General features: G+C 35.5%; 1 protein-coding gene across 1 annotated transcript; it reads left to right on the top strand.

Moving 5' to 3' along the window:
* The first annotated feature begins 17,352 nt into the window (after nucleotides 1–17,352).
* LOC117924876 (agamous-like MADS-box protein AP1) lies at nucleotides 17,353–42,459 on the top strand. The gene is made up of 8 exons (XM_034843608.1): nucleotides 17,353–17,782; nucleotides 36,902–36,980; nucleotides 37,161–37,225; nucleotides 37,358–37,457; nucleotides 37,548–37,589; nucleotides 41,440–41,481; nucleotides 41,629–41,741; nucleotides 42,142–42,459. Exons 1-8 carry the CDS (start codon nucleotides 17,598–17,600, stop codon nucleotides 42,239–42,241), a joined length of 726 nt encoding a protein of 241 aa, XP_034699499.1. The 5' UTR covers nucleotides 17,353–17,597; the 3' UTR covers nucleotides 42,242–42,459.
* Nucleotides 42,460–70,344: the final 27,885 nt, after the last annotated feature.

Raw genomic sequence — 70,344 nt, 5'->3', positions numbered from 1 at the left:
AAGTTATTGAACATGTGCAAACTATATGAGAATTGATATTGTGTTGTATTTGTTTCTTGATGGGGGGATGCATGAAGTCTCTAAATTGCTTCACCAGTCACCACCATGCATATCTTGTCAAACCGTCCACGATTTCATGAATGACTTTTAAGGCTTTTTGGAACTTGTTTAGTAACCTTACCTTTTCAAAGAAATGACATTTTGAATTTATGAAATCATTTCACAAATACGATTATTATAAATTAATGATCAAACTAAGCTAAAGGCAATTTAGAATGCTCTTTGCATGTGATACTATTAGTGCGCTTAATTATCTCAATTAACATGGATGATTGCCCCAAATTATACCTACAATAGAAGATGGTAGAAAAGTTGTCCAATGCACCTTCTTTGATGGTAAAGTAGGGATATGCGGTGATTATAGAAAGAAGAAACCAATTTCTAAAGTAAACTATGATCTTCCCTCGCTCACTTAGATGTAGCCAACTTAAATAAAGGTTGTTGTTCATGACCTCAAGTAAGGTTGTTACAACCGTGATAATAATATTGGTTAGAATATTAATCTACTAAAAAAAAGTTTGTTACAACCATGATTTAGGGCTAAAATATCAATTAACTCAGGTTCAAGGTTGTTTCGAATGTCAGACTTGTTTTATGGAGGGAGATCGTTCATTTTGTTACCAAAAAGTAGTGCAATATTTCATCTTTGGTAGGGTACAGGTACATTAATTGCTTGCCAAATGCCAGCAAAGAAAAAAATAATCATGTATAAAATATGAATTGGCATTGGCAAGGCTACTCGGATGAAAAAAATCAATATTTTTTCTTATAAGAAAATTTGATAAGAGTAGCATTATTGAGCATTAATGCATCTAGAGTTTATATTCAATAGTTTTTGCTTTAGATGTAAAACTTAGTTTTAATAAGAAATGACAACCAAATCATCCACAATCAAGCCAGATCTTTGGACACAATCAAACCATTGAATATTCTATTGTTTCCTTGTACAATTCTATAAATACCCTATTAATCAACAAATTGTTGGTCTGAGATAAAATCATATATTTTATTCTGTCTTCAATTCATTAGAGTACAGGTGTATATATAGACAAAAAAGAAAAGGCTATACATGGATTATGGCTACAATTGTTGACCTATAATTGACCTTATAAATGAGGGATTGCAGTGACAGATTTTTCTCCTATGATATCCATAATTTTATCTTTTAATGGTTCAGAGAACAGCTCATGCCAACACTCCCCCTCAAGTTGGTACGTAAATATCAATAAGTCCCGACTTGTCTAGTGAGTGATGAAATATTTTACTGCTCACAGCTTTTGTAAGAATATCGGCCAGTTGGTCTTCAGATTTCACAAAAGGGAATCAGATAATCTTTGCATCAAGATTTTGTTTAATAAAGTGTCAATCTACTTCTACGTGCTTAGTCCGATCATGCTGAATGGGATTATGTGAGATGTCAATTGCTGCTTTATTATCACAAAACAACTTCATCTCGGAGTTAAGGGCAAAACCAATTTCCGTTAGAAGTCTCCTAAACCACAATAACTCACATAGGCCTTTAGCCATTCCACGAAACTCAGCTTCCGCACTAGATAGAGCGACCACCTTCTGTTTTTTGCTTCTCTAAGTAACCAAGTTTCCTACAACAAAAGTGAAGTAGCCTGAGGTGGATTTCCTATCCGTGATGTTCCCTGCCCAATCTACGTCTGTATATCCTTCTACTCTTAGGTGATCATTTTTTGAGAACATAAGTCCCTTTCCAGGGGACGACTTCAAATATCTCAAAATCTGCATAACGACACTCATATGATCTTCACTTGGACAATGCATAAACTGGCTTACCATACTTACTGCATAAGCAATATTAGGTCGTGTGTGAGAAAGATAAATAAGCTTGCCTACCAGTCTTTGATACCTTCCTTTGTCTGTTGGTACTTGATTAGGATATTCTCCAAGTTTGTGATTCGGAATTATTGGAGTTTCTGTAGGCTTACAATCAAGTAATCCAACCTCTGTTAATAGGTCTAAAATATATTTTCTCTGAGACAGGAATATACCTCGCTTTGATCTAGCAACTTCAATTCCCAGAAAGTATTTTAGTCCTCCTAGGTTCTTCATTTCAAACTTAGATGCCAACTGCTCTTGAAGTCTCGCTATCTCCTCTGAATCGTCTCCTGTGATGATCATATCGTCTACATAGACTATCAGAGCAATCAGTTTGCCCTATCTATGCTTTAGGAACAAAGTGTAATCAAAATTACTTTGCTGGAATCCATACTTTTTCATTGCCGTATTGAATCTCCCAAACCAAGCTCGAGGTGATTGTTTCAACCCGTATAGAGTTCTTTGTAATTTGCAAACAATGTTGCCTTCTGTGTTGGCTACATATCCTAAGGGAATGTCCATATATATATATATATATCTTTTTCTAGATCACCATGTAAAAACACATTCTTTCCATCGAACTGATGTAGGGACCAATCCAGATTTGCTGCAAGTGACAACAATACTCTCACCGTATTTAGTTTGGCAACGGGTGAGAATGTTTCCTGATAGTCAACTCTCTATGTCTGCGTGAATCCCTTTGCTACAAGTCTCGCCTTGTAACACTCAACTGTTCCATCTACTTTGTATTTGATAGAAAACACCCACTTGCACCCCACTATTTTCTGACCTTTAGGTAGATTGACAAGAATCCAGGTCTTATTTTTCAACAGCGCCTCCATCTCCTCCTTCATAGCCTGGACCCACCTCGGGTCTTTCATTGCTTCTTCAATCCTTGTAGGAACCTGACACGAGGAGAGTGCATCTGCAAAAGTCTTTAGAGGTTCAGGAAGCGTCTTTGTGGATACATAGTTGGCAATTGGGTATTTCAATCTCCGGTCTTCTCTGTTAGGAGAGTATCTATCTGGTGGCTTGCCTCGATTATGCCTGTATGATAACTCATAGCCCACATGAGCATCATTAGTTAACACAGGTGTACTCGGAGTGTTCAGGGAACTTACCTCAGGAATATTTTTAGGAGATGGGTCTTTGGATACTGTGGGATGATGGGGTACTATTGACTGCTGTGGCTGCTGCTTTCAGTTACTAATGGTAGAACACCAGGTTTTGTGTCAACATCAGGTTTTGTATTGGATACAAAAACAACAAGCTCCCAATCAAACCTCAGCTAATTCAACTCTTCATTTTGAGGCGCCCCCTGAAGGGTAAAAGTGGATATGGTCGGAGAGTACAAAGTCTCTGATTCCAAGAAGGTGACATCCATCGTCACATAGGTGAGATGATTAGATGGATCATAACAGCAATATCCCTTTTAATGTAGGCCATACCCCAAAAAAAAAAACACCAGACTGCACAAGGATTGAGTTTAGTGCATTGATTCTTGTGTAAATGAACGAAAGCAACACAACCAAATATTCGAGGCGGAAGCATTAAGGTAATAGGTAGAGAGATGACAATGGATAGAGCCTGGAGAGTGATTCATGCCTAATTGGTGTCTCAGCTGATTCATGTCCAGCTGGTGCTCCTTGATGGCGGGAGTAATCAACAAAATTTATAACCTACAACACCATGAACTAGGGTAGCAAATAAAAAGCTACTATAGCATAGTGGCTCTAGGATCGTTCACTGGGAAGGGTACTCAAACTAAAAATGATACCAATTCAAAGTGAATTGGTGCTGTTTCATTTCAAGAATAGCTTAAGAAATAAAACACAAACTTTGGTTGAAAAAGGTTTGGACTTAGATTAACAACACAGCAAGTGATGAAAATTACTTAAGAAGAAAAGCATTCCTTGGAGATTCAGGTTTACAGGGGAGGTTCCTCATGCAATAGCATAGCTCCGGTCAATTGGTTCAATTCCTCTTATTAGAGAATTAACATAAAGTCAATTCTCTAACAGGTGCTGCACAAATGCATCCCTCAATTGGATTTCAGCTTTAATTCTCTCACTGATGCAACTTGCAATGGTTCGAGCCTCTCACTAGCCTTTATCATTCAAGGAGATCTTTAACCTTGGACTTCCCTTCACAAGCTCGCAAGAGATAACTAATGGATGTCTCCTTAGAGTCCAAAAGCTTACCAAGTGTTGGCAATTCTAGAAAATCCTACCTTCAAGTCACCTACCAGAGGCTCGCAAGGGGTAAACTAGTGCATCTCCATGGTTAGAGATCACTTGCCTTACCAAGTGTTGGCCCAGGTGACTCCAAGGCGTTTTAAGTTAACTAAAAACGTAGAAACCATTCATGGGACACACTTTCTCTTCATTCATAGCTGAAACCCCAAAGCTTCTGATTCTTGCACTTGGAATCTTTCCCGGCAACCTTAACTCCAAGGAACTAAAAGGTTTAGTTACTCATTCTCTGGGGAAAGCTCCTCAGAGAGTGCATAACTTAGTAAAATAAGTAAAAAACACAATCAAAGTGAGAAGGTAAAGCAGAGCTCAAGCTCTGTGTTTTTCTTGCTTTGAAACTTTTACAAAAGGTTCATCACCCTCAGAACAGGCTCCTCGGGTTCTATTTAAACCAAAATTACATTTACAGCTATTACATGGATATTTTAGCCAAATTCCTAACTTAAAAGCTAAGGAATTCTATAACTGGTGGCTTACAAGGAGAATTTGGGCATTTAGGCAACAAAAATCTAATGAAAAATATCTCCAAGTGTCGGTTACAAATATCGGGAAGCACTAAGGACCATTTCGCAGGTGCATAATGAGGTTTGCGAAATTTCGCAGGTGCATAAGAAGGGCTGCGAAATTTCTTTGCAGCAAAAGGCTGATTCAACACCTCAGCGAAGTTGGCTTCCATCTTGTGGTGCTTGGCTTCCATCGCGGCGTGAAGCTTCAGGGGAAATCCATGGTACTGTACAAAAAGGCTGCGAAATCATTCCGCAACAAAATGGTGATTTCGCAGCACTTTTCTGAAGCCTTCCTTCAGCTTGGAGCAGTCAGCTTCTAAAGTCTGTAACTTTCTCTTTTCAGCTCCAAATTGCACACGGTTTGAAGCATTGGATTGTTGACTTCCTAAGCTTTCAAATGACATATTGTATGCATAAATTGGACATCAAGAAGTACTCCAAAAGTGGCTGCAGTGACTGTCATCAAGAATGCTTCATGTCTGGATTCTCTTTGCTTTCCCTTGCATTCCAGACTTTGCTTATGGCAAAAATGCTTCAAAGCTTTGATTTTTCATGCCTATGAGCTTCACATTCTTATCCAAGGATTCCATATAAATCTCCTCAATCTCATAATGCTTTGGTGATCAAAATACTAACAAAAACACCAAAACTTACACAATTTGATTAGAATTGATTGAAAGGGGCCTTAACATGCTAATTGGGTTAAAAGGCACTAACTACTACTCAAAAGTGTTTAAAAGGATTAATTAAAAGCTATCAAATAGCACTTTTTGAGTAGTAATCAGAGAAGAGTCTTGAACTTAAGAACCTTAGAAGGCATCCGATTAATAAGGTGAACTGCTGTAGTGACAGCATCAGTCCAAAAATGATTAGCTACATGAGCACCAAGAAGAATAGCTCGAGCAGTCTCTAAAATATGTCAATTTTTCCTTTCGGCAATTCTGTTTTGCTGTGGTGTTTGAGGATAGGTAGTTTCATGAATCAAGCCATGGCGATTGAAATAATTTTTGAAGTCACGATGCATATACTCTCCACCATTATCGGATCGAAGTATGCGAATTGTAGCAAAATACTGAGTTTTAACCATCTCATGAAATGAGCAAAAAACAGAGAAAACTTCATCCTTATTCTTCATTAGATACAACCATGTCATACGAATGCAATCATCCACAAAAATCACAAACCATTGAACCCCAGATATAGTGGGTTTGGGAGATGGACCCCACACATCAGAGTGAATCAATTCAAAAGGTATCTGATTCTTATTAAAACTCAAAGGATAACTAACACGATGACTTTTAGCTAAAATGCATGTCTCGCATTTAAAATCAAATCCGACAAATCGGAAAATAAAGCAGGAAATACAAGTTTCAAATAGCTATAGCATTAGCAATGCTAGTACGTCGAGGAGAGGATCGTGCAGAAAAATCACTTGCATCATACGTCATGTGGTCTGTTGCCCCTGAATTAAGAATCCAACCGTCATATGATTCAGTGGTATTGGTCCCGAGAAAACTCATACCTATATCTAAATCAACTGTTGTTGTCGGAATAAGTGACAATTGAGACTCAGCTGAGGCTATCGCGGCCTTGCCCGTGCCATTAGCTGCATTTTTGCTTGCTCCACCATCATTCCCATTCCCATCCCGTCACCTCTTGGCTTGTAATTCATGCCACCAATCTGGGTAGCCATGCAGTTTGAAGCATGTGTCTTGAATATGCTTCGAATTTCCACAATGAGAGCATTTCATGTCATTGGATGAGCCCTTTGACTTAGAAATTGAGTTGAATTTTCCATTCAATGACAGAGAGTTGGCTGTAGTGGAGGGCCCCTATTTGAGGCTTCGTGAAGCCAATACTGCTCCAGCCGCCTTTTCTCCATCATTGGTTGTCATCACCACCTGACGCACAGCTTCTCTACGAACATGGGCATATGCCTGTTCCACTGTGGGAAATGGCTTAAGCTGCAACACATCACTTCTAATATTATCAAGTTTATCATCCAAACCATCAAGAAAAGTATATACCCGATCCTCCTGCAGCATATTGTTAAAATATTGGATATCTACTGGACATTGCATTGGATTGGGACGACGGAAATCAATCTCCCGCCAAAGACCTTGGAGATCATTGTAGTATTTTTCCAGAGAGCCACTACCCTGCCTGAGTTGTGCCACTCGCCGCCGGAGTTCATAAACTTGGGTTGCATCACTTCCATCGAAGTAAGTGGTTGCAATTGCATCCCAAACTTGTTTTTCCATTGGAAACCGAATGAAGTTGCCAATAAGGGATGGATCCATCGAACCAATCAGCCATCCTTTCACAGTTGCATTCTCATTCCACCGCCTACGGAAGGAAGGGTCGATTGTTGATGGTTGAGGAAGGTCGTCGTTGATGTAACTAAGTTTATCCTTGTCCGCGACATACATCTCTACAACTTGTGATCAGAGGGCGTAATTCGTGCCGTCCAGCTTGATGCCAATCGGTGCAATGCTAAGTCGGTGGATGGAATGGACGTCGGAGCTTTACTCAAAGTTTCTATCATCCTTGTCGTCAGTTCAGACAGTACAGATGGAGAGATTGAAGATTCACCTGAGCGCTCACCCGAGTGAGGATCTGTATCTGCCATGTGAAAAGAGATTGGGCTCTGTTTTCAAGAAATTTGGTTGAACGGAGGATAGAGGATCGAATTCTGCTCTGATACCATGTTGGTCTGAGATAAAATCATATATTTTATTCTGTCTTCAATTCATTAGAGTACAGGTGTATATATAGACAAAAAAGAAAAGGCTATACATGGATTACGACTACAATTGCTTTCCTATAATTGACCCTATAAATGAGGGATTGCAGTGACAGATTTTTCTCCTATGATATCCATAATTTTCTCCTTTAATGGTTCAGAGAACAGCTCACGCCAACACAAATATATAACATCATTCCTCTACAATTCTATATATATACCCAATTAATCAATATGAATATACATCTTTCCTCCATTGTTGTGCTTGATCTTTTGTGGTATGAGAGCACCATTACTCCTACGAGCATACCTAATCTCCATTACTCCATATCTCAGATTTTCCTCTTTGTCTACCACAATGGTTCAAGAGTCATATATAGCCGAATCAAACCAAATTCTTAATGTACATTATCACTCTTAGAGGAAATCTCAACAACATGTTAGTGACTTTTAATTAACCATAAAGAAAAATGGCATTGACATTGTAAATCCAAAGCACAAACTTTGGAAGAGGCAAGAGAGTCCCCTCTTTAATGTCATGCTTGCATCTGTTAGTGATTGACTTACACCTTTTGTTGTTTCTATTGGATCAACCAAAGAATCATGGGATCGATTGCATAGGACTTGTCAACAAGTCACAATCTCACATCTTTGATCTCTAAGAATCTCTTACTAAATTCATGAAGAATAATATGATAGTTGCAAAATTTATGCAAACTATCAAGGGCATTGCTAAAGAATTAGCACTTGTCAAAACCCTTATTGAAGGTCATGATTTAGTGATTGTTATTGTATTGAATGGATTGAGAGAAGAATCCAATAATAAATGTTTCCGATTGAACTAGAGATACTAATTTCCTTTAAAGAACTTCATGAGAAATTGACAAATCATGAGTGACATCTCAAAAGTCATATTACTAAATGAGAAAATGTGTAAATAACAATCCCCATAACAAAAATAAATATAACAATCCCCATAATAAGAATAAATGGTGCAATGACAATAACTACAATTTTGGCAATCAACATTTGAATCAAGGAATCACTACGAACCACAATCATTGAGGACATTTTTCCACTCAAATAAATCGTTTTTTCACTTTTATTTATTTTTATTTTTTTGCAGTAGCCTCTCCACTTATTTTTCATTTTTATTCAAAATTGGTATTATTTTTAATATCCAGACAAAGACACAAGCAAGTAGCATCATAGTTTAAAAAAGAAAAATGTCCATTAGTGAATGATGGATGACAGTTTAGGATTGATTAAGAATTACTGTTACTTTATGAAGAATGTGGGGTGAAGGCCTGAAGGGCGGTGATGTGGTGGCGTGATTTAGGACTCCAGAATAATGGTTGTAATCCGTGAAAAATGTGGAATCTGTGAATAGGGATTTCAACTTGATTGCTCCTGGCCCTATGTCATGGCCCCGCTAAGACGATAAGAAACAAAGAGATAATAAGGGCGATACTTGTACTAGTTGGCATGGCGCCTCTGCTAGACGCTGACAAGTGACGAGCTAGGCCTTGTATATTTCTCGTGAAGATGTAGGGTAGGTCATGACTCGTATAATCCATAAACGTAGGTGATTTTTTGCCTCATGAGTGCACTCTCAGTGGGCGTGATGTGTACGAATTTCAGCTAAGATGAGAAAATGGGACCAAGGTATCAATGTTTTTTATTCTTTCAAGGAGGTATTTCTTAAAACAAATTTGAGTTATGTTTTTAGATTGCTTTCAGCAATAATAAAAAACATAGGGATATTTGAATTTTTTTTTTTTTTTAGTATACTATATATCTTTACCGAAGAATGGATTTTTTTTTTCCCCTTAAGACTAGAGAAAGGTGGATAGAGTGATGTTAACCGAGTTGAAGAGTGAGTTTTTCCATCCAAAATATTTACTTAGTTGACTTTTAAATTTTATAACATATTTAAAATAAATTTACCTTCAAATCATAAACTTTATTTTGTAAATATCTCTTTTAACCCAACAATCTATTGTTCTAATCATTTTCTTTTAAATATGACAACATTTATAAATATTTATCTCCTCGATGAACTTTCAAATATTTTCAACTAATATGCTTATAAATCTTGACTTCACTTTTACGGTATTAAAATTTAAAATAATAATAAAATTAAAACAAAAAATCCAAAGAGAAAGTTTTTTGGTAGTGATTTGCTCATTACAACAATTGAAAAACATATTAGTTTTGAATTAATAAGCTTTATCGTTCGAAATTTTTCAAATATTAAAGGTTTATTTCGTCATATTTTCTCAAACTTCTTTTTCAAAACTAATTTTAAATTAAAAAATAATAAACAGTTTCTAAAAAAAAGTTTTTTATCAAACGAATTATGTTTTTTTTTTGTTTTTAAAAAATGGTGAAAACATCTTTTACTTATTTTTAAAAATTATTTTTTGAAAACAACAATTAAACAATGTTAAAAGAATTTAAAAACAGTTTTTTGTTTAAAAAAAAAATTATTTTTAAATCACGCTATCAAAGAGGCTTTAAATTTTGGGTTTAGATTGCTGGGATGTTTTTGTGTTTGAAAATCTGAATATTGAATGTATTTTGGGTGACAATAGTACTGTGCAGGTGGAATTTGGAGTAGATATAAGTATATACATTTAATAATAAAAAGATGAGAGGATGCAGCGGTATAATGCTAATAAAGTTAAGAGCAAAGGATACCAACAGCGGTACCTTTTTTCTTTTTCCCTTTTAGAAAATAACACAATTTGTCTATTATTTAGCGTTTTCCATGACCAAATAACATTTAATGTTTTCTAAACGTGCACTATGAGTCTGACTCCAAAAAAATAAAAAGACAAAAACCCCAAATCCAAATGGAAGAATGACCACATAAATCTGTCAATAGCTCGGAGCACCCATGCAAAGGAACAAAAATTGTTATCCATGTCATTTAATCAATTGACAAAGCTAAAATACATCAAGAAAAAAACATTAGTTGCATGGTTTTCATTTATGAATAAAATACACTCAATGTATAATACCTTTTCACTTGATATACAAAGCCTGCTCAAGATCCACAATTAAATGACTCTGCATGGAATACGATCCTTGGAAATTAAAAGTAGCTTCAATTGGTTCATATTCCATTCTCATAAGCCTTTGCATGATGTTAATTAAGTCAAATGAAATGTATGTCAAATTGCTATACAAACAAGATATACTTGGTAACCAAAAATAGTTTCACTCGATGTATTTATGGTGTATAAGTCTTTAATTTTGAATATGTAAGAATGAAAGGAGTTATTTGGACATTTTGTCTTTAAGAACCCGTTGACAATCAATTACAAGTGATCATGTGATGATATAAGTCTTATTTTGTCTACATTTGATAGAATCATGTGTACAATTCACATCATATTGTTTTGCACTACTATCTTATCCCGTCATACATTTTGTTTATATCTTAAGTCAATTTGTTTGTAATCTTGTTTAATAATCAAAATTGAGAAAACAAAGGCTATGCTTAGTTAAAAAAAACACCCAAAAGGGGGTGGGTGAATTGAGTTTTTAAAATCTTTTCAATCACAATAAATTCAAACACAATATAAGCAAAATAAAAAGATAAGAGTTTAGAGAATTCAAACTTGGGTTTATAGTAGTTCGACACTTTTTTGCTTACATCCACTCTCCTCAACCTCCTAACTGAGTAAGGGTTCCACTAACTTGAAGCTTCAACCAAGCTTCCAATCTTCTTACACGTGGATTCCGACTCCAATGGACTCTTACACAATCTCTTCAAGATTCAAACTTCTTGAAAGCTTTGACACTCAGATTTTTACAAGAAATGATTCCTCAACCTAGCTTAAGGATAACTCAAATACAAGATAAAGCTAGGATGACACATACGAGTACACTAAAGGATATGCAAGTGGTGATTTAATGCACTATGAAAAAAAATAAGAGCTTTTTGATCAAGAACAGGTAGGTGGACTATTGAATGCAAGTGTTCTCTTATCAATAAATGAAGTGGAACTCTCAATTTATAGGTTTCTAAGCTCGGGAGTCAAAAACAACAAAAGGTAACCTCGTCCAATCAAGCTAGGGGTTGACCAATTCACTAGCCGTTAGAGCATTTAATGCATGACAGGTTACCGTTGCCTCGACCGGACCTTGATCGGTAAGAAAATCCCTTCGACCGAGAAGAGAAGGCTACTGGGAGAAAGAGAAACTTTTTAGCCTCCCTCGACTGGTCCTCAATCGGACGATCACAACCGGTTGACCGGCTCCTCAACCGGTTGAGCTGGTTAGCCATAACCTTGACCGGTTGAGCCTTTTTGGCCCCAAAAACCTATTTTTTTTTAATTCCTTTCTTTTCTAACACTTAGGTAAAGCCTTTAGGAGAATTATTAAGCCAATTATAAAACATTTTGCCTAAGGTACATTAGTTAAAAACTTGGGTTTTAATGAAATCAAAGTTTTAAAGAATAAACCGAGTTTTCTAAGTTGCATGAAACGTATGAAAATCCTAAGTGCACTCATGCATTTATCTTACATTAGTTTCCTATGATCACAAGTCTTTCAAGCGTCTCGATCTTGTATCCATTTGGTCCTTTGATGAATTTTTGAGTTTATGCCTGAGATTCTTAACCATTAAACAAATTAGTCACTTAACCATGGTTTGTTATCATCAAAACCTGATTAGGAGAACCATTGAGCTAACAATCTCCCCCTTTTTTATGATGACAAACTTTGGTTATCTAGGAGAGAAAAGAATCTCCCCCTCAAACCAATCATGGGTCAATCAAATAATTTTTAATAGGAAACAATGTAAAACACGAAAATTTGAATAGGAAGCAATGGATCATGAAAATATCATATCATATATATATGGAAACCTCACATGTACAAACAAGATAGATATGACAATGATGACAATGACATGCATGAGGGTCTCCTAGATCCTATATATTTCTCCCCATTTGGCAACATAAAAAAGAAACGAAGGGAGAACTCTAGATAATCTCAAGGCTGATGGGGTGGAGGAGGAAACACAGAGTGGAGGTAAGCCATCATCTCCTCATGCTGACTCGCCTGACGACTCTCAATGCGATCAATGCTCTACTAGAGATGCTCGAATGTAGCCTGCTGCTGATCCATACGCTCCTCTATGCGCTCAAATCTCTGCTGGAAGTGATCAAATCGAGAAGTGACTCTAGTCTGATAATGATCCATGTGCTCCTCCATAGAGTAGAAGCGAGTGTCATGGACTAAAGCAAGCTCCTCCATATGAGTCCCAAGGGAGCTGATCTGAGCTGAGACATCCATCCAAGGCGTATAATCAAGAGCGTGAGGAGCCTGAGATGGTAGCTTTGTGTGAGGAAACTCGGTAAATGATGGTTGAGATGATGGTCCTGCTGTGTAAGACAACTTAGTCATCATAGGCTTTGAGAAAGTGGCCTCAACATGAATGCCCTCTGATTGAGGTGGAGGCGGAATGTCAAACTCTGTCCCACTTTGCTCAAAGTCCTTCTGAGGGTCTAACCCATCCTCCATCTCTCTGATCTCGGCCTCCTCCTCTGCTTCGGGATGCATCTATCCCTGTCCCCGGGCCTGTTGCTCAACTCTCCTAACCCAAGAGCCATCGGGTGCCTTCTCGAACTTCATTCGTCCCAAGGACTGCTCATCATACGTGTCATAGCTAGTGGGGGCCTCGAAGTTCGTCTCTCTACTCAAGTCGACCCCGACATCCTTGAATACTCGGGGGAAGCGGTTGTAGGGGAGTACTCGTGTTGTGCTCTCAACGTAGGATATCATATGCATCATCATCAGATATTCCACGTGAATTCATTTCTTAGTGAGGATCGAGTCCACAATAAATGCCTCAAGGTAGGAGACCTCGTCTCGATGTCCTCCTTGTGGCAATAAGATGGAGCAAATCATGTGATGAAGGACTTGGATGGGCACGGTCAGGCTGTGTGCCGATGGTTTGCCCATCCCCTGGGCATCTGCAAGTCCACACAACCTCTGGACATCCTCTCTAGACTTGAATCCCGGCATAGTGGGTCACGCCTTGGTCTCATACACTCAGAGTCCAACTGAAGGAATGTCAAGAATGCGGCAGATACTCTTAGGGCTCAATCTGATCTCAACTCCTCTCACTATGGACAAGACTGGTCCTCCAAGCCCATAGGTCACCCGGGAATAAAAAGCCCTCACCAGAGTCAGGAAGATTGGCTTGAAAATTGTCACAACTGGCAGCCATTCCATCCGACTGAAGAGTCCCTCAAACCCGAAGTGCTGAAGCTGGGAGAAATTGACATTTCTCCTTGGGACGACTTTCCTTTGGGCGAACTTTTGCTTTTATCACTGATAGTCTTCAAAGGAACTGAATAGGGCCTTGTCATACCTCGCCTTTCGGCGAGCCTCCGTCTGCTCAGGTTGAGATGGCTCAGTAGGGCGCTTGCCCTGAGCCCTGAAGGTGCATGTCTCTCGTCTTGGAGCCATCCAATGAACGGAAAGAAGAAGGAGGAGTCCAAAAGGAGAATGAAATCAAATAAGAGAGAGCAAACACCAATCCAAAGCCCTAGGCGCACGGAGATGAGGCTGAATCCAAGCTTAAGGCGCACGGTCAGAGAGAAATCACCCCCAAAAACTGAAACCCTGGGTTTCAAATCAAACCAAAATCAAATCGACAACCTGCAATCGGTCTGAAATCTTGCCAAAACTAACTTCTGGAAGCAGGGATGTGAAGGGTCTTCAAGGTATGTAGGAGAACAGGTGAAAAATGAAGCGCGGAAGGGCTTTTTATGTCCAACAGATCGACCGCTTGGTCAACGGTCAATAGTCAACAGTCTAATTTTTGCATTTTCTTGCTTCGTGATCCTCCCATTGCCCTTTTCAGTTGAAATCTCCAATTTTTTATGTCCAATGCCAAGGGAATTTTGATTTTTGGTCAAAATTTGACCTTTTTCCTAAGATTATTTCTATATGATGCATATGATATGAATTTCATGCAATCATAAGGTATATTCAATCAAGAATTCATCAAGCAATCATTTGATCACAAAGAAATCACCCCTAGTTGTCTTCTAATATCAACAAATTACTCTTCACTTAGGGGTTTTGTAAAAATATCGGCAAGTTGATCTTTTGTGCTTACAAATTCAAGTGTAATGTCACCCTTTTGTGCATGGTCTCTAAGAAAATGGTGTCTTATCTCTATATGCTTAGTCCTAAAGTGTTGCACCAGATTTTTTGAAATGTTTATGGCACTAGTGTTATCACATTTAATAAGAAAATGCTTAAAAATCAAATTGAAATCACTAAGTGTTTGTTTCATCCAAAGGATTTGTGCACAATTTAAACCAACTGCTATGTATTCGGCTTCCGTCGTAGACAAAGCTACCGAATTTTGCTTCTTACTATGCCATGAAACAAGTGAATGTCCTAGGAAATGACAAGTGCTACTAGTCCTTTTCCTCTCAATGTTACAATCGGCAAAGTCGACATCCGAGTATGCAATTAATTCAAAGTTATCACCCATAGGATACCATAGGCCTATGTCCATTGTCCCTTTTAAATATCTAAGAATTCATTTTACAGCACTTAAATGAGATTCTTTAGGACAAGATTGAAATCTAGCACACAAACATACATTATAAATGATGTCGGGTCTACTAGCGGTCAAATATAGTAAAGAACATATCATGCCTCTATACATAGTTGAGTTTATGGACTTACCTTTCTCATCCATGTCAAGCTTGATGGATGAACTCATTGGAGTCTTCATTGTTTTGGCTTCCTCCATATTGAACCTTTTGAGGAGATTTCTTATATACTTTCTTGATTGATGAAAGTTCCTTCCTTTAGTTGCTTGATTTGAAGTCCAAGGAAGAAGTTAAGTTCTCCCATCATGCTCATTTTGAACTCACTATGCATGCATTTAGAAAATTCTTCACAAAAAAAGACATTAGTAGCTCCAAAAATGATATCATCAACGTATATTTGCACTAAGAGCATGTCATTTTCTTTGGTTTTTATGAAAAGAGTTGTGTCAATTTTTCCCATTTTAAAACCTTTTTTCAAAAAAAATTTACTCAATCTTTCATACCATGCTCTAGGTGCTTGTTTCAAACCATAAAGTGCCTTGTTAAGTTTAAAAACATGATTAAGAAAGTCAAAACTTTAAAAACCGGACCTCGACCGATAAAAGAATCCCCTCGACTGGGAAGAGAAGACTACTGGGAGAAAGAGAAACTTTTTGGCCTCTCTCAACTGGTCCTCGATCGGTCGACCGGTTCCTCAACCGGTTGAGCCGGTTCCTCAACCGCTTGAGCCAATTGGCCATAACCTCGATTGGTTGAGCATTTTTGGCCCCAAAAATCTATTTTTTTAATTCCTTTTTTTTCTAACACTTAGGCAAAGCCTTTAGGAGAATTATTAAGTCAATTATAAAACATTTTGCCTAAGGTACATTAGTTAAAAACTCGGGTTTTAAAGAATAAACCGAGTTTTCTAAGTTGCATGAAACGTATGAAAATCCTAAGTGCACTCATGCATTCATCTTACATTAATTTCCTATGATCACAAGTCTTCCAAGCGTCTCGATCTTGTATCAATTTGGTCATTTGATGAATTTTCGAGTTTATGCCTGAGATTCTTAACCATTAAACAAATTAGTCACTTAACCATGATTTGTTATCATTAAAACCCGATTAGGAGAGCCCTTGGGCTAACACAAATTTTGTAATACGTTTTAAATAGTCTAAATTTAAACTTTTATACTTAAGGTTGAAATTTTGAAGTAACATTTTTTTGGATATAAATAATTAATTTTCAATAAATAAAAGAAAAAAGAAAGAGAATGGAAAAATGATTTGATTTTCTTTGATATTCTTATAACTAAATTTGATTGGTTGATTTGACCAATTGAACCATTAATTGATTGTGTTATTAGTTCAGTTGAGCTATTAGATCATTCTAAACATTAGACTTCAATTGAACTATTTAAACCGCTTAAATGGGGAGCACTGACCAAGTCTTAAAAAATTAGATGATCGATAATTTTTATTTTTATTTTTATTTTTTTTTGTTTCTAGGTCAATATAGTGGCAAAACTTATATACTTGCCATTAGGTTTATTGTTGCTTTTAATAATAACATGATGCGCGTTATGGTTTATAATTAAATATACAATTTTAAAATTTTAAAATAAATATGAATTTTTATACAATAAACAAACTTATGCTATTTAATAAACTTAGAAGCTTTGGTGCATTTAGATTTTACCTATATCTTGATTTAATTATTAATGTTAAATATAGAAATATGGAAGATTTTAAACTTTATTTATCCATAATTAATTATAGTTAATTTTTAAAATGTAGAAATGATATATTTATGAGACGTAATTCGATAAATTTATATATTTGTTGTTTATAAATTATATATTAAATAATCCGACGACTTTTCTAGTTACAAGTTACCACCAAGTCCCGGTAGACAACTTGGGTTTGGTTTCTTGAGAGTTAAGACTTAAGAGACAAGAGAAAGAAGTGGAAAAGATAAAAAAGAGTGGGGCATGTCAAGTCAAAGTAATCGACGTTAATAATTCAGAGAGGGAGTCACACGTAAATGATTAAGAATAAGAAAAAGAGATTAAAGGAAAAGAAGGAGAAAGGGATAGTGATGATCAGAAGCGCCGTCAATGGAAGTGAGAAGACTGCAGTGGCCGTACAAGGGCTGACAATAACATCTACTGATGCCTAAAATGCCTAAAAACTTGTGGCTCCTACACCAGACAGTAACGACTGTACAGTACCCTCCGCCAATCACAACTCGACAACAAATTCTTAAAAACCACTCTGGTTTTACCACACCATCCATCCCTCCATCCAACCCTCCAATACCACTTTTCATCAATATGCCTCTTTTTCCTTTCCTTCTATAAATGACCATTCTCTCTTCCACACAACTCTCACCAAAATACATCACCATTTGGAAACTACAAGGAAACCCCTTTAAGCTTTTTTTTAATCGAACTATCTACTTCAACTGCTCTTTGTTTTTGTTTTTGTTTTCTTTTTTGGAATTCGCTTTCCCTTTCTTTTGGGTTTAATTTTCTCCGCTGTTTTCTGTTTGGGTTCTAAGAAAAAAAAAACATAAAAATAACAAAACAATCGAAAAAAAAAAAAAACGCAAAACCAAAAGATGGGAAGAGGTAGAGTTCAGCTGAAGCGCATAGAGAACAAGATCAATCGCCAAGTCACCTTCTCCAAGAGGAGGACTGGGTTGCTGAAGAAAGCTCATGAGATCTCGGTCTTGTGTGATGCAGAGGTTGCTTTGATTGTCTTCTCCACTAAAGGAAAGCTGTTTGAGTACTCAACTGATTCTTGGTACGCTTCTTATGTTTCTTCATCATCATCCATTCTTCTTCTTCTTCCTCTTTAAAATATAAGTATATATCTTATTTGCTTCCTTGTTGTAATGAAAATATCTTCCTTTTTATTTTATTTTTTATTTTTTGCAATTTTTCTCATCACCGGGGCTTTCTTTTATTAATAGATTTAGATTTTTGTCTCCCCTACTTCTGATCCATGGCCTGGTAGAGAAAGCCTTGCCTATGAATGGCGAAATTATTTAACAATTCCTTACGAATCCCTGATATCATCTTCAAGTCACCAGCCTCTTTGCATTTAAAAAACTTGTTATCATTCATACATATATAGCCTTTGTCCTGATCTAAATCTTGTCCCTTTTTTTTTTTTTCATTCTGTGCTTCCTTTTCCTTCAGATATTTGGCTTGAAAATTATAACCAAATGACATCATTCATTGTTTTCAATGAGAGATTATGACGCATGTGCATGTGTACGTGCTCCTTGGGGACTTGGTGCTAGATGGTTCAGAGATTTCATGCAAAACTATGAGTTTATAGAGTATCTTTTTCCTGGGGTATTGGAGGATGTCTTGAAGTTTTTCATGATCCTTCAAGTACCATCCAGACCGGCAAGGTGGGGCCACTATGGAAGGTCATAGCTGGCAAACGCAGCTAGTCCTTCAAACGAGGGTATGAGATCTAAGCCATTACGCAGTTGATCTTACTCAGTGTGGATTCCCTACTCTGGTGCAACTGTAAAGAATAGGGCGTGTGTAGATTCTCCTAAAACTGATTAAAGGAGAAGTAATATATAGTTTAGAGCTTTTTTATTAGTTGCTGCCTTGCTGGAAAGTGATCGCTTTAGATGAAGTTATATATACATGGTTTTGACTTGACATATCGCTGGTAATGTGCTATAAATCGAATCCAAGAATGAATTGAACACTTTCGGACCTCAAACCCATCTCCATTCCTAATACTTCAGGTTTAAAACTCTTACTTGATTAGGTAGGCGGCTTATAGTAATACCAAAGGGGAGTCAGACTATTTAAGAAATTTGCACAAGTACGTACATTCACACATAGAGGAGGTGTTTCAGTTTCAGGTAGTGGAAGGTGGTGTTTTCGTTTAATCCAAGACCCTAAAACCATCTTGGTCACTTAGAAAGAGTAGTGTAGAGATTATATTAGCGCCATTTTTGTGTGAGTATTAGTTAGGTTTTTATTTTGGAGGCCGCGACTGTGCCAGCGACAGAAAATTTATTTCTCTACATTAATTATCATGGTTGTCACATAACCACAGGTCTTCAGTGTTTTATAATGATGACAACCCAAAGCAACTAGGAAAAGAGAAGTAGAAAAAGAAAAACAAAACAGAACAAGAACAAAGGCAAGAAATATTACTGAAGTTAACTCTTGTTTTATTAATCTGGTTTTCAATTAAATAGGTAACCTAACCTAAAAAATTTCCCAAAGAAAAATAACCACTAAAGCATTAACATAACACAAGCAACTTCTGAAACCTAGGACCCACACATTCAACTCTTGCAAATTTGTAGGATCCATGCTGTAACATATTTGACTCAATGTAATATTTAAATAATTTCATGACTGACCAATATCATAGGACTACATTTCAACATTAATCTCAACACTCCTCCCTTAATGCTGAAATTTAAGGGGTCCCAACATGTCCCTCCAATACACAAGCTTCTCCAAAGAGAAAGACCCCATAAACATTTCTACAAATTACTCATTGTGATACAATATGACTGTCTTGATGCTTCCATTGGCCACCAACTATGATAAAATGATGCCACATTTCTATGTGTCTTGTGCATTCATGAAATACTAAATTCTTTTTTTTTTTTATCAGAAACAAAGAAGATTATATTAATAAAAGAACAAATACATGAGAGAAAAAAGAGACAAAAGAAAAATAAAAACAACCAAGGGAAGGATGAGAGATCCTTCCTACACAAATACCAAAGAAAACACCCAACAATAGAACTCTAAAAACAAAAGAAACCCCAACATCTTCAAACTCTTGAAACGCAAATCCCAATCCAATTGAGTTGTAGAATGCTTAGAGGAACTCCTCTAAAAGCTTCAGTACAAGAAGCCCAAAGAGAATAATAGAACCAGATTAAATCCCAAACCGTCTCTTCCGTTCTCCCTTTATCCTCAAATACTAAATTCTTTGCTATTGCAATTGTGGACTGATTTTCACAATGCACAATTTTCGGATTTTCTCGATGCTATTTCACATCTTCTAAAATTCCTCTTAACCAAACACTTTAACAAGCTGTGGAAATTGCTATAATATATTCCATCTCTGACAAAGATAGTGCAATTGTTGACTGCTTTTTAGAACTCAATGAAATGACCCTTGAACCAAGATTACAAATATAGCTCATCGATCTTTAATGAACATGCCTGATCACTATCAAAAAGACCACATAGCTTAAGATTGTTAGCAATAGTGTATCAAATACCATATGAGCTTGTCATCGTAGCACTCTCTTGGCTGCACCAAAATAAAGTTTGCTTAGATTTTGCATGAACCTTGATGATAGACTTGTTGCTTGCATAACATCTGACCTGCTGTTTATGAGATAGAACAAGCTTTCAATTAAACTTTGATATTCTTGAGTATCAATTTTTTTTTTCTCCATCATTCAAACAAAATTTATGGTTGGTGTGTAGGAGTTTCACTATTTTAAACTCATACTTGCTTATTTTGAGAAATAAAAATCCCTACATCACATTGTTTTTCTTTCAACCTAAGAAAGTAATTCATCAACCAAGGTCAATCATCTCAAATTTCATTAATTATCATAGTTTTAAATTCCTCCACTAACACAACACAATGACCAGTTTAAATCAATTCATCAGCATATATATAGGCAAATAATAAGTTTTTCATTTATATAGGCTCCTTATAACTTAAGTGAATGGACACCTTTCACACTCCTTATACATCACCTTTAAGGACTTCATCTTCCTTAGTGGTGTTTCAAGAAAGGAAAGAGAAGAAAAACTTGGAGAGGTCGATGGGCTATATCTTGGTGTGAAACGATTTAAATCACCATCATTTTGAATTTCATGTCCTAATGGTCTTTCTTCCAACTTATCAATTTTCAGAAGTGCACCCAGATAATTTTGTAGTTCCCAATTCTAGGCATTTTTCTCATCAAACATAACATCACAACTAAAAATTACTTCCTGATACCATTTAGTTTTAAGTGATGTAACCCACAATATGCATTTCATACTATTATCATCAAGTTTATGCATCTTTTGAGAAGGTACATTAACCTTTGCAACACAACTAAAAATCTTAAAATGGGATATCTTGTGCATCCACACAATCCATGCTTCAAAAGGAGTTTGGGGGTGTAATGCTGATGTAGGACTCCCCTATAAGAAGGTAAGTTGTTTGGCCTAGAACAATTTGGAAGACTCTTAGCTTTTGGCATATTTTGAGCCATTACTACCAGACTTATGTTTCTCTTTTCTGCTACTCCATTTTGTTGAGGAGTATTGCTAGCTGTCAGTTGCCTCCAAATGTCAAATTCTTCACAAATTTATCAAACTCATTAGAAACAAATTCACCAGCATGATCTATTCACATAATCTTCAAGGAAAAAGTATCATGTTTTTTAATGTGATTCTTGAATTTGTTAAAGATAGACAAAGCTTTTGATTTTTCTTTTGCAAAATGAACCCAAGTTATCCTACTTAAATCTATAATAAACATTTACTATCATTAAGAAAAGGAGTTCCCAATGGCCTACAAACATGGGCATGTACCAATTCAATGGGTCTTGTAGCTTTTTTCACTTGCCCTTTTGGAAAAGCATCTCAATGTTTCTTTCCAAGTATACTATTCTCATAGATTTCATCTACATGTTTTACAAAAGGCAAACCATGCACCATATTTTCCTTGCACAATAGTTTTAAACTTTTAATTAAATTAATATGTCCAAATCTAAGATGCCACAACCAATTAGCATCAAACAATGAAACATTGCATACATGTGTATCACCACATAGAATTAAGGGTTAACAAACTTTCTTTTTTAGCCATAGGAGCTTTTTACAAACAAATGTCTTTTGGTTTTCTCTTGAAACATGGAACATGCTAAATCATCGAAAAACAAGAGATTAACCTCCTAATAAAAACTACCCCACATATAACACACTTGTATCTAAATTAGTATCTTCACATAGATGGTCATAGATTTATTCAAACGTGTGAAAACTTCTAAGCTTGTTGTCATGTGATTACTACAAACATTGTTTTTATGCCGAACATTTGAAACATTCTTTTTAACAGAATAACAAGCGAGGGACATAGTTTTGGATTCTTCATTGTCTTTTGCTCCAACAAATTTCATATGTTTTTCTTTTAGTCTGTCGTATTTTTCTATGCAGCCAAATTTCTTACAAAAGAAACTTTGGATTGACATATGATTATAATTTTCCTTTTTTTTTTTTCAATAGCTTTATTTTGTTAGTGATTTTTTTCCACCATCTCTTTTGCGACAAGAGGTTTAATGTTCTCAACATACTCTTTTGCTGGTAGATTCGTTGTTGTTGCCAACTATCTTTTCTTCAGAAAAGTACAACTTAAGTTTGAAATACATTTTCTACAAAATTTTCTTCATATCATTTTAGCCTATCTTCATGACATTGAAGGAATCAAGTAATTTATCAATGGTTAGAAAACTTAAATCTTTGAACTCTTCTATTGTACATCTTGAGTTAAGTGTCTCAAAAAAATTTCAACAGCTTATTCATTGGATAATTGTTAACCACATTTGTTACTTTAGTTCACAATTTTCAACATGTTGCATAAATAATCATGCATACAATCACTATCTCTCATTAGTAAGGTTTCAAACTTTCTACAAAGAGTTTGAAATTTAGCAGAATTTACATTAGCTGTGTTGTGGTACTGTCTTAACATGCATCTAAAGCTTCATTGATCTTTGTTGCTACAGAAAATCAAGGAAATAACTTGTTGAATGAAAAACAAGACCTCGGTATTTTTGTTTCGTACATCTTTAATAATCTTTGGTAGAATGTCTCTTCTATATAACCTTCATCCAATAGCTTCCACAAATCTTGGTAGATAAAAAGAGTCATCATCTAGGTACACCAAACATTATATCCATTTTTTTCTCCAGAAAAAATGGTATGGTATGATGGGTTGGGTAAGATAAAAATTATTAATTAGTAAACCGATAATTTATTAATTTGATTTGCAATTAAATAGGCAATATAGCCTAAATAAACTCCTTAGAAAAAAGTAACTACCAAAGCATTAACATTAACATGATGGGAGCACCATTCACTAACAACTCTTAGAATAAAGGACTTTCATATTCAATTGTTGCAAATTTGTAGGGCACATGCTATAACTTATTTGACTCATGCAAAAAACATATATATTTAGTGAAATAATAAAACTACCTGGGGGTGAATAGGTTGTCGTTAAAATCATCCCCAAATTAATTCCTTATTATTAGTTTTTAGTTTGTTCTTTTAGATTAATTGTTTATTGAGAGCAATTAATTTCATGCAAATGAATAAAATCGGTCACATAGATGAGCATTAGGATATAAGGTAGAAAAATCACCTAGCAATCTATTTGGTGTGAAAAACCATGGATGGTTCTCAATCATTAAATAATTCATTAATTATTAAAAATGACACAATTTTACGTGATTGGATGCATCTACTCTATAAGGTCTTATACCATTAGCACTTACACTCATTTTCCACATCCTTGACACAATACTCCCCTATTTTTCTTTAGTGAATCCCTCCAAGCCTTTATCAAAGTTTCGCAATGAGATCTCTTACCTTTGTCAAAGTCAAAAGTTTCTCTTAAGTTTTGACAGTTTGATATGCTCTCTTAAGGTCCATGAAAGTCCATGCTTATTTTGGATAAAATATCTCTATTTATATTTATAAAACTCTTTTTAGAATTGTGAAGAGTTTCCTAATTCTAAAACATTCTAAAAATCTTTTTTAAAATCAAATACCATTTTATAGATAAACACAAATTTAAATCTTGTCTAAAAAATTATTAAACACCAATTTAGAGATAAACACAATTTTAAAACCTACCAAAAACAATTTTTGGAATTAAAAACATAGTAGAAACCAACTTAGGAAAAATAAAATATTTTCTTCCTAATTCCTTGTATTAACCATTGTAAAAGCTTTACTAACCATAAATGCATATTTACCTTAAATTTTACATGTTTGAACAACCCAAAATTGAATATGATGAAGTCCAAATTTGTCTTGGGATGGATAAGATCCAAGAAAGTAAGTCACATTTGATTGTTAAGAAAGAAACAAAATTGCCAACTAAATAAACTACATTAACAATCTTGCAATTTGGCAATTTTGTGACTAAATACATAGATACAATGAGGCCCCTAATAACTCTCATAAAACCTCACTAAACCTAATTCTAATCCTAGTCTAGGCCACTCCCAATACAAGAAGGCAAAATAGTAAAACATGTCCTTTTTGCCATAACAATGATAGATAAATAAATAAGGCTAGAAAAATCAATATTCAAACAGAGGCAAGAAAACATTTAGAGTGAAAAAGAATAAGCACTTAATAAGATTTTCGAAGTTGTTTGGAATCCATGGATAACTCCATTCCTAGCCCTAGGTGGCTTAAGGTGCATCCTAGTAATCTCAGGGCTCTCTAGACCTAATCACATTGGATAACCATGACAATAAATAATATAGATCTAGATAGAATAAAGATCAAACATGAGATCTAGATGTTACCAGATCAATTCCAATTAATGAAGATGTGTCGAAAACTGAAAGAATCTTGTAACCACAATAGTCTTCCACCAAATTAAATGGCTTCTTTACTGATCTTGACACAAATGGGTGGAATCCTCTAAGAGGGTTAGAGGCTAGTGTTCTCTTCTCTCTGGAGAATGGTAGACTAGATGGCCAAAAGAAAATCTAAAGCTAGACCTTAAGAGAGTTTTATATAAACTTCCAATGGGTTTAAATGACTTGAGTTTATCATAGGTTTAGGTTACTTAAACTAGCCGACTTTGGTTATAATTGATTAATTAGCCCACTTATGCTCTAATTAATGAATTAACCAAATCTAGATAGATCATTCACAAGTTCTTGTATAATCTTATAGATTTACCAAAATGCCTTATGCACATAAGTGAAAAAAGCACTCAATTAACTCTTTTAAACTATGTTACCATGGAAACTAAACTCAAGCGGAAACTATTGCGACCCATAGGAAAATATTGATACCCTCATAATCCAATTCTAAAGTTGACCAACATCTCAATATATAAAGTCAGTTGCATTCATTTTTGTATATTACAGTGATATACAAGAATTTAGGTACATGACCTACTATCCACTATTTGTCGACTCCTTATGAACTAATGTTCATTATCTTATGAGACATGTGTTATTAATCGTTCAAGATCACATTTCCTATCCTTGACTTACAATGAAATCTAGTTATTATTTGATCAATAAATATATTTTAGCTCAAAAAGAGCATATGTTAAATTTCACTAAAAGAATTACTAGAGTCATCAATTTCATGATCACATGCCCTTATGATCACCTAAAAGGACATGCTATCTCAATTGCATAAGACATTATGATGTCTATCTTAAGGTTACATATTGCCATTAGCCTCCATCAATTGTGACCCAAACCATGGAAAACATATATATGACCATCTTAGGGCATCACTCGTAGACTAAAGTCATTGATAATTTTAGTACAAACTCAATATCCTCTCAAAGTTAAGAGTTCATACAATATAATAGATTCATAAGGTCATGACTACTTGATAGCTAATGTCATGACTCACTATAAGTCTTGTCCAAGGCACTCGCCATGGGAACCTCATTTCTATGACTAAGACTAGTCATCCTTCTAATTAAAAGGTAATGCACTACAACCTCAAATGGATGGTTTAAGTTAATAAACTAATTGTGAATAAATCATTATTTGCAAGAAACCTAAGACTTAGATCTTTCACACAACTTCTAATGCACCTTAGTCATATATAATACAAGAGTTGTTAGGTTTGAATGCTTAACATATATAATGCATAAATGGGATAAAGAAAGGAGAACTAACTTAAAGTGTTTGATAGGTTTTCTTTTTTCTTAGGCTATTCTTAAGCATCCTTTGAGAGTCCAAACAGCTCTAGCACTCCTTGGAGTGCTCAAAATGTCATTTTTAACCAGAAAGACTCACAAAATTTTCCTTTTGAAAACTTTGTAGAAAAATTCTAACACGAACAATGTTAATTCACTTGATAGCCTTTAGAATAACATTGGAATTCAATATAGTAAAATAATCACAAATAATCTGAATAATCTAACAAAAAATAACTCAAATCAAACATTTTTTTCGTGAAAATTGTCAAGAAAATTAAGTTAATTACAATTTAGACTCTAAAATTTTTCAAGAGTGAATAAGATATAAGAAGCATAAAATCATCTAAAGAACCTCATCTCGATGTCATCGATTTTCTATTCGATTAAAATTATTCAATTTACAAATCTAGTTGGTTTATTAGATCATGTTTGCCTTTTAATTAATTTAAGACTTATTCAATTTGAAAATTGTTCATCAAATTTTTGTTTAACACGACAAAACATTGGTCTTTAAAGCATAACATTACTCCCTCTAAATTGATGACTTTGTTTTTTCATTTTTATCATTCATTTTTTTTTTCATTTTCATTTTTTTTATAATGAAAGCTTTTATCATTACTTAAGAAAAATACCTTTCATGCATGGCTAGCCTTTCTATTAAGGGGGTTTTCCCGATTTTGCAAGTGATCACTTTCATTCCTGGTTTGCAAAATATGAAATATTGATTTAACCAATGTAGCTTCTTGCACTTCGAGAAATTTAAATTTTGAACTATACCAAGCATGTATTTCAAATTAATTTAAAATACACATAATGTTCATGAATTCCTTGAATTGGAATCTTTATGCAATAATTAAAATTAAGCAAATTTCCTTCTAATTAGAAATAATATAAGATCTTATAAAATAGTCATATCAAATTCTCTATATACTTTGTTATCAAATTTTAAAAGAAGTTAAAGTGAACATAAGGATATTAAATAGAAGAATAAACTCTTTTAAGAATAACAAAATAGAGAGATCACTCAAACTATTTAGAAAAATAATAATAAATTAAATAACCTCAAAATTTATCAAACCACAAGTATAGAATACAATTGACATAGAATTCCAAGAAATATAATTCCCCTTAAAATAAAGATTCCAAGTCTTAAAGTCAGGAACAAATATACTTCCCTAACTATGATACTCTTCTCCTAAATTCATAACGAAGATTCTAGCACACTAATAATGTAGTCTTAAAAAGCAAACACAAATAGAAAAAACCCGAAGGTCTCCTAAAATTGACATGACCCTATGAATAAGGATAAAACATGCACTAAGACTAGACCCTTGAGTATGGAAGAAAATATGCTAACTAAAGGGAGAAGCTCCTCCTAAAGAGTTCCCAGGTGATGAACTTCTTAGAGAATCTAAAGTAGAAAGCTTGGAACTTACTAGGCTTGTATGTGAAGTACAACTAGGTCTTCTTTCCTAATATAAATTTGACTAGTTTAAGAGATAGTGTTAATTGGACTCTATCTTTTCTTAGGCTAGCATGAGATCTATTACTCTTTTTTATATTCAAAATTTTATTTTTAAGATAATTGGACTCACTTACTAGTCTATTAGCAATGATTCTTCAAGAGAGGAACTTTCTTTATGTTTCACAAAAGTAGTCTTTCCACTTGTGGGAGTTTCAAAGTCGCTTAAGTAACCTAAACTTTATTTTTTTTTTTATCTCCATGAGCTTTTTGTTTCTCGATTGTTTCATTCAAGATTTTAGAACTAGGGTAAAAGTAAAACACTTCATTTCAACTCCTAAGTTCTTTCTAAGTTTATCTTGCTTTGAGATAAGGAAATTGTTTAATCACCACATATGGTGTTAAGATTCAAGAAAATTAATTTTTTTCAATTAGATTTTTTTTTCAACTTTAAGTTCCTTGATCTCACTATTCATGTCAATTTTTTTAGATCTATAAAAATTTAAATTTTCGTTTAAATAATTTTGTGTTTTTTTAGATTCAAGGCATTCAATGAAAGTGTTCTTTATATTCAAAGTTTTCTTTAAGTTTGTATTCTCAACATTTAACTCATAACTCTTATGATACAAGGCATTATATGTCTCTTGAAGAATCACTTGATTCAATGAGACTATCAATTTTAGAAAATGAGGAAGGAAGGTAGTGAAGGCAACAAGATTATTATTAGTTTCACTTTCAATCGAGCCTTTGGAATTATTATCATCCAACTCGAAATCACTCCAAGTCACTTGCATGACTTTCTTCTTCTTTTTTAGTGTATGGAAATCTGAAGCAAAGTGTCATTTCCCACCACAGTTGAAACACTCAACATATGATGATTTTGATAGACTGTTTTCATTATGTTTCTTGAAAAAAGATTTCTTCCCTTTCTTTGAGTCATCTTTTGAGTTTGTTTTCTTTTGCATTTTCATAAAAAATTTGAATTTTTTATCCAACTGTGAAAGTTCAAATTGAGTGAGAACTTGCTCACTCTCATCTTTAAACTCAATTTTTTCTTTTGAAGAAGCCTTTAGGGCAATCCATTTAGGTCTTTTAGGGGTTGATAGAGTCATCTCATAGGTCTATAAAAAGCCTACAAGTTCATCTACTTTCATAGGGCTATAAAGAGCTTACAAGTTCCTCTATAGTGATCACTTCAAGTTTAAATCTCTCAATAAGTGATCTTAATATTTTCCTAGCCATTTTAGAGTTAAGGATTCTTTTTCCTAGATTGAAACAAAAATTATTTAGTTAACATTTGTAATTTTGACAACTTCACAATAATAATGTTCTCATGTGTTACTGTAAAAATGTCCTAAGCCTCTTTAACGTATTTACATATGGCAATCCTATGAATCTTATTTAGACTAATCTTATTGAAAATGAAACAAAGAGCTTTGGCATTTGCCTTACTGCTTTCATTGTCTAATCTATTCTATTTTTGCTTAGGTTTTAATTCACTAGTTGGACTACCATTCTTGTTAGCTAAGATTGAGGGCAACCACTCATATTTCACTATATTCTAAATTCTTTTAGCTTGCATTTTAAGTGAAAATTCCATTTCGACTTCCAATGGGGGTAATTACTCCCATCCATAGTTGTGAAAGGCGCACCTAAGGCGCGCCTAGGCTCCGGGTGGCGCGACGCCACCCTCCGGCACCTCGCCTGAAGGCAGGTGATGTTCCTTCACGAAGGCGTCGCTTAGGCGCGCAAGGCACAACGCAATCCACAGGTGCACCTCGATCCCCTACCTCCTTCTTCTCCTTCTTCTTCTTCTTCTTCTCCTGCGTCAGGTCACAGAGGGCAGAGAGAAGCCCTAATTTCTTTTTTCTTTTTTTTTTTTTTTGGGACCAAAATGATGTCATTTGGTCCCTGTTCTTTTAAAAGAGCAGGGTCCAAAATGACGTTGTTTTGGACCTTTTTAAAAATGGTCAAAACAATGTCATTTTGGTCCTTTTTATTAAAAAAAAAACAGGCCAAAATGATACTATTTTGGAGTCTGTTCCTTTAAAATAAAAAACAGGTCAAAACGACGTCGTTTTGACCTTGTTTTCCCTTCCAGCCCCTTTTTCTGGTTGTTTTCAACTCGATAACTCTCCCAAATTTTGCCCTAGTCTTAGCCGTGCAGTGGAGAAGTGAAGAAGATGAGGAAAAATAGGAGAAAAATAGAGGAAAAATATATGTAAATTAGGGTGCGTCTCACTTCACTAAAGCCCGCGCCTTAGGTGCGCCTTGCGTCTTAGGCTCTAGGACTACATTTGCGCATTGAGTCTTTTAAAACTATGCTCCCATCAAAGAATGATGGACAATTTATAGAAGTCTCAACTCTGTGTGGTTCTATTTATCAAGACTAGCAAGAATAAATAAAAACTTTAAAAATAATTTTTTCCCATTTTGATACAACTTAAAAGAAAATTTATCTCTAGTTTTGATATAATGAAACTACCTAGGCTTGAATAGGTAGTTTTTTAATTAATCCCCAAATTAATTATTTATTACTAATTTTTTATTTTTCCATTTAGATTATTATTTATTAAGAGCAGTTAATCCCATGCAAATATAAACGAAATCATATATACTAATGAACATAGGGATATAATATAGAAAAACCTCTTAGTGACCTAGTAGGTGTAAAAAACCAAGAGTACTCTTTTGACCGCTAGATAATCCAAAATTATGATAAAAGAGTACACAATTTTATCTGATTGGATGCACCTACTCCAAAGAGTCTTATACCATTAATACATACACTTCTTTCCACATCTTGACATAATACTCCACTATGTAGATCCCTCGAAGCCTTTATTAAAGTTTCGTGATACGATCTTTGACCTTTGTTGAAGACAAAATTTACTCTTAGACCTTAAAAGTTTAACAATTTGAGGATAAATGTTTTAATAAGTGAACATGCTCTTATACAGTTCCTAAAAGTCCACATTTATTTAGAATAAAATATTTCTATTTATATTTATAAAACATCTTTTAGAATTATGGAGTCTTTTTTTTTTTAAAAAAAAAAAAACATTCCAAAAAATCATTTCTAGAATGAAATACTAATTTAGAGACAAACATAATTTTAAAACTTACCGAAAACCATTCCAAAAATTTTTTTTTTTATCAAACATCAATTTAGAAATAAGCAAATTTTAAAATTTACCAAAAATAATTTTTGGAATTAAATACATAGTAGAAACCATGTCTGGATATATAAAATATTCCTTTCCTATTTTCTTGTGTTGTTCATTTTAAAAGCTTTACCAACCATAGGTACATACTTACCTTTAAATTCTAAGTATTTGATCAACCTAAATCCAAATATAGTTAAATCCAAGGAAGTAAGCCACATCTAATCAATAAGAAAGAATCGAAATTGCCAACTACGGTGATTAGGATGTTGTTCTAGAGCTTCAAGGAAAGGTTACGGAGTGGGCTCTAGAAGGCTATCTAGAGTAGGTGGAATGAGTTTAACAAAAGAGTTGTTTTTAAGATAGGAAATGGTTAGAGGGTAAGGTTTTGAAACAATTGGTGGTGTAAGGAGGGTCCCCCGATTAAATGATTGTGTAATGAGAAAGGTAGAATAGTTGTTTAGACGATTGTAAGAGCATTTCGTTAGAAGGGGTGCTAAGGATGTCATAACTTGGTGGTTACCAAAGGAAGACACCTTTACAATTAAATCCTTTTACTTCTCCTTAGCAGGTTGTCATCTGCAAGGGTTCCCTACAGGCATTATGTGGAATATGTGGATTCTAATAAAAGTTAGGCTTTTTTGCTTGGGAAGTGGTTTGAGAACAAATTCTAACTTTTGATCAGCTAAAAAGAAAGGATTGGTGTTTATCAAGCAGATATTATTTGTGTAAAGTTTAAAAGGAATCGATAAACCACATCCTCCTTCACAGTCCTAGAGCAATCATGTTGTGGCATCTTATTTTTGCTCTTTTTAATGTTTAGTAGGTTATGCATTTCTCAATCAAGGACTCCTTCCTTAGCTGGAAGGTGCCTTAGTGGGGAAGAAAAGGAAGAACATGTGGAAATAACTCCTTTGTGCTTATTTTAAACCATATGGAAAGAGAAAAATCGAAGAGCCTTTGAAAATTCAAATTTGATGGACCAAGCTATTTTACAGTCATTTATGTATATGTTTTTGGACTGGGTTAGGGTGCTTTTAGGCTCTAGATATGTCTTTATTGATTGGCTAGGCTACAAATAAGGCAAGGGTGTTGTTTTTTTGTGTATCCCCTCCCTTTTTGACCTTATATGCATAGTGTATATTTTTGGGTGCTTTTCAAACGCTTTTAAAATAATTGATTTTGCCTATTAGAAAAAATTGTCAACTAAATTTAAGACTCCAACACAACGTTACTAACAAGAAAATTAGACTCCATTTCAACGTTAATCTCAACAAATGAAACAAAATTCTCTGTTGAATGGATTGGCCTTAGACTCATTGTAAGCTAAATTCATCACCCTGAATTCCTAGTTTCTTTCTGATTTACAATCAAAATCTATCTTAACGTCTAAGACTGGTAATATTCATCTCATATAAACTTCCAATTCGGACTAGAACTAGTCAAATGCAATTTTATAGATAAAATCTTTTTAGCAATGTTTCCTGTAACTTTCACGGTGCAGTTGCAAAAGTAGTGATAATTCTTTTCCTTATTCTTTAACCCAGAGGTAAAGTCTCTGATCCTTGATAATCGTGAACTGGAAAAAGGAACATGAGAGATTTCATTTGAAGGGAAAGTTATTTCATCATTTATCAGTTTTAGAAATTTGTTTATTGCAAAAAACAGACGTGAATTGATAGGATTAGGATGAGTTTTGGTGTCCAGTCGAACCTATGCAATGAAAGACCTCTCAGTTTGGTCAAGTCTTAATGGAAGGTGAGATATACCTTGATAATATTAATGTAGAATGGTCCGTTCCCTTTAAGTGAAATCAGACGTTCAGTGTTGTCGTATGTCCTAACAATGCTATTCTCTATCAAGGGAATCATGTAGACTCTACTTTTGAAGGATCCTTAGAGATGTCTTTCTAAACCAGGTAAATAAATTGTATCAACAGAATGATATTGTTACTTGGACTGGGATGGAGCATACTCCTTATGGAGAAAGAGGTGCAAGCCGGCCTGCAACTGTTTTTGTTGAAGGAGAGGTGAACCTTTCATCACGTTTTCTCGGAGGCACCAAGGTTCCACCCAGTTTTCTTTTATTGATCATATTTTTTTAAGCAAATTCAATTAGGTAGTGGCGAGTGCACAGTTGGATATGCCGTGAAATGGAATGTTCCATTTCTTGTTGGTAGGAACTTAAGGTGAAAGCCATCAAAGAATGGAAGAATTGGAGAATTTGGAGACATTGAACACAGATATGAATAAAATCTTATATATATTATTTTTTGTGATTGACTAGATTATTTGCTCCTGAAGACAAGGACTGCATAACAACCCTGGCCAACCTCCCATCAATCCGACTTAAACATGTTTTCAAAAGAACACCAGTAATTCCACAACTATCGTTCAGCTATAAAAGCATGAAATGAACACATTCATATTGCTAAATTAATACATGGACTACTTCTAGATGCTGTATAATACAAAGAAATGATTCCATTCCCATGGGATATCTAAAAGTGCCTTCAGGAACAGTGAACAGTTCCATTAATTCCTTAGTTCTCTCCTTTCAAATTCAAGCCTTGCAGCTCCTTATATATGCTATCTAATCTAATTAGCCACCTATCCTCACTTCCCTTACTAAGAGCTAGAACCTTTTACGCCCATATATTTGTTGTTTAGGAAGCCGGGTCTTTCTCAATGTATTGCAAGGGACCTGCAAGAGGGAACTTGGCTGGCTATTAAACCCTAGAAATATCTGTGAAGGGCCCCATTTGCTTTGTGTCATTGAGATCATATGAAATTCTCAAGGTGGAAAATGTAGTTGCAGTCATAAGGTCGTCTTCTTCAGTAGTTGAAAGAAAAGCTTCTATGGATTTTTTTCTGGAGATTTCATCCAGGATAACTTGATCTTTCTTGGATGGTCATCTGGGTCCAACTTATTCTTCCATAAGGGCAGATCCAGAACTCAAGATGTCGGTCATTGCACTTGACTTCCTATTTAGGGGGCCTCCCATAATGGATCCTTCAAAGAAGTGATTGAACCTTGGCGCTCCGATGACTGACATGCATGTCCTTTTCAAAACTTACTTTTTTTCCTCTCTAGGTTTTAATCCTACTGCAATGCATGTTCTATTTTATTGCTGAGAAGTGGTACCAACCAAAATGATGATCGTCAAGTTCAACACTGAATAGACTCCAAATATTCAAACCCAGATTTCTGCACCCTCACACTCACACATCTGGAAGTAGTTCCTCACATCAAAAATCAATTTTGATGCCATATCATGTAAGAGCCTTGGTTGATCAAGTTTTTATATAATATGCTTGTCAGAGAGATGATCCCGCGACCTCGATTGTGAATTCATGATTCTATAGAAATGAAGGGTAACCAAAAGGAAAGAGCAACAAACCACTACCCAAACAAAACTGAAGCCCTAAAGGGCTAGGAACCCACCACCCAAACAAAACCACAGAGCAATAATTCTACCGACTTCCCGCTAGATTAGACAAGTATCTCCCTATCTCAAACACTGCCATTCTTTTCTGCTGATTTCTATTCAAACCCGAGATCACCTTAAAACAAAGCCCCGGGCATTTCAATCATCAAGTTAAAAATTCAGTTGTACTTCAGAAAAGATAATTATATTTTCACACACAAAAAGGGACATGTGTCTGGGGCGTTTTCCATGATTCTCTGATGAAAGACAAGCTTGACGTGATTGTCTATGACCAAGTCAGGGTAGGTAGGATTTCATTTCTTTAGGGTTTTAGGAGGTGAACAGGGAATTATAGCTATAGCAAAGGGAGGGATAAAATTGAGGATAGGAAGAAAAGAAGAAATAGAAGAAACTCCATGTAGAGTATGACTAAAAATAATTGACTTTTGTTATTAAAAAATGTAGGAATGCAAAATTATCACTGTTTATCATTGTTTTTGTTTAAATCAAATCAATTAGCCTTGTTCATCACCTTCAAAAAACTCCATTCAAGTCAACAACATAGAAAAAGAAATCCAATTCATATGATTATCTACTAGTCTCTTATTCTTTTCCCTGAAACCTTTTTTTTTTTTTATAAGTATTCTTTTCCTTGAAACCTTAATCCTCCCCTAATAATTAAACTAAAATAAAATAGAAACTTTATTGAAATTTTGGATTTTTAAGAAAATGATTTTTTTATAGAATATATAAGTTCTTAAATTAATTGAAAACTTAAAAAAAAAAAAAAAGTTTTTAGGGAAAAAAAGAAAGAGAGACGTAATTTTTAGGAAATAAGACTTTCTAAATTCTAGTAGGAGTCCAAGGATCCAATTCGCTAAAAAAATTTTAAGTATAAGTAATATGAATAAAGTAAATGATGAAAATGTTCATGTCTTATGATTCCCAAACCTCATGTTATCATTTGCACCCTTCATCATCCCACATGAATGATTTTATTATGCATAGACATTAACTCTCTCTATGTTGCTTATAGAAATAGTTTCATGAGTTGTTTCTCTTCATTTGGCCGTATGAACAATATTTTTTGAAAAGTAAATCAATAATAATTTGTTGATGACATATGCATTACATGAAGATAAAAGAAATCCACAGATAAAGGTTATCAAGGTTTTAATATTGTTTGATTAATCAAACTTACATCCATGGATAGGAAAGAACTAATTCACTACACCATAGAAGAGGGAAAAGAGTAAATAGATACTAGTTTTGAGTCTTCAAGGATCTTATGTTCAATCTCATAACTTTTTGTTTTCTTAACTTAGAATACTTATAGACATATTTCTAGTATATTTCCTTAGTCATCACCAATATTTATTTTGATAACAAAATATCAACACAAAAACATATCAAAGTAAATATGTGCCAAATAAGAAGTTGGGCATTTCACAATGATCTCCATATTGGTCCAAATGCTATAGACCTGTCTTACATATCTTAATGACACACACTTCTCTATACACGTGTTCTCCACACATCTTGTCAATACTTGCAAACACCTCTAGTACGTCATTGTCAAGGCAGTCTCTCAATGTACTCAAAGATTTTTCTAAACCACATCTACTAGAATTTAAGTTTTAAGCAACGAAATGTTGAGCAACCATCCACTATTTCCAATCCTAGGTCCACAACATGAACTTTCAAACAATTACTGCATACCGTGACACCCCTATGTGCTATGATGAACACTCTTTATTCACCTTCTAGTAGATTTCCTAGAAATGAAACTATTCAAACACTTCATTGTTTCCACTTTTGGAGATCCAATAAGTGTGTGATATTCTTATGGGAGACACTTTTCAACAATCTTGGTAGGTAGGCAGCTATCTTGCTCCTCAGGAAATGATAGCTCAAGAAATGAACCTCATGATGGGTGAATATGTCTTGAAATGAGCATGATGTCAAACTAGATGTGTAACAACCTACTCCTAATCATATACATATTGTTTGTTTTGGGCTCAATAGTCACAATTTTAAAATATGTCTACATGGTTAAGAGAAGTTCTTACATATAGTGTGTGAGGAAATTTTTTTCTCTATTTGATGTAAGATATCACAATCACTTCTTATGGTGTCATACACAATTTCCTCCTCATATCTCATAAGATTGTGAAACCAAACAAATAGATACCCAAAGACCCACACTGAGGCTAGGGGTCAATTATATCATTTGTAATGATCTTTTCCCAATTGTATGGATGTTAACTATTTCTAAATCCAATAGGCTCTCACAACTTCAAAATTACGCAACTAAATGAAACTCATATATGAATTTTTTCTCCTATTCGATATGGAATATTATATTTTTACTATGACTTCGAGAGATGCCTTGTTAGTTCTAGGTATGGGATAATAGAAGGAACTTATGGCTCTGGGACTGCCCCGAAGGAGATTCTTTTATACTTTCATTTTCATACTTTTCCAGATATGGAACAATAGAAGAAACTTATATGGTTGTGGTAGGTTCTTAATTGATTTTAATTACGTCTCACTAGTTGTGATCCTTCTTAAATAACCTTTAGAGTCCCTGCAACTAACCCCGCATAAGCCTGTGCATATATTATAGAGTAACTCATCTATCCAGAATGAGGAAAACAGAAAATGCATGTGGCCACTAACTAGAAGGCCCCTATGGGATGTATGTATCATTTCATAAACTTGTACTGCAGGCTTTGGAACATAACAAGATCAATATTGTTTTCACTTATTTTCATATGGGAGAACTTGTGTGTCTTTGGCATTTAGGAGTAGATTTTTTTCAAGAAAATGTTTAATTTTTTTATCAGGCACGGAGAACTTTTTGCTAGATTTAAAATTTTTTCCTTCTTCAACAGCATGGAGAAGATCCTTGATCGCTATGAAAGATATTCTTATGCAGAGAGGCAGCTGACTGCAACTGATCCTGAATCACAGGTATGCCGTACTATCAGCCTACCAATTGTCATATGGCATAACCATGTTGTTAGTACAATTTAATAATTGTTCCTAGGGGCTCAGATGGGGTTGAAGTCTCTAAGAATGCATGCATAGGTATAACCTATTTGTGGTCAGTGTTCTAATCAGTTCTTGTGTACTATGTTAAAAATGTTACAGGGAAACTGGTCCCTTGAGTACTCCAAACTTAAGGCAAAAATTGAGCTTTTACAAAGAAGCCAAAGGTATTACTTAATCTGAAAGAACACCAGTGAATAGGACAGGATCTGAAGGCCGTTCAAGTGTTTTGTTTATCAATGGTTAATGTGTGAATACTATATTAATTTCTTAATTTATTACTTCTAAAACCTCTTCAGGCACTTTTTGGGGGAAGATCTGGATTCACTGAGTCTGAAAGAGCTCCAAAATTTGGAACAGCAGCTTGATACCGCTCTTAAACATATTCGATCAAGAAAAGTATGCTAGAGTAGTATTAAAATTTTGCAGCTTAGTGCCCCAGGTATTGTTTTTAGATGACTGACTCAAAAAAAAATTCTTCTCTCGCAGAACCAGCTAATGTATGAGTCAATTTCTGAACTTCAGAGGAAGGTACGTAGGCCTCTTAGCACATGCTTCAGTGTCAGAAATTATCAGGAGAACTGTTATTAGAATGCTAAGAACAACTTAACCCTAAAACTGATTGCCCATTAATTGTGACTTATCTTTTTTGATGGGCAGACAAAGTCTCTCTTGAAATGGGGTGCACCCTATGTACAAGGGGGCATATGGGAAGCACCAAAGAGAGGAGAATAACACCACCCCACCTAAAAAAGAGCAAAACTAAGTTCTGTTATGCATAATTTAGGCTACCTTTGAAGTCCAATAACGTATAGTTGACCAACTCTTCTCATGTCAAGGTCTAAGGTTAAGATTTTCCCTACACCGTCTCCCATGCAAAAAACATATATTAAAAAAATAAATAAAAAAGCAAGTCCTTATAGGAGCACTAGTTCCCCAAGCATCATGAACAGTAAAAAAAGGTTCTTGTCCTCAACACTTCAGGCATTTAAAAAAAAAAAAATCAAATTAAAGCTCTTTCTTCCTCCCTTGACCATAAATTGTCCAATTTAGCCTGTAATCTCAAAGCACTAATGACATCCAAAAATTGTTAACCTCCTCCATTTCCTAATCCTAAAAACGTCTTTGGAATTACAAGGACTATTGACCTCCATTCCCTCGTGTCCACCCTTAAAACATTTCTTGGAGAGGCTAGATTGAATTGAGTAGGGAAGGATTTCTTCAAAGATTGCTCCCCGCCCCCTTTATCCACCCAAAAATTTGTCCTATCCCCATTACTGAGCACAATAGAAGTTCCAAAAGTGAATTCTTCTTGCCCCCTTCTAACATCTTTCCACAACCCCACACTAAAAGCCTTTAACTTCTTGAGTGCATCACCTCCTTCCACCTCTCCAAATTTTTCATAGATGATCCTCCTTCACATGCCATCACGTTGATAAGCATATCATTACAGCCATTTCTCAAGCAATGCCTTATTCAGAGAAACCAAATTTCTAATTGCCAGCCCTCAATACGTTGATAGGGTTCAATCTCCCTCTCTTTGACAAATACTACTTCTTCCAAGAGCTTAATCTCATTTTAAATCTTTCCTCCAAAGAATCCTAAACTGCTGTAGATCTATGAGATGTACCGAGAGTGTTATCTGCAAAAAAAAGAAGAATGACTTTCATTTATCTCCCCCTCTTCCTCTTACCTTAAATTGAGAAATGAATTCTCCCTGCCTTGCTCTAGAAATCAGGGAGCTAAGAACCTCCATTATCAACACCAAAAGATAAGGCAAGATAGAGTCACCTTGCTGCAAGCTTTGAAACTCTGAAAATTTTTTGTGGGGTGTCATTGACAAAATGTAAAGTGTCACCATAAAAATAGTGAAATGCAGAATGTCAACAATCTTTGCCTAAACTCATTTTTTCCATAACAGAAAGGAAAAATTCCAGTTCACAACCTCATAGGCTGTTTTTGATATCCTATGAGGCCTTAAGTTGTCTCATAAATAGAGCAACAAGGGGGGGATTCTTAACAGGCTGTAGGATAAGGGGAAGGGGTGGAGATGGGGTTCAAATTACTCACCTGTTGTTCGTTGATGATACACTGGTATTCTATGACACTTTCCAGGAGCAGATGACTTTTTTAAGTTGATTGTTAATGTGGTTTGAAGTCATTTCAAAGTTGAGAATCAATTTGGATAAGAGTGAAATTTTGTCGATGGGAAGAGTAGAGAATGTAGAGTTGTCAACTGTAGAACTCGGCTACAAAGTGGGAGCACTTCCTTCCATTTACTTGGGGCTCCCCTTGGGTGCATCGCACAAAGCAGTGGCGATTTGGGATGGCGTGGAGGAAAGGATTCAGAAGAGACTAGCCATGTGGGAGAGGCAATACATTTCTAAAGAAGGGAGAATTACTCTCATTTAGAGCACTTTGGCTAGCATGCCCATTTATCTCATGTCTTTCATGCGTATGCCAAGAGTTGTTAGATTGAGTCTAAGCAAATCCAAAGGGACTTTCTTTGAGGTAGGGTAGCTTTGGAGAAGAAGCCTCAAATGTAAAGTGGACAATTGTTTGTTCAAGAAAAAAGGAAGGGTGTTTTGGGTGTTAGAAGTCTTTCTACTCTCATTTGGACCCTTTTGTGCAAGTGGAGTTGGTGCTTGCTGTTGAAAAGGAGTCCTTGTGGAGGCTTGTCATTAGTAGGAAGTTTGGGGTGGAAGAAGGAGGTTGGTGTACCCGTGAAGTAAGGGAGGGCTAAGGGGAGGGGTTATGGAAGGAAATTAGGAAGGAAGGGCCCCTAATGTTTAAAAATATTGTTTGTGTTAAGTTAGAGGACTTAAAATAGATACATCCCACTTGTCATCTTTTCGTATGGCTCTAATACCAATTTGTTGGAGTAATAGGGTTGAAAGAGAGACACAATTACAATTACAAATAAAATAAAATGAGATTTGGAAGAATAAAAACTTTACTGTATTCACCACTCTTTCATATTCAAATATTACATAATCTCTTATTTATAAAACTTACATTTAACAAAATAGAAAACTCCTAATAATAAAATATAAAAACCTTCTAGGATTTGGCAACTCAACAATAGAAACTAAAATAGTCACATAAAATAAAATATTCTCCTTTAACTATTTAGAAAATAAATCCAATCGTAATATTTAAAAAGCTTCTAAATCAAGTTTAACTTTCCAACATGTCGTGGGTGTTATCTTTCTTCGTTAAAGAGTCCCTCTTAGCATGGTGCGGTTCCTTTGTTAGAAGGAAACATAAATAAAATAAAAAATAAAAAAAGGGTTTAGGGAGCAACTCCTTTGTGCATTTTTTTCAAACAATTTGGAACGAGAGAAATAAAAAGTATTAATGTTTGAAAATAAGGAATTTTCTTACAAAAAATTGAAAAAGAAAAAAAATATCTTTGCAATTTGTTGTTTGGAGTCCCTCTTAGGATGGTGTGGTTCCTTTGTTGGAAAGAAAAAAAAAGGTTTAGGGAGCAACTCCTTTGTGCATTTTTTTGGGACAATTTCAAATGAGAAATAGACGAATGTTTGAAAATAAGGAATTTACCAAAGATTGAAAAACTTTTTTCTTTGTAATTTGTTGTTGGACTAAATTGTATATAAGTGAAGGTCTAATGTCCTTAATTTTCTTTGCTGATCAGTTGGGTTCTTATTAAGGTAGAGAGTAGTTTTTTTGTCTCTTTTCCTTTTGTTTTTTGGTGGCCGTTGTATACATCCCGTATACTCTGATGCTTTCGTTTTGGTGTCTTTTTATATAATAGTCTTTATTTACCAATAAAAAAATCCTATAATTTGGTAGCAAGTTGAGTTTCAGAAAATTAATATACTTTCATGGAACCTACTACAGATTTCAAATACATTTTATACTTGGCACAAGATTGCAATTGAGTGATGTGTTGTTACTTCAAATCTTCCTCTTGAGTAACTTCTGGGACACTTCACCACATACCCTATTTTAAAAGATAAACAGAAGGACACTAAAGGAGAGAAAAAAAATCCTAAAACACAGGCACTCTTTTGGAGAATTAAGGAAAAGTTTATAACATATGATAGTGATGGGCTTTTCTTTTGCTAGTGTGGAAAAACCCATCACTTTCTAATCTCAGCTGTAATTTCAATTCTCAGAATTTACTAGGCATGGTAATTTAGCATCTTTTTGGATTATTGTGGGAAGAGAAGCATAGGCTACTGTGATTTCTGACAATCTTTTCTAAGTTTGGTTAGGCCAGCAGAAACACTAGTTCTTTGAGGATATCAGATATAACATTAAGAATCTCACCTTGACGGGGAAGCGTTCAATAGAAAATTTGAAAATGAAATGCACCTGAAACTCACGTTTGTTAGTTGTTTCTCTAATTTTGGGACAGGAAAAGGCAATGCAGGAGCAAAATAACATGCTAGCTAAGGAGGTGATTACATTTATTGTTTGCATGCATGCTAGTCATTTTTCTCCCAAAAAATTTCTCCTGCCAGATTTACCACATCAGGGCAGTGGTATGAAATATAAAGTAGAAGCATATCTAATAACTTGGTATTTTTCTATAATTTTAAAATAGATCAAGGAGAAGGAGAAGACTGTGGCACAGCAGACACATTGGGAGCAGCAAAACCATGGTCTTAATACATCATCCTTCCTACTGCCACAGCAGCTTCCCTGTCTAAACATGGGGTAACTATTTGTTCTCATGCCCAATGTATTAAATTTAGACATGATTCCCATATTGCAATTCATCATTGTCATATGATTAAATTTGTGGAAGCTTGAAAGAGCAAAGCTTGAGATACCCTGATGGCATGGACTACACGATGATAATGTATGTAATGGGGCTAGGAAAAAAAAGTGTCAGATGTTAATTAGGTCTGTTTGCAGAAGCGCAGAGATGGAATGGTGGGTGTGCAACTGGTGCTCCATCAGGGTATTTTAGTTCTTTTATGGGATGTTACTTCTGAATAAGAGTTGCACCCTCAACAGTCGATTCTCTGCTCTCTCGCATTCAGAATGTAGAAGATATTCACTAGAGGAAGGCCGGTATCATTGACTTGCTGCTTTGTATGTATTTCCAATGCAGTGGGACTTACCAGGGAGAAGCACATGGAGCAAGGAGGAATGAGCTGGACCTTACGCTTGAACCAATATATCCCTCCCACCTTGGATGCTTCACGACGTGAATTGGTTTGAGTCTTCTATATGGTTATAATTTTTAGTTCCATGTGAATATGGACTTATAGTTAAGCTGAGAGACCTTTTATGTATCTGATTTGATATCTACTTGGGTGAGGAGTATATACTCAACAATACATTTAAATGCTTTTGGAATCTGAATTATTTTAAGATGTTTCCCCTTATATTTCTCTGAGTGTATATAATACTCTCCCTTCCTTGGACAGTTCTGAGGTGCTGCTGTACTGCAACACCTTCAACTCTTGTAGATTTGTAGTTTCCCCAATTCAGTGGTATTTGTTTATTAGTTTTTATTAGTCATAGATTCCCTCAAACCTCATTTACCTTTGTGTTATAGGCCATCTTTCATTTGAAATTTGCAATTTGATTCACAATTCTTTTTCATGAAAAAAAAATTTATTGTAGATGTTTTTCTTGAGAAAAGAGAGAAATGTGTGACAAACCTCCATCAATATTTTTAGACCACAAGGGAAAAACTTGTGAGATGCAAACTAGGCATATAAAGACTATACCAGGTATGTAGAGATATGTTAGAAAAATAAGAACTTCAGTAGTGGGGATTGTTTTAGAGTTGAAGTTCCAGTTATATATATTAGTAACAAGGAAACGAGTCAACCCTTAGAATTTTCTTTTTCTCCTACATGTGCCTAAATTATGTTTGGATGAACTACATTTAAGTTTGGAACTCTATGAATAGTTTCCCCAAGCTATAGTGGATTAATTCCAGTCTATAGGCAAAAACATGCTTAGTTGAATTGTGATCCTTTTATCCATGGGTGTAAGCATTTGTCGAACCATGTTACACACTGTTTTCCATGGATGCATAATATGTGCCAAACATAGAAGCTTCCGCTGTTGTGACAGATTAACATTAGAACTTCAGTGGGTACAGCAAATTTTCTAAGAGTTTGCTTTCATGACCAAGAAAAAAAGCGTACCAACATACTAACCCAAGATGCTTTTGACTTAACATGCATTATCCTTAGTCATCGTTGTGGGAAGTATACTGAAGTTTGATTAGCAGTATACTTAAGTTTGATAGTTTCAGACTAGGTTGCTGAGTAAAACCTGGCCATACATCTGCCAGAAATGTCAAAACATTAAATTGTTGCAAAGAGTTCATGTTATTGGATTGCAAGTACAAAGATGGAGGCTTCTCATTAGGGTGTTCCAGTTGAGAAATTCAAATTTAAGAATATCAAGACTAGCAGGTTTGGATCATTTGCATGAACTTGTAGCCAAATATCATGATTAACTGTAGGTGAGTCCAACTGAATGTGCTGGTTTTTTCAGCCTAATTTTAGTTTGTATTCCAGGGTAATCTTGATTTCCTGTCTAAACAACTTGCCGTCCACAAATACTTTGTAAGAATTCAACCGACAGTAAGCAGTGCCATATTTCATAGTGCACACGTAGTTGTGGTCAGTAACAACCTCATGCAGTAAAATTATAAGCGTGGGGTTCCATAGCCTCAATCAAATTTTGAAGTTGTCTAAGACAGGCTCTCAAGGATGCATAATGATTCCAGCTATTTGTGCTTCCACATATTCAATTTAAGAGATATTCTGGTCCTTTTCTGGTGATACAAGCTCCGGTAAAGACCATAATCCTTCAATTGATAAGAAGCTCTGAAGAACAAAGCCGATGAGATCCGGGGCACAGGAGACTTGTAGATATGGTTTGTCAGAAACTGCGAATAGGGGGAGAGGGTGGGTGGATGTCAACCCACTCATCCTCCCAACATACCTGAAGCCCTGAAGCCCTCCAATGTGGTCCTGTAACAACAGTGTTAACAGCCCTATATCAGTGAGAGAGCGTGTCCCTAGTGTGAGCTGTGGCTGCGGACATTATGGCAGGTAGTGACCCAACACCGTCAACCTCTCCCACATGCTCGTCTGTTTTACTCAAATCTCCCTACCTCCAACCCCAGCCCTATCTCCATCAGCCCCATCACCCTCACCCCCACTTCCCTTCCACGTTCCACTGATTTGTCCCCATTGTAGTCATGCCATTTGATTCTGGCTCAGACGGGTGTTATCAACAAAATTTATAAAACCTAAATCACCTCACACTAGGGTAGCATAGCTAACATAGTATAGTGGCTCTAGGATCGTCCACAGGGATGGGTTTTCATCGTACAGTTGACTTTAGTGAAGGAAATAAAATGATGTTTTTCCTTATAACAATTAGCTTTTAAAGAAAATGGAATTGTGGTTGCAAAAATTGATTTAAATTAAGCAAAAATAATAAGTAAAGTTAACTACAAAGAAAAGGTCTCTTGGAGCTTTAGGTCACTAGGATCAAGTTCCTTATGCAAAAGGGAAGATTCTGGATCTTCTCCTCGCATTGGGGATAATAACATAAAAGATGGTTATCTCCCAAACCGGTTTTATATTTAGCAATTAAGATTTGATCCAAAGGGTTCATGAAAAATTATAGTTGTTTCCCATTAATGGATTCAAACACTAAAGACTCTCACCTTGAACCACCTTCCAATGGCTCATAAATAATAACTAATAGACATCCATGGATCTAGCAATAAGCATCCATAGAATCCGAAAAGCTTACCAAGTATTGGCCATTCAAAGTGCTTTTAAGGGATTTAAAGCTAAACCTTGAAATAAAAACCATTAATGGTTAACAACTACTTTTATTTAAAGCAAGGATAACTCCCACCTTTGCATTCAGGTCCTTCACCTAACTTCCATCACTCCAAGAAACGTAAAACCTAGCCACTCATCCCTTTAGAAATCATCCTCAGAGGTTGTTTGACTAGAAAGAAAAGTGAAAACAACATGAGAAGGAAAAGCATAACAAAAAGCTCTCTATATTTCTTACTACGGGAATTTACAAGTGTTCAATGAAAAACATACATATATTTCTCCCTCTCTCTCCTCTTATATATATGCTACCTAAAAGATATATAAAAAGATATAAAATAAAATATCTAGGTTGGTTACAAGGAGAAACTAGGAAATTACAGAAAATATCTGAAGATAAAAATCTAACAAAGTCGGTGCACAGGAAGATTTCGCATACCATGCAAAATTTGCATGGTGCGTGAAATCCTTTAGCTACCTGAAGTGGTTTCGCATGGTGTGCAAAATTTCGCACAGCCATACGAAAATGCCGGTTGTTGGATTTCTTCATCTGGTTTTCTTCCTTGCATCTCTGATTGGCTTGGTAAAGGGCTATGAAGTGCTCCAAAGCTTGGATTCTTCATGTATTTGAGCTTTAACTTGCATTGTCATGGATTTCACCAAATTCTCCCTCATTCTTGGCTTGTTTCAATAATCAAATAGCTACCAACAATACCAAAACTTGTCAAAAACTGATTAGTAACCCTTGCTAGGTTCCTTAATGTGCCAATTGAGTTAAAAGGTATTAACTACTACTCAAAAGTATTTAAAACAGTTAGTTTCAAGCTATAAAAGAGTACTTTTTGAGTAGTAATCACCCCCTTCAATCGACATATTGCTAGTCCCTTAGCAATGAAAGAGAGATAAAGAAGAATAGACAGCAAAATAATTTACAAAATCATGTTAATCACTCCAAAAAATTTTCAAGTGGCATGATGCGGATTATACTCTCTCATGGAACATCAGAAAGATAAAACCCAACCTTCAACAAGAGTCATCAAATCTCTTGCCTAATTACAACTTATAAAGAGTAGGGATTATGCAAATTTAAGCAACAAAAGAATTTTCACTCCCAAAGGTCCAAATCTTATTTTTCCACAAAAATCTAAGTGTTAATCTTATTAATTTCCGATTATAGTATGTCGAACTATTCTCTCCCCCCAACCAAGTTCTTTCTTAAACCTTAGCAAACTGACCAACCTCCAATAGGCTAAGAACGCACCTTTTTTATTTCATAATTTTTTCATTGTAGGAGTGCAATGCTAAAGGTATTGTTTTCTAAATTTTTTCATCAACTTCAATAAGCTTCAAGTAAAAATGCAAGAACTCAATACCTCTCATTTTATTTTGATATTTTTTCCTTAATAACCATGGAAAGTAGAGTGAAAACTTTTTTAAAATTAAGCCAATGGCATGACTGCAATGAAGGAGAGATAAAATTAAGCCAAAAAGTAACTAAATTAACAAATTAACCTAGCATTATTAACAAAACTTCCTTCCTCAACTCTCCCCCTCCCCCTCCCCCCCCCCCCCCCCCCCCCCCCCTCCTCCCCCCAATCGAGATCAACATTGCCCTCATTGTTTCAAGAGCAATTGAAAATAAAAGGAGAAAGTGGTACCTCTTGAATGAAATGGAGTCTAAGTCGTATAGGAGAAACCACATGAGTCAAAAAACAAAAGGGTAATGAGTAGAGGAAATAGAAAAATGCTAACTATAATAAAAAAACATGATGTCTATATATTAATCTGAGAAAGTACAATATGAGATATGATCAGGTAATACATCCAATCCTAGAATATAAAGTATCAAAACAAGGACAAATCTCCAATAATATAATATGTAAATACAATAAGATAAAGAGATGTCCTAGGATCAAGTAATGAGAGCCTCAGGTGGAGATGATGCATCCTCTAATGTAGCTATAGTGGCCTCCTGAGGTGGCGGAATTTGGACCTCTGCTGGTGTAGTGTCCTCAGCTGGAGCTATAGGCTCTGATGATACGGGAAGGCCAAGCTAAGGTGGATGTAGAATTCCCAGGTGCTGCTGAATCTAGCGGAGAATAGCAGTCTGTTGGTCCTGATGGGCATGCATCTCAGCCATCCGCTGAAATAGAGTAGAATGGGTGGTGGTGAGTGTTTGAAAGGTATGCACAAGGGCGCGAAACTCTGAAGCAGATATGGTAATAGAAGGCTCAGATGTAGTAGGCGCGACTGGTGGAACCATAGGAGTCACAAGCGGAGTAGCATAAGTAGCCTCAGGTATGGGCACTAGTGGTACAGTCTCTACAAGGAGCTCGTCCTGCTCTGGCTGTGGGGGCACTAGAGGTGCTACCATGGGAGGGGCTCCAGGAGGTGCAGAATAGCCCGCCAACTGATTCCATTTGTCGAGAATGAATCGTTCTCAACAAAGGCGGCGACGCTCAAGCCGAGGCTCAGTAGGAAAGCCCATGTACTCCAAGACCTGGCATAGCAACCTCGGGAATAATAATGGAATGGTGTCGGCCCTCTGAAGCTTCTTCCTATGGACCTTCTCCTCAAAGTGGGTGAGAGAGGCCATGATCAAGTAGTGCGGGCCAAAGTAGAAGCCCTCTGATATATGGAATAACGCGTCCAAAATAGCTCATCTCCTCTATACTAAATGCTATAAGGGAAAAAGGTTGGAACGTAGCACCACGTTTACGAGGAGCATCCCAAGTGGAAGCTCTTTCCCTAGAAGGATCGAATCTATGGAGATCCCCTTAGATAAAATGTGGACCATGTCACTCTTAGATATTGGGGACCAGTGGCGAAAAGCAGATGGATCATCTGGCTCGAAAGAAATCTATAGAGCCTCTACAATATGCCTGGCCTCGAGGACACCATGACGTCCATCAATGGTGAAGTGAATCACAATAAGACTCGGGACGCCACGAGTAGTCATAGACTGGTAAAAGTCTAATGCTACTTTGGGATAAAAAAACTCACGAGGAGTCATGAGGTGCTCAAGGTGGTACATCTGGAGTAGGTCGTAAGAGTCTTAGAGCTCAAGCTGTTGTCGCATGGCCTCCTGATCAAAATATAGCTCCGAGTGGAAGGGTCTTGCCCTGCAATCTGAGTTGCCCTCAATGGGCAGTGTTGTGAGCATCGGACGTCTGATAATAAACTCCGATGATAGGTCAGAAGGAACCTCAGAATATGCAGGAGGTTCAGAAGCTCTGGATGACTCGCCTGGGCCTAAAGTCCTGGCCCTCTTGGTCGGAGGGCACCATACTGAACTCTCAGGGGGCGAAATAGTTGCATCTGGTGTAGTAGGTGGTCTCTTCATCTCATATCTGTGTTGAGAAGCAAGAAAGGAAGGACCAATGGCTGCTCTACCCTCGAAAGATGGAATGCGTGGGGCCTCTGCGGCTTGAGGTTGAGAATCGCTAGGCACTTGAGCAGAGGAGGCTCTCTACCTCATAGTGCGTCTCGGTGAAGGGACGGGAGGAGCTCATTGGGTCCATGCCATGTCGGAAATGGAAAGCGAGCCTCGGCTCCGTGCTTCAAGGGGGTGCAATATCGAATCTTCGCAATGAGATGCGCGCGGGGCTCGGTATCGAATGGAGAATGGTGAGGTTGCAAGGTGGCAGAGGAAAATGAGGGATTCGTAGGGTGTGGGGTGTTTGCAAAATGGGGATTTTAGGGTTCGAAAGGTTTAAAAAGAAATGGCAGGTGACCTTTCATTTTTGCATAGCGACTCTTGGGTTTCGCACAGTGTGCGAAATGGCTTTGGGGGTGCGAAATTTTTTGCATGGTCTGCGAAAATTTCGCTAGGTGTGCGAATTGAGTTCGCAAGGCATTTTTATTTTCGTTGGGTGTGCGAAATTGGTTCGCAAGGTATGCGAAATGATTCATTGATTTCGCATGCCCTGCGAAAATTTCACAAGGTGTGCGAATTGGCCTGATTTTTCCTCTGTTTGAAATCCCCTTGCAATTGATCATCAAAAACCTAAGTTAAATCAAACCAAAATAAAATTAAAACGAAAAATCAAAAACAAAACAAGTAATAATATAGGAAAACTTTCAAATCAGAAATAAAATAAAAAGATATGGACTCGATTAGTCTTTAGAAAGACTAAGTCCATCAAAAAATTGGTCTTGTCAAGCTTGATGTGGATCAAGGAGGATGAATTCCTTCTTGTCGCTAGAAAAAGGCTCCACAAAAGGCTTGAGACGGTAGTCATTCACTTCAAAGCTCTTGGTGTTGTTGGAGTTGAGTAGTTTCACTACTCCATTTGAATGCACTTGGTGAATAGTAAATGGACCTATTTACCTTGATTTCAGCTTGCCTGAAAAGATGTGGAGCTTAGAGTCATAGAGCAAGACTCTTTGTCCCTTTCGAAAATTCTTACAGGAAATCAACTTATCATGTCACCTCTTCAATTTCTCTTTTGCAATTTTTGAATTGATGTAGGCATCATTTCTTAATTCCTCCATCTCATTGAGGTCTAAGAACCTCTTTAACCTAGCTCTGCTCAGATCCGTGTTAAGTTTCTTGATTGTCCACTAAGCTTTGTATTCCAATTCCACAGGAAGATGGCATGCTTTGCCATAGACTAGGCGATAAGAAGACATCTCGAGAATGGTCTTGTAAGCTGTTCTATATGCCCATAGTGAATCAAGGAGCTTGACTTACCAATCTTTTCTGTTTGTGTTCACCACTTTCATCAATATGTTTTTAATCTCCCTGTTTGCTAACTCAACTTGCGCACTAGTTTGAGGGTGGTAAGATGTAGCTACCTTATGCTTCACCCCATACTTGGCTATGAGAGTTTCAAAAGGCTTGTTGCAAAAATGAGTACCCCCATCACTAATTATGGTTTTGGGCACCCCAAATCTTGAGAAGATGTTTTCCTTTAGAAACTTGAGAACCACTCTATGGTCATTGTGCTTGCATGGGACTTCCTCAACCCATTTAGAAACATAATCTACTCCCACCAAGATGTATGAGTAGCCAAAAGACATAGGGAATGGTCTCATGAAGTCAATGCCCCAAACGTAAAAAAGATCAACTATCAAAATGGGGTTCAAAGGCATCATGTTCCTGCATGTCTACTTCCCAAGCCTCTAGCATCGATCACAACTCTTGCACATGGTGTGGGCATCTTTGAAAAGTGATGGCCAACAGAAACCCGATTACAACACCCTCATGGTTGTCTTCTGAGAAGCAAAGTGGCCTCCACATGCATTTTCATGGCAATGACTGAAAATCCCCTGTTGCTCTTCTTTAGGAACGTACTTCCTTATTATCTGATCTGCACAATACTTGAATAGAAATGGCTCTTCCCAATAGTAGGCATGAATTTTTGCAAAGAAGTGCTTCTTATCTTGTGTTTTCCACTCACTTAGAACTTCTCCTGTGACCAGGTAGTTAGCAATATGCACGTATCAAGGGGCAACTTCCACCGACATGAGAGACTCCTCTAGAAAATCGTCATGAATGGGCATTCCATGGGAATTATGTGCGATAGCTAGCCTTGAAAGGTGGTCTGCTACCACATTCTCCACTGCTTTCTTGTCTTTGATCTGGAGATTGAACTCTTGAAGCAAGAGAATCCATCTAATCAACCTTGCTTTAGCATCTTGCTTAGTCAACAGATACTTCAAAGCAGAGTGATTAGTGAAAACCACGATGAAAGACCCCACCAAGTAAGCACGAAACTTATCCAAGGCAAAAACTACAACTAATAATTATTTCTCGGTGGTTGTATAGTTTCTTTGAGCCTCATTCAATGTCTTGCTCGCATAGTAGATCACATAGGTTTTTCCATCTTCTCTTTGCCCAAGAACAGCTCCTATAGCAAAGTCACTAGCATCACACATTACCTTAAAGGGCAGTTGCTAGTTGGGAGCCCTCACTATTGGTGTGGTTGTCAGAAATAGCTTCAACTCTTTAAAACTCCTTTGGCATCTATCATCTCATATGAATTTAACATCATTCACCAATAGTTCACATAGAGGCCTTGCAAGCTTAGAGAAATCATTGATAAATCTCTTATAGAACCCGGCATGGCCAAGGAATTACTTTACTCCTTTGACATTTGTTAGAGATGGGAACTTAACAATGAGTTCAACATTTGCTTTGTCAACTTCAATGCCTTCCTTGGAGATAATGTGCCCAAGGACAATCCTTTGTTGTACCATGAAATGGCACTTCTCCCAATTAAGCACTAAGTTTTTCTCAATGCATCGGTTCAAAACAGCTTCTAAGTTGACCAAGCATTCATCAAATGCACTTCCATATATGGTGATATCATCCATAAAGGCTCCACCATATCACTGAAAATGCTTAATGTGCATCTTTGGAAAGTTGTGGGTGCATTGCATAAGCCGAAAGGCATTCTCTTGTATGCATAGGTTCCAAATGGGCATGTGAAAGTGGTCTTCTCCTGGTCTTCAACATCAATTTCTATCTAAAAGTACTTGGAGTAGCCACCCAAGAAACAATAAAAAGGATGCCCAGAGACCCTCTCAAGCACCTGATCAATAAAGGGCAACGGGAAACAGTCTTTTTTTGTCACCGCATTCAACTTCCTATAATCGATACACACCCTCCAACATGTAGTGAGGCGTGTAGAGACATCTTCTCCCTTATCATTTTGCACCACCGTGATCCCAGATTTCTTTGGCACAACTTGAGTATGACTCACCCATGGGTTATATGATATGGGGTAAATAATACCAGCCTGAAGTAGCTTAAGAACTTCAGCTTGCACCACCTCTTGCATGTGAGGGTTCAACCTTCTCTGAGGTTGACGAACTGGCTTAGCTTCATCGTCCATGTAAATATGATGGGTGCAGACTAAAGGGTTGATCACTTTCAAATCAGAAATTTGCCACACTATTGCCTTCTTACATCTTCTAAGAACTTCAAGTAGACAATCCTCTTGATGAATGGTAAGAGCTGAAGATATAACAACAGGGCACTATTTGTCTTCTTCCAAGTATGCATACTTCAACTCTGTGGGTAGTGGCTTAAGAATAAGCTTTGGGGGCTCCTCCTTAACAGCTCTTTGCGTCTCTTCCTCATTGAATAAGGGTACAATCTCTTCTCTCCTCCTCCAAGGGAGTACGGTAGCAAGCAAATCTGAGGGTTCAGGTAACCCTTCATCAAGATCCCCAAAGCTCTCAACCAAATCCTCCTGCATTCTTTGATCACAATGCTCCTCCACTAAAGTGTCAATCATGCACACTTCCTCTAGGTCTTCTTCTTCTTCCGGATGGATATGCTTCTTATACAAATGGAAAATGTTGAGCTCTAATGTCAGTTTGCCAAACGTGAGTTGCATAACTTCATTCCTACAATTGATGATCGCATTTGATGTAGCTAGAAATGGTCTTCCAAGTATGATAGGAACATAATTAGTTCCTTTGACAACTGGATCCGTATCAAGAACAACAAAATCCACTAGATAGTAGAATTTGTCAACTTGAACCAAGACATCTTTGATCATTCCTCTTGGAATCTTCACTGATCTATCTGCCAGAGATAGAGTGATGGATGTTGGCTTCAACTCTCCAAGTCCCAACTGCTTGTAGATAGAGTATGGTAGCAAATTCACACTTGCTCCCAAGTCCAACAAAGCTTTCTCCACACAAGTCCCTCCAATACTCACTGAGATGGTAGGGCAGCCCGGATCTTTGTACTTCACTAGAGACTTACATTGTATGATGGCATTCACTTGCTCAGTCAAGAAGGCTTTCTTGTTCACATTCAACCCTCTCTTTATAGTGCACAAGTCCTTCAAGAATTTTACATATGTCGGCACTTGTTTAATCATGTCTAGCAAAGGGATATTGACATTTACTTGCCTCAACACTTCAAAAATTTCTGATGCATTATTGGTTCCTTTTTTCCATGCAAAGCTTGGGGGAAAGGTGGAGGCATGTGTTTCTTCATCATATCTTCCTTGATCACTATCCTCTCTGGTTCTTCATCCACACTAGAATCATGGTCATATTTCTTTGTACTTTTCTCTTTTCTCTTTCCTTTAATTTCCTCACTCTTTTCTTTTTCTCCTACACTCTCTTCATCATGCTTTGGCTTGGATGTGGGTTAATCAACCTCTTTACCACTCCTCAAGGTGATAACTGCTTTGACTTCCCTCACATTTGAAGATTCTCCATCTTGAGCCTCCACTTCATGGATACCCTTGGGGTTTTGATGAGGTTAAAAAGGAAACTTTCCTTTCTCTTGCACTATGTTGAGGTTGGTAAGCCTTGAGATTGCGTATTGGACATTGTCTATCTTTTGAGACAGATCATTTTGCATCTCATCCATTCTTTTGTTCAATGTACTCTCCACATTGTCAATTCTCTAATTCAGTTGAGCATTGATGGACTTCTGATCCACAAAGTCTCCCACAACCTTGCTAAGGTTCGCAATAGCTTGTTCAAGATTCGAGGCTTGCTGAGGTGCTTAAGCAGGTTGTGTGTACTGAGGTGGCTTTGGTTTCCAAGAGAAATTTGGATGGTTCTTCCAATTCGAATTGTAGGTGTTGTCATATGAAGCATTGTTATTGGGCTTGAATTGACCAATAACATTTGCTTATAGGACACTCCTCCAAACATCTCTCTCACTATTGGAATTGTAGGACACTCCTCCACTAATTGCTCATAAGATTGACAAATGGAACACGACATAGCTTGCACTGGTGTCTCAGAAATGGCTTGCACTTTTTGTACCTTCTTCATTTCTAGCTCTTCCAATCTCCTTGCCATAGCTGCAACCTTTGCTTTCATGTCAATGTCTTCATTCAAAACATACATCTCACCCTTAGCATTAGGTTGAGACTTCATTCTTCCCACCTCTCTAGCATTTGGTTCATCCCATCCTCTTGAAACTTTAGCCACATAACTCAAAAAAACCATGGCTTCCTCTAGATTCTTACTCATGAAGTCTCCTCCACACATAGTTTCTAGGAGTTGCTTTATTGAAGAAGACATACCATCATAAAAATAGCTCACTAAGAGCCATGTGTCAAAGCCATAGTGAGGACAAGCATTAATAGTTTCCATGTACCTTTCCCAACACTCAGAATTTCTCATTCTTTTTAGCTGAGAAGTTCAAAATTTGCCTTTGCAAACCATTGGTCCTTTGAGTAGGGAAGAACTTCTTGAGAAACTCGGCTTGCAAATCAATCCAAGTTCGGATACTCCTTGGCCTTAAAGAATTAAGCCAAATCTTGGCCTTATCCTTCAAGGTGAAAGGAAATAGCTTGAGCCTCATCAAGTCAATTGAAACTCCTCTTTCTTAGAATGTATTACAAACCTCCTCGAATTCCTTAATATGCGAGTAGGGATTCTCACTTTCCATGCCATGGAAAGTAGGTAGGAATGGCACAATGTGAGGTCTGATTACTAGCTGCTCAATGCGAGGCACTATGCATGACGGTGCACTCATATGAGGTGGATGCATGTGGTCCCTCATGGATCGGTATGCGTTGAAATTATCCTCTTGACCATGTTGTCTATTTTGATCTTCAGGTGGAACATCCATGATGTTCAAGCACACTTCCAACTCAGTTTCTCGAGGAGTTTCAATCTTCACAAGTCTTCCCTCAATATCTCTTATCCAATAGGGCATGCACAACTAAAAATCACTGAAACAAAAACAAAGAAAACAGAAGAAATACAATACTAGGAAAAAGTTTAAGGTTAGTTAAAAACTAACTAAAAAATAAGTTAAAATAGAGACAAAGAAAAAGAAAGAAAAATCACCAAACTTGTGATGAAGATCACAATTGTTCATCGAAAGTCATGTCAATGTACTTTGGCACCATCCTCGACAACGGTGCCATTTGATTCATCCCCATTACAGTCATACCATTTGATTCTGGCTCAGATGGGTGTTATCAACAAAATTTATAAAACCTAAATCACCTCACACTAGGGTAGCATAGCTAACATAGTATAGTGGCTTTAGGATCGTCCATGGGGATGGGTTTTCATCGTACAGTTGACTTTAGTGAAGGAAATAAAATGGTGTTTTTCCTTATAACAATTAGCTTTTAAAGAAAATGGAATTGTGGTTGCAAAGATTGATTTTAAATTAAGCAAAAATAATAAGTGAAGTTAACTACAAAGAAAAGGTCTCTTGGAGCTTTAGGTCACTAGGATCGAGTTCTTTAGGCACATGGGAAGATTTTGGATCTTCTCCTCACGTTGGGGATAATAACATAAAAGATGGTTATCTCCCGAACCGGTTTTATATTTAGCAATTGAGATTTAATCTAAAGGGTTCATGAAAAATTATAGTTGCTTCCCATTAATGGATTCAAACACTAAAGACTCTCACCTTGAACCACTTTCCAATGGCTCGTAAATGATAACTAATAGACATCCATAGATCTAGCAATAATCATCCATAGAATCCAAAAAGATTACCAAGTATTGGCCATTCAAAGTGCTTTTAAGGGATTTAAATCTAAACCTTGAAATAAAGATCATTAATGGTTAACAACTACTTTCATTTAAAGCAAGGACAACTCCCACCTTTGTATTCAAGTCATTCACCTAACTTCCATCACTCCAAGAAATGTAAAACCTAGCCACTCATCCCCTGAGAAATGATCCTCAGAGGTTGTTTAGCTAGAAAGAAAAGTGAAAACAAAATGAGAAGGAAAAGCAGAACAAAAAACTCTCTATATTTCTTACTACGGGAATTTATAAGTGTTCAATGAAAAACATACATATATTTCTCCCTCTCTCTCCCTTTATATATATGCTACCTGAAAGAAATATAAAAAGATATAAAAGAAAATATCTAGGTTGGTTACAAGGAGAAACTAGGAAATTACACAAAATATCTGAAGATAAAAATCTAACGGAGTCGGTGCATAGAAAGATTTCGCATACCATGCGAAATTTGGCATGGTGCGTGAAATCCTTTGGCTGCCTCAAGTGGTTTCGCATGGTGTGCGAAAATGCTTATTGTTGGATTTTTTTCCTCTGGTTTTCTTCCTTGCATCTCTGATTGGCTTGGCAAAGGGCTATGAAGTGCTCCAAAGCTTGGATTCTTCATGTATTTGAGCTTTAACCTGCATTGCCATGGATTTCACCAAATTCTCCCTCATTCTTGGCTTGTTTCAATAATCAAATAGCTACCAACAACACCAAAACTTGCCAAAAACTGATTAGTAACTCTTGCTAGGTTCTTTAATGTGTCAATTAAGTTAAAAGGTATTAACTACTACTCAAAAGTATTTAAAACAGTTAGTTTCAAGCTATAAAAGAGTACTTTTTGAGTAGTAATCATCCACCCACCCCCACCACCTATATGTGGCACGCCTCTGGACAAAGTCCATTTAAAAAATAAAAATAAAAAATTCAAAAAAACCAGTCTGCCGAGATAAGATTTTTGCTTTATCATGTACTTTGCTAGTGTAACAATTGTAGTTCCCATTTGTTATACTTCTCACAATATTTGTCAATGGTGTGAGCATTTGATTCAAATGACCTGCAACTATTTTGCACCATATTTCACTACAAACCATAAGGTTGTTTAACTCTTTTATTAACAAAGGCAAAAGTTATTCCTCGCTATATTTAAATGAAATAAATGAATCTAATATTGTAGAGAACACCCTACCAAAATCATGTACCACGGTAACATTGGTTACTCTCAACTTAGCAGCTTTTTTTTTCATGGGGTTCTTTCATCTCGGTCCATGCTCAACTTGTTTCATCAAATACCATCAACTAGAAAAAAAAGCATAAAAATGTCAATTTCCATACAAAATATGCCAGTACATTTAAAAAAAAATAAAAATAAAAATCAACAGAACATTGGATGATCAAGGAAAGCACATTGAAGAACTGAAGAGATACTGTGTAACAAGGATGCTTTTCTTTAGCATTTTTCTCTCCTCAATATGTCAAACCCTTGGGAATCTTTTATAATTATATTCTGATTCAAACGACTAGCAACAGTAGGAAGATCATTCTATCATCAGCGGGGGAGCATGTCTGATACCGATACCACCCCATGTGAATTTGTGAATGCATGTTCTGGTTTACAAGGGACAAGAGGAGGGGTGCTGGAGTTTTGGGAACGATGCCCCTGGCTTTGAACGTTCAGCCGTGCCCCATTGTATATAAGGATGTCTTCCAATTTCATTTATTCTCGACTTCGACTGAAACTGATAGAAATATAGATCTAGCTCCATCTGCAGCTCCTCAGCTTCTTTAACTTCTAATTGTACTTTTCGACATGGTGAAGTAATTGACCATTCATGTGAAGTAAAATTCCAGGCAAGAAAAACACTGTGAATCAAGAACTCAAATTTGGAAGACCTAACCCGGAGAAGGGACCCTGCTAACAGGCAAGTGGTATACTACAAAGGCAGAAGAAAGTGCAAACCAACCCCATAGAAGTCCCTCAAACATATATCTTATAATAGCTAATAGAGACTTCAAATTTACAATTAAAATCTTGCCATATTCAAAACGCCAGTTGCAAGGTGATAGATTTCAAAATAACTGTCAATTAAAGATTTCAGAATCAAACTCTACACCTAATTCAGCTGCCCAATATGAGCTCAACCAACCCTTGGTACATTTTTATGAACAAAAAAGATGCCAAATCATAGAGCCTCAAGACTTGATTGCAACTGTAATTGACTTGGTTGTGTATGAACTCCAAAACAAGATCATGCATCCAAGCATGAAACTTATGAAGCTTGATAATTGTTCTCTTCAGGTCCTATTGCTCAACTCCAAAATGATTTTACAGTCACCCAAAAGTTCTAGATCATGTGACAATAAGGCCGCTTAAGGAAGAAAAGTTAGACAAAAGGACAACCTAAATAAATAAAAAATCATATACCACGCAGAATAGTCGAATTGAGCTCTATTAATGTTTTCCAGACAATACTGTGCTATCTAGCCATTAATTTTCTCCTGAAATATGGATGGAATGCAAAATTTATCTTATTTATCTTGAAGGAAAAGAACTCCAATGGTATATATTAATCTTAGAGCTATTTTTTATAAAAATAAATTATATCTATATTATAACTGGAGTCAAGCCAGAAGCACTTTACAGTGAAATTTATAAATGAAAAGGAACTCCCTGGATTTGGTCCATTGCCTACAAACTTGCTTTCATAAGAAATTCTCCCAGTCAAAACTCACAGCAACCTAGCCAACTTTATCTTTCCTTTTTCTTTTTCTTTTTATCTCCAATAAGTAATGAATGCTCAATGAAAAAAACAGGAGAATCCATGGAAAGAATTCGTGTATAGTAAGCAGCAAGCACAGAAACCAATGAAAGTACAAGGAAGAACCAAACAAATTTCATTACTAACAAAGTAGATATTGATGCTGCTAAAAACCAGAAAAGAAAGTTCATGAGTAAGGAAAATTTTGTAATAGAAACTAGTTACCTTGCTACAAACTGATAATGGAAACTGGCTAAGATACCAACTGAAAAAGTATATTATTTAGAATGAAATCAGAAGATGTATAATAGAAACTAGTTACCTTACTACAAACTGGACAGGTTTGGCTTCTCTCCAACCACTCATATATACAACCAAGGTGGAAATGATGAGAACATTGTGTAACTATCTTAGGATTTTCAGGAGTGTATTCTGCAAACAAGGGAAAGACGGAGAACCAACGTATTAGTAATGAAATAGAGTAGCTAAATTGTTTTATACGCCAGAAACCACTTCAAGTTTCCAAATTATGAAGTAGCCTTGCAAAATATGGATTAATTGGATGATGATCAATTCATATCTCATGGTAATGACAGAAAAATAAAATACTACATTAAAAAATTTTGACCTTCAAGGCATGTGGGACAGACATCCTCATCTTCTGATGATGTAGAGATACACTCAACTCTACAGGTCACTTCTGCTGTTGATGGCTCCACTGAGGACTCAGAATAGCATTTTCTTGATCCCCCTTCACAGCAAGACCTACTGAGTGTGCCTCCCCCACTAACAAGTTCCAGGCCCGCCTGAATATTGCTTCTCCCGTGTGGTTCAGAATCTTTCAGCAAATGACAAGGTCCTTTCTCATGGCTTGTGGTTCGTCCACCCAGTTGCAAATTGGAACATCTAGGATTCGCATTACATGGCAAAGATCTAGGACGAAACCCATCTGTGTTAGATACTGTATCATCAAGTCCCACTGTAAAATTTGAAGAGGCAGCACACCGAATGGTACGCATCTGTCTGGTGCCTAATATTTGTGCATACTGCAGAAAAATGGGGAGGGATACATTATGAGAAATAATTCGTTCACTTCAGTGCGTAGGTGAGACTAATACATACATTACAAACTAAAGCTATACCCTATATAACCTCCTCAGCATTTTGAACAAGGTAAACAACGACCAAATTCTCTAGATTCCAAGAATTTAAGTAGATAGTGATCCAGCAGGAGCAAGGACACAAACCCCCTTGCATTTGTTTTTCTTGATGACTTAATCCTTCAGTGCATTAGCATATAATTAAGGAAAGAACAGAATACAAAGGTGGCAAAATGTGGCTGCCATAAACCTTAAAGGATCTTTCTTTTAGTTTCTAATTCGAATAAAGGAAAGGAATGGTTTTTTTAGATACCTCGGAAGGTTCAGGGCATCACATGCATGAACTATATATGGATATTGATCAGAAGTACCATTTAAGGTGAAGTAATTATGACTGCACATTACTGGGCCTATTAAGATTATGCACGCTTGGTTGAGATGTATTAAGGAAAAATCTGTCAGTCATGATTTGGCATTTTCGCTGCCATTTGTAGCCTTCATGGAAAATCCTACAACTCAAACAGTGAAAGACCTATAGTATCCTGGAGACGGAAAAAAGAGTTACTTCCATGAAGCCATTTTCTATTTTCTTTGGGCACTGTTTTGCAACAGGTCTCCCTATTTCCTCTTCCTTTTTTGGGCTTTACATTCCCCTCATCTGATCATTCTTAATTATAATTTCCATCAGATTAAGAAGATAAGGTTGAAAAAATTCAAACTAAAAAAATATCAAGCTTGGTACGTACTGGGTTCAAAAGACCTTTTTCATTAAAAAAAAAACAGAACTTTTGTTTTATTAAATTCTGCCAGTTCTCAATGGAATGTACCAAAAAAAAATATGAAGCATTTTTTTAAATACCATAAAAGCAGCATATCAGCAGCCAAAAGAACATAAATTTATGAGAGAAGCAATAAGTTCAGAGGATTCTCCTAGGCATGTGGTTGTGGAATATTCCTTTCAAGAAAAAGATATATAATATGCTATAATTTTTCATAAAGTTAAAGATTAAATAAAAAAAATATTAATAAAAATGATTTTATTATGTTTGATTTATTTTAAAAAGATATAAAAATTATTTTTATTTTAAAATTAATAAAATAAATAATTTTTTAATTTAAATGAACTATATATCTAAAAAAATATTTATAAATTTATAATATAAAATTACTTGAAGAAAATATTTTATTAATTAGAAAAGAAAAAAAAACATCTTTCAAACGTGTTTTTTGTTTTATTTGTTCTAAATTTTTTTTTTTATTAACTCAACCAAACATATTTTTTTGTTTTTGAGAACAAAAACTGTTTTTCAAAATTCAGTTCCCAAACACAATTTTTAAAAAAAAAAACACCAAAAACTGTTTTTAAAAACTATTCTCAAAAACTGTTTTCCAGAACAGTTTTCAAAAACAGCAACCAAACAGGCCCATATATTCGACATTTCATTTTCCTTACTTTCTTATCAAACAAACAGGGCAAAAAAAAAAAAAAAAAACTTAGAAACCGTGGAAGGAACAACCAGAAGTGAGTACCTTGAGAAAGTTGGGAATGAAGGCACCGGGACAGGTGCGGTTTGTGTGGATGGACCTGTCTTTGTTATCTTCCCAATCCCTCGGGCCGAAACAGGAAGAAACACAACCCATTTTGAACTTTTGAACCACCCCTTTCTGCTTCAACACAATATTGTGGAGAAACAAACAAACCCAGAAAAGGGAGTAAGGCTTCGTTTGGTGGTAGAGGAAAAACAAAACAGATTGCACTGAAACTTCTAACAGATTCCAACATGCGGCTCTTTCAAACTTGGAAAAGCATGCAGTCAGTCTATACTAGAAACATCGTCTGAGACTTCTTTTTCTCCGAAAATAAAGCAAAAGAGTGGATATCCCGAATATCATAGGCCTGAGATATCCCGAATGATTTCTACTTAGATCCGATCTCAATCTTCATTTTGATTTTGATCCCGTTAGATTACATTAAAAATTTGAAAATATTTTTGTTTCTATTTTGCGATTTTAGACTTATTTAAACCAATTAAAATTTAAAAGTATTAAATTTATCATTCTTATTAAATTAAGTATTAGGTATAAAAATAAATTAAATTAAATTAAAAATACAATCAAAATTAGAAAAAAATAAAACTAAATTTTTCTAAAATTATCTTGTTTTTTAATTCCTTAAGGCTATTTTTAAAAACTATTCTGGAAAATAGTTTTTAAGAACAGTTTTTTGTATTTTCAAAAATAAAATTGTGTTTGGGAACTGAATTCTACAAAATAATTTTTGTTCTCAAAAAAAAAAAACATTTGAGTTAATATAAAAAGTTTTTTAGAACAAGTAAAACAAAAAATCATATTTAAAGGTTTTTTTTTTCTTTAATTAACTTGATTTCGTAAGCATATAAATAATTTTTAAATTCATATTTTATAAAAATTAAAAAAATATTCTTAAATTTATTTACACCAATTATAATTTTTGTTAACTTTTAGTATATAAATATGAACAAGGAATATGATATAGATAAATAAGGTAAAAAATTAATAAAATAAAAAATAATTCAAATATAAATATAATTTATATCATTTAAAAATAATTATTGATTTCCTAATGCAATTTAAAATATTATAAGATAAAAATAATTACATGATATAATAAATTAAAAATGATTTCATGTTCAACATATAAATGTATCTTATACAAATCATGTTATTATTTATTAAATATTATATTGCCTTTTACATGATATAATAAATTAAAAGTAATTCAAGTATAAATGTAATCTTTATAACATACAAAAATAATTATTGATTCCCTTATATAAACCTTTTATTAAAATGTCGTTTTTATAATTATGATTCTTTTAAAAATATATTTTTTAAATAGTTACTGATTTTCTACTTTAATTTGGAATGTTATAAGACAAAAAAAATAGATTATATAATAAATTAAAAATATTCAAATGTCATCTGTTATTCTCATTAAATCTCATGGTGCATATAAATCATAATATTCCAGTTTTACATTACTTTCCCAAATATGGTTTTCACTTTTCACTGTCTTCATGTCCATTCGATCGCAAGTTTGCAAACCCACAATAAAAGCTCTCCCCATCGAAAAAGGTATTCAATGCTTAGTCCACTGAAATCAACGCTAAGGAGTCACCATCCATCAGCCCCAAAGCTCTCGTGTGCTCCATTCATCTGTCTGATTTCTCCTCTTCTAAACTTAAAAGGAAGTCATGGTTGGTAAAATTTCAATGTTTCTTCTTCCTCTGATTTTTTTGGAAAATTTTATGATCTTTATGTTGTGATTTTAAGGGAAAAAAACATTAATTTGAATCAGAAAAACTTTTGTAATTTAACCGATTCAACCGAGTTACCTTATGAAGTTACCTTCATTTCGTGCTACTGGAGATGCCGCCACTGTGCTGGAGAAAAGGAAATGTGAGAACAACAAGAAAAAAAAAAAAACACGGAGAACAACAAGAAAAAAACACGGAAAACAACTGTTCTCTTATGACTTTTTTTTGTTCTATAAACAGTAAAAAAACAAGGAAAACAAAGGTTTGTTTGGTTGTTGTTTTTGAAAACTATTCTGAAAACAATTTTTGAGAACAGATTTTAAGAATAGTTTTTTAAAAACATGTTTAGTTGAGTTAATAAAAAAGTTTTTTAGAATAAGTAAAAAAAAAAAAAAAACATGTTTGAAATTTTTTTTTAATTAATAAAGTGTTTTATTCCATTAACTTGATATTATAAATTGAGAAAACAAATGCTAAGTTTAGTTAAGAAAAACATCCAAAATGGGGGGTGAATTGGGTTTTTTAAAATCTTTTCAATCACAACAAAATTAAACAAAATATAAGCAAAGTAAAGAGATAGAGTTTAGAGAATTCAAACTCGGGTTTATAGTGGTTCAGCACTTCCTTGCCTACGTCCACTCTCCTCAACCTCCTAACCGAGTGAGGGTTCCACTAAATTGAAGCTTCAACCAAGCTTCCAATCTTCTTACACTTGGATTCTGACTCCAATGGGCTCTTACACAACCTCTTCAAGATTCAACCCTCTTGAAGGCTTTAACACTCAGATTGTCACAAGATATAATCACTCAACCTAGCTTAAAGATGGCTCAAATACAAGATAAAGCTAGGATGACAAACAAGAGTGCACTAAAGGATATGCAAGTGGTGATTTAATGCACTATGAAAGAATTGAGAACTTTTTTATCAAGAACAGGTAGGTGGGCTTTGAATGCAAGTGTCCTCTTATCAATAAATGAAGTGGAGCTCTCAATTTATAGGTTTCTAAGCTCAGGAGTCAAAAACAGCAAAAGGCAACCTTGTCCGATCGAGCTAGGGGTCGACCGGTTCACTAGCTGTTGGAGCATTTAATGCATGACAGGTTACCGTTGCCTCAACAGAACCTCGACCGGTAAAGGAATCACCTCGACCGGGAATAGAAGGCTACTAGGAGAGAAAGAAGGTTTTTGACCTTCCTTGACCGGTCCTCAACCGGACGACCACAATTGGTCGACCGATTGAGCCTTTTTGGCTCCGAAAAACCTATTTTTTTATTCCTTTCTTTTCTAACACTTAGGCAAGGTCTTTAGATAAATTATTAAGCCAATTTTGAAACATTTTGCCTAAGGTAAATTAGTTAAAAACTCGGGTTTTAATGAAGTCGACGTTTTAAAGAATAAACGGAGTTTTCTAAGATGCATGAAACGTATGAAAATCCTAAGTGCACTCATGCATTCATCTTACATTAGTTTCCTATGATCTCAAGTCTTCCAAACGTCTCGATCTTGTATCCATTTGGTCCTTTGATGAATTTTCGAGTTTATACCTGAGATTCTTAAACATTAAACCAATTAGTTACTTAACCATGGTTTGTTATCATCAAAACCCGATTAGGAGAACCCTTGGGCTAACATAAATATATAAATAATTTTCATATGCACAATTCATTTAAATTAAAAAAAAAATATTTCATTTTGAAATTTTTACACCAGTTATAATTTTCTTGAACAAATGATAACTTTGTCACCATGTGTAAGTATATTAATTTCAATAATTTAAGGAAGAATAAAGGGTTTACGGGTGAGGGTATGGTGGTTGGGTGGTGCTCACCTTTGTGGAAACATAAAAAACAGATAAAAAACACAAAAAGAAGGAAGAGAAAACATGAAAAATAATCTATATTCTTTGAACAGTGAAAAAACAATGAAAACATCTTCTTATTGTTATAAAAAAAAATGGCTTTTGAGAACACAGAAAACACAAAAAACAAAAACACACCCTCTTCCCCAAACAACTTTTTTGTGTTTTTTTGTTTTCAAGAACAGAAAAAAATTCTAGGCCCCAACATTTTTTTGTTCTCTAAAAAGTGCAATTTTGAGAACACGGAGAATAAGAAAAACAAAAATAATTTTTTCAACCAAACAAGTTTTTATTGTTTTTTGTTTTCAAGAACAGAAAACAGTTCTTGAAAGCACCAACCAAACAAGCCCTTATATCTTCATTGTTTTTTTCTTTTCAATGAAATCATTATCTTAATATTAATTCTCTTTTTCCTAATATTTAAAAATCATTTTAAAAATTTTTATTTATTTTTATATTATTGTTAGCTTTACTTTATATATTTGTTTTATAATTTTTCTTAATTTTATTTTAATAATTGAGTCTTCTTAACTCTAATATTCTATTTTCTAAAATTGTAATTGTTAGCCCAAGGGTTCTCCGAATCGGGTTTTGATGATAGCAAACCATGGTTAAGTAACTAATTGGTTTAATGTTTAAGAATCTCAGGTATAAACTCGAAAATTCATCAAATGACCAAATGGATATAGATCGAGACGCTTGGAAGACTTGAGATCATAGGAAACTAATGTAAGATGAATGCATGAGTGCACTTAGGATTTTCATACGTTTTCATGCATCTTAGAAAACTCGGTTTATTCTTGAAAATGTCGACTTCATTAAAACCCGAGTTTTTAACTAATTTGCCTTAGGCAAAATGTTTCAAATTTGGCTTAATAATTTACCTAAAGACCTTGTCTAAGTGTTAGAAAAGAAAGAAATCAAAAAATAGGTTTTTCGGGGCCAAAAAGACTCAACCGGTTGAGGTCGTCCGGTCGAGGACCAGTAGAGGAAGGTCAAAAACCTTTTCTCTCTCCCAATAGCCTTCTCTTCCCGATCGAGGTGATTCCTTTACCGGTCGAGGACCGGTCGAGGTCCGGTTGAGGCAACGGTAACCTATCATGCATTAAATGTTCCAACGGCTAGTGAACCGATCGACCCCTAGCTCGACCGGAGGAGGTTGTCTTTTGCTGATTTTGACTCCCGAGCTTAGAAACCTATAAATTGAGAGCTCCACTTCATTTATTGATAAGAAAATAATTTCATTCAAAGCCTACCTACATGTTCTTAATAAAAAAGCTCTCATTTCTTTCATTGTGCATTAAATCACCACTTGCATATCCTTTAGTGCACTCTTATTTGTCATCCTAGACTTATCTTATATTTAAGCCATCTTTAAGCTAGGTTGAGTGATTATATCTTGTAACAATCCGAGTGTTAAAGCCTTCAAGAGGGTTGAATCTTGAAGAGGTTGTGTAAGAATCCATTGGAGCCGGAATCCAAGTGTAAGAAGATTGGAAGCTTGGTTGAAGCTTTAAGTTAGTGGAACCCTCACTCGGTTAGGAGGTTGAGGAGAGTGGACGTAGGCAAGGAAGTGCCGAACCACTATAAACCCGAGTTTGAATTCTCTCAACTCTATCTCTTTACTTTGCTTATCTTTTGTTTAATTTTTTTGTGATTAAAAAGATTTTAAAAACCCAATTCACCCCCCCCCCCCCCCCCCCCCTTTTTAGGTGTTTTTCTTAACTAAACATAATCTTTGTTTTCTCAATTGGTATCAGAGCTATACCTCTTCTTTTAAGACTTAATCATCTAAGAGGAAATGGTTATTCCATCAAGCTCATCCCAAGCTGAAAATTTTTCAAAACATAGAGCCCCATTCTTTACGGGAACCGACTATCCCTATTGGAAAACTAGAATGACTTGGTATTTGCAATCTACTGATTTAGATGTATGGGATGTCATTGAAGATGGCCCAACTTTTCCTACTAAACTAGTGGATGGTGTTTTGGTTCCAAAAACCAAACAAGAATGGAATGAGCTTGAGAGAAGAAACTTTCAATTAAATGCTAAAGCCGTTTTTACTTTGCAATGTGCTATGGATAGAAATGAATATAATAGAATATGTCAATGCAAATCGGCTAAAGAAATTTGGAGGTTGCTTGAAATAACTCATGAAGGAACTAATCAAGTGAAAGAGTCAAAAATCAATTTACTTGTTCATAATTATGAATTATTTTCAATGAAAGAAACTGAGACTATTATTGAGATGATTACTAGGTTCACCGACATTGTCAATGGTCTTGAAGCTTTAGGAAAAACCTACAAGGAATCTGAGAAAGTAATGAAGATATTGAGGTCTCTCCCATCAAGGTGGCATACCAAGGTCACTGCAATTCAAGAAGCAAAAGACTTGACTAAGCTACCTATGGAAGAGCTCATAGGGTCATTAATGACATATGAGATCAATTTGACAAAGAAGCTACAAGAGGGTGAAGACAAAAAGAAGAAGAGCGTAACCCTTAAAGCTACAACCAAGGAAGAAGAAGATGTTGAAGAAGAAAAGTCAAGTGATGAAGATGATGATCTAGCCCTCATCACAAGGAAGCTCAATAAATTCATGAGAGGTGAAAGGTTTAGAGGAAGGAAATTCACTTCTAGAAGGGATCCTTCTAAAAATGAATTTTCATCCCATGGTGACAAGGAGAAATGGGAAGAGAAAAGAGAATTGACATGCTTCAAGTGCAAAAAACCAGGACACATCAAATATGATTGTCATCTCTACAAGAGTGAAGCCAAGAGAAGAATGAAGAAGGCAATGATGGCCACTTGGAGTGAAAGTGAAGAATCCTCCGAAGAAGAAAATGAGAAGGAAGTGGCAAACATATGCTTCATGGCAATAGATGATCTTGATGAGGTAAACTCTAACTTTAGTGATGAAGATATGCATGATGTTTTTGAAGAATTATATGAGGATTCTGAAAAACTTAGTTTGAAAAATAATTCTCTTAAAAAGAAAATTCAAGATCTTGAAAAGGAACTTGAAGAAGTGAAAGAAAAGTTTTCAATTGATGAATTATCTAAAACTCATCTTGAAAAAGAAAATGAGATTTTGAGGAGTGAAAATGGGATTTTGAAAAAGAAAAATGAATGGTTAACCTCCTCTCTTTCAATTTTCTCTTGTGGACAAAAATCTTTTGAAATGATCTTAGCTAGCCAAAAATGTGTCTTTGACAAATAATGGCTAGGATTCAAATCATCAAAAAATCAAAAGTATTTTAAAAACTACTTTGTAAAAGAATCCGCAAGTGCAAGTCCTTCCACCACTTGTAACTTTTGTGGAAGAGGAGGGCACATTAGTAGTACATGTCCCTTAAGAAATGGTACTCAAAAGATTTTTAATGCTAAAGCTAAAAAGGTTTTGATTGAGAAATCCAAGGTCACTAACCCTTAAGGACCCAAAAAAATATGGGTACCTAAATCAACTTGAATTTTATTTTGTAGGGATCAATGAAGGATAAGCGGTTCTTGGATAGTGGATGCTCAAGGCACATGACCGGGGATGAATCCAAGTTCGCTTTCCTTACAAAAAGAAAGGGAGGATACGTTACCTTTGGAGACAATTCAAAAGAAAGGATCATTGGTCAAGGCAACATTGATAATGACACATCCTCTCTTATTGAAAGTGTTTTATTAGTTGATGGTTTAAAACATAATCTTTTGAGCATAAGTCAACTTTGTGACAAAGGTTTTAAAGTGATTTTTGAAGCATCTCATTGCATCATCAAAGATATTCAAAATGATAAAACCATCTTCATGGGCCATAGATGTGATAATGTTTATGCAGTAAATATTTCAAAATATGATGGCCATGATAGATGCTTTTCAAGCATGCATGATCAAAGTTGGTTGTGGCATAGGAGGTTGGGACATGCTAACATGGACCTCATTTCCCAACTCAACAAAGATAAACTTGTTAAAGGCCTTCCCAAAATAAATTTTCAAAAAAACAAAGTTTGTGAAGCTTGTCAAATGGGAAAGCAAATCAAAAACTCTTTTAAAAACAAAAATTTCATTTCAACAACTAGACCTCTTGAATTGTTGCATATGGATTTATTTAGTCCCTCTAGGACACCAAGCCTTGGAGGAAAATCTTATGCTTTTGTTATTGTGGATGACTTCTCTAGATACACTTGGGTCTTATTTTTAAGTCAAAAGAATGAAGCCTTTTATGAGTTTTCAAAGTTTTGCAATAAGGTTCAAAATGAAAAAGGTTTTACAATTACTTGTATAAGAAGTGATCATGGGAGAGAATTTGAAAATATTGATTTTGAAGACTATTGCAATGAGCATGGTATTAACCACAACTTTTCGGCTCCTAGAACTCCTCAACAAAATGGGGTAGTTGAAAGGAAAAATAGAACTCTTCAAGAAATGGCTAGAATCATGCTAAATGAAAACAATTTACCAAAATACTTTTGGGCCGAAGCCGTTAACACTTCTTGTTATGTTTTAAATAGAATTTTATTAAGACCTATTCTTAAGAAAACTCCCTATGAGCTTTGGAAAAACAAGAAACCCAACATTAGCTATTTCAAAGTCTTTGGGTGCAAATGCTTTATATTAAACACCAAAGACAATCTTGGAAAATTTGATGCAAAATCGGATGTTGGAATCTTTCTTGGTTACTCAACTTCAAGTAAAGCTTTTAGAGTTTTTAACGAAAAAACCATGGTAGTTGAGGAGTCCATCCATGTTATTTTTTATGAATCTAACAATTCTCTCCAAGAAAGAGAGAGCTTTGATGATGATTTAGGCTTGGAGACCTCCATGAAAAAATTAAAAATTGAAGATAGAAGGCAACAAGAAGAAGTTGTAGAGGATCCCAAGAAAGAGGAATCACCTTTGGCATTACCTCCTCCTTAACAAGTGCAAGGTGAATCAAGCCAAGACCTCCCTAAAGATTGGAAGTTTGTCATCAACCATCCACAAGATCAAATTATAGGTAATCCATCTAGTGGGGTAAGAACTAGATCATCCCTTAGACATATTTGCAATAATCTTGCTTTTATCTCTCAAATTGAACCTAAAAATATAAAAGATGCTCTAGTTAATGAAAATTGGATGATTGTCATGCAAGAAGAGTTAAACCAATTTGAAAGAAGTGAAGTATGGGAATTAGTGCCAAGACCTCAAAATCAAAGTGTTATTAGAACTAGATGGGTCTTTAGAAACAAAATGGATGAAAATGGCATAATTATAAGGAATAAAGCAAGATTGGTAATCCAAGGTTTTAATCAAGAAGAAGGGATAGATTATGAAGAAATCTTTGCTCCCGTAGCTAGATTGGAAGCCATTAGGATGCTACTTGCCTTTGCATGTTTTAAAGACTTTGTTTTATATCAAATGGATATGAAAAGTGTTTTCTTAAACGACTTTATAAATGAAAAAGAGGTATATGTTGAACAACCACCCAGTTTTCAAAGTTTTAACTTTCCTAATCATGTTTTTAGACTTAAAAAGACACTTTATGGTTTGAAACAAGCACCTAGAGCATGGTATGAAAGATTGAGTAAATTTCTTTTGAAAAAGGGTTTTAAAATGGGAAAAATTGACACAACTCTTTTCATAAAAACCAAATATAATGACATGCTCTTAGTTCAAATATACGTTGATGATATCATTTTTGGAGCTACTAATGTTTCTCTTTGTGAAGCATTCTCTAAATGCATGCATAGTGAGTTCGAAATGAGCATAATGGGAGAACTTAACTTCTTTCTTGGACTTCAAATCAAGCAACTAAATGAATGAACCTTCATCAATCAAGCCAAGTATATAAGGGATCTCCTCAAAAGGTTCAATATGGAGGAAGCCAAAACAATGAAGACTCCAATGAGTTCATCCATCAAGCTTGACATGGATGAGAATGGTAAGCCCGTCAACTCAACTATGTATAGAGGCATGATAGGTTCTTTGCTATACTTGACCGCTAGTAGACCCGACATCATGTATAGTGTATGCTTGTGTGCTAGATTTCAATC

Source organism: Vitis riparia, chromosome 1 (genome assembly GCF_004353265.1).
Source record: "Vitis riparia cultivar Riparia Gloire de Montpellier isolate 1030 chromosome 1, EGFV_Vit.rip_1.0, whole genome shotgun sequence".
Lineage (NCBI taxonomy): Eukaryota > Viridiplantae > Streptophyta > Magnoliopsida > Vitales > Vitaceae > Vitis > Vitis riparia.
This window is presented reverse-complemented; position numbering and strand designations above follow the sequence as displayed.

Coding starts and splice junctions, on each gene's coding strand:
- LOC117924876 (XM_034843608.1), top strand. CDS start 17,598: ATGGGAAGAGGTAGAGTTCAGCTGAAGCGCATAGAGAACAAGATCAAT. Junction 17,783..36,901: donor GAGTACTCAACTGATTCTTG/GTACGCTTCTTA, acceptor CTTCTTCAACAG/CATGGAGAAGATCCTTGATC. Junction 37,590..41,439: donor TTTCTGAACTTCAGAGGAAG/GTACGTAGGCCT, acceptor ATTTTGGGACAG/GAAAAGGCAATGCAGGAGCA.